Source organism: Humulus lupulus, chromosome 2 (genome assembly GCF_963169125.1).
Source record: "Humulus lupulus chromosome 2, drHumLupu1.1, whole genome shotgun sequence".
In the NCBI taxonomy this organism is placed as follows: Eukaryota; Viridiplantae; Streptophyta; class Magnoliopsida; order Rosales; family Cannabaceae; genus Humulus; species Humulus lupulus.
Window position 1 is genome coordinate 295,696,099 of NC_084794.1, and position 72,089 is coordinate 295,768,187.

The following is a 72,089-nucleotide window of genomic DNA, read 5'->3' on the forward strand; positions in this document are numbered from 1 at the left end:
TATTCACTAAAAAAGTTACCATATTTAGTGATAAAATTTTACTATCAGAACAAAATTTTTGTAATTAAATATTACTTTTAGTCACAATAAAAATTAATTGTAACTAATGTTAGTGATATAATTTTAGTCACAACTTATTACATGTTGACCCTCGTTTTGGTCAACGACACAGAGTCAAATAAACGACGGGAGATTAGTACGATGCTTGAGAAAACAATCTAATGGAAAGTAAAGAACACAAAGAATTATAGTGGTTCGGCCCCAGTGATTGGTAATAACCTACGTCTACTTGATACTATTACTAATATTAAGCTTCAAATGTGTGATCAAAGAACTAGGGTTCCTGAGTTTCACAAACCTTAGAAGGAGAAAACAATACAAACGATGGATAATAGTAATACAATTCGGAAAAAGATCAAAAAATCGAAAAAAGATCCCCCGTTGAGCTATTTCCCGTATATTTATAGGCTCAAGGAGGGTTACATGAGTCAATTAATCATATATTTCCTTAATAAACGAATATTCAGGTTATAATGAAGAGATATTATCGGATATCATTACAATTGTACAGATTTACACATAAATAAACGGAGTATACGACCAGGCTGGTCGTATATAAAACTTGAATTTCGCCTACGGAAATATGTCTGGTCGATATGCGAGCAGCATCTCCGCCAAGTGCCGACCACGTGTTGAAAATTCTTGCCATGTCATTAACAGCTGTTTTTTGGATAAACAACCATCCTTAAAAATAATTGCAAGTAAATACCAGCAAGACTAAAATAATTGCACAAATACTAAAATTTTAAAAAATAATTACAAAAATATCAAGGTTACTTTCATAACTATATTTAAGATTCCTTATTGATTAACTTGTAAAAACTGACGTCAGGTAGCAAAATAATCTCAAGAAAGTTGGGTATTCTTTTAGTTACTATAAAAAATATTTAAGATATTTTTTTATTAACATTTAAAACATGACTTAATTTTTAAGTTATAACACAATTTTAAAGCAACCATCTTAATGAATTACAATAAATCGCCTTATTTTTTTGTAATTTATTTAAAAGTGACCAAATAGTATCATATACAAGCTTCTTTTAAAATTTACTTTCATAGGTTTCTAAAATAGCTTTTTAAGGTTATTTAAAGATATTATATTGTAACTTTTTAATGTAAAATAAAAAGAACTTGCCCGCCTTCCAAACGAGAAAAAAAAAACTTCACAAATATTTTCTAAAATTTCATATATATAAATAAAAACTTTACAGAAAGAAAAAAAAAAGTTTTTATCCAAATAAATAGTTGCATCTGATCGAGCAGAATCGATCCAAACACATTATATATAGCTTTGGCTCATTCATAATAATGAGTTAAAAAAAAATTAAAACTGATGTAACAAAAATAGTTTTCTACAATAATAGCCATAATAAATAAATACTCTAAAAAATTATATCCATATTAATGACATGATATAATAAATACATCAGTCGATGGAATTTTGGATATGTGGAGGGCATATACCTTAATCAGTACATAATGAAATATATTTTTGGTATAATATTCTAATTCTAAGGATGAACTGGAAATTAAGAAATATTTGTAATATTTGCATTTAAATTCTTGATAAACTTGAAATTTTAATTCAAATATAAGAAAAAAAACGCAAACGGCATTGCAACAGATTCTTTTCAACAAAAAAACCGAATAAAAAGTTTCGAAAGATCATATGTTATATTTAACTTATTTGGATTTAAAAAAAGAAATCTTTCGAAAAATATCTTGCTTAGATATTAATTTGTGAAATAAAACAAAAATATCAGAAAGTATACTAATTACGAGGTTGGTCATATGAAATTATATACGAAAATAATATATAGTCTTTCTTTTATTCTTTTATCTTAGTACAACACATCGAAATCTAATTACATACAAATTAATACTATATTTATTTCATTATAATGGATAAAACACAATCATTATCATTTCAAATATAACAAATATACATATATATATATATATCATTCTTTACGATTAATTTTGATGCCAGTAGCACATTAGTACTATGTAACACATTATTCTCTTTGACACATTATTCTCTTTGACATATATATATAGAACACGTGTTTTTTTATATATAAATGATAACATTTTTAATTATATATTTTTTATAATAAATGATAGAAATTAAAATGGTTTATACATTTTTGAACCCTGTATTTTTTTCGATTACCTGTTTGGACTCCGTATTTTAAAAAATTCATTTTTGGACCCTATATTTTTTTAAATGGTTCAAATAGATCCCTAAACTCAATTTTGATGAAGACAAAAAATTGAATATAACAACACAGTTTTTAAGCATAATTATTTTATTTTTGTTCTGAATTGTTAGATTAGTGAATTATTTGCGATTTCAGTTAAGAAAACTTTGACAAAAATTGGGTTTATGGTTCTATTTGAACCATTTTACAAAACATAGGGTCCAAAAATTAATTTATCAAAACACAGGATCCAAACAAGTAATGAGACAAAACACAGGGTCCAAAAATGTATAAACCCAAATTAAAATTAAGATTTCTTATTGTGCTAACAACAATCTCTTATTTTAATTTCTTAGTCAACCCCGCCTCCGAAAACACGTGTTGGGGTATTTTTTTTCTAATATATTTTGCGATGGTGTTCGTTGTACAATATATATCCTGCACATTTTGGAAAAAATTCGAATAAGTTACAACATCGAAAACAAGTTTGTATTTTTTTGAATACAAGTAATAACCGGAATATCAAAAAATATCAGAAATTTTATTTCCAGCACGATAAACTATTCATAATTTTTTAAAAATTTACAGAAATGATGTTGTAACTACAACAAACAACGTCTACATGTGTTTTTTTTTAGATAAATATTGACCAAGAGAATAAAAAATACTCCAGCATGTTTTAAACAATATATTCTGATTTTTTTTTAAATGATAAAAAAAGCTATTATCATTCATCACTTTTGACAATTAGATAAAAGAATACGCAAGCGCAACTCCTATATATAGTTGGGACACCTATAATAAATCAAAATTAAATTGTACAACTATTGCTTTCTATATATAAAATATATATAATTACATTATATTTATTATTTGGAATGATAGTGACATACTAGCTAGCTATGCTATAAACAAAACAAACTTTGAATTTTGAAACCAGAGTTTGTTTTTTTCTTTCCAAATATATTTATTTATTGAAAAAATATGAAAAAGGAAAATTGACTAACTACGATTGAAGAATAAGATTGGAAACAAAAAAAAACTGAAAAAGAGAAAGAAAAAAAAGAATATGCTTTTGATAAGAAGATTCTCTACACATACTGAGAGATCTAGAGAGAGAGAGAGAGAGAGAGTCTTATGCAGTTAAATACGGACCCAAACCCTTCTCCATCTTCCACATCACATAATTATTCTTCTTTCTTCTTCTTCCTCATTCTCTCTCTCTCTCTCTCTCTCTCTCAAAGAAAAATCTCAGGCTGAGAAAGTTGCCATTTAAATAAGGTAAGTAGTACTACGTAGGTATCTTCTTCTCCAATGTTTCTGCATTATATATTATTATTATTATAATTATTATTGTTATTGTTACTTGTTTATGATATTATTTGAATATTTTTTGATGATCTTCTGCTTCATGTTGTAACAAAAAATTTGAGTTTTTCATTTGTAAGCTATATATATATATATATGTATATATATATATAGATGGTGTACTTAGTGATCAAGGGACATTAGAAACAAAATATCAAAACTTGGGTTATCTTTTTTTTTTTTTTTGCACTCATTCTAATGATATAATAATTAGGAGAACCAGAAAATAGATAATAAAGATTTGAATTTTATTTTATTTTTGTATGTAATGCATGAATATGAATATATATATAAAGATGTGACATTTTCTTGTTTTAGCCCTAGTTCCGTGAAAATCCGTGATTTCTCTTTTATACGCTACTAAAAATCTTACTTTTAGTCCCAATAAATTTTGTGACTAAAAATAAAAACTGTCACTAAAAAAAATCATCTTTCTTATGTTATGTCACAAAAGTTATAATTTGTTGTCACTAAATGTATTTTTAGTCACAACAAATTTTATTCCTAAAAATAATAGGTTGTGACTAAAACTACAGACAACTTGTGATTAAGTATGATTTTTTAGTCACAAGTTATTTTTTGTTCTTACTAAAAGTGATATTTAATCACACAAAATATATGTTGTGAGTAAAACGTTGTCACTAAATGTTACATTTTTTTTTGTAGTGATATATGTGAATGGTGGTTAGAAACACACTAAGCTAGCTATAATAGTAAATACACGGCCTCTTCAAGAATATTCCTCATAATTTTCATTTTTTCTAACAATTTTATTTTATTCTCCTATTATTATTCTCACAGTTCCAAGGGTTATTAACTTATTTTGTTTATTTATTTACGAAGTTATTTCCTATGTTTATTTCCATAATTATATTCGAGTTTTAAAAGCTATTTTTGGGAACGAAGTAGGTGTTGTTGCAGTCTAACAAGTAAGAATAATTATTTGTCCTTTGACTATTTTACTCTTATAAAACAATATCTTTTGTCGTTTTCATTCAAGGCCTCCCATAACTTTTCAACCACAAAAATATTGACCTATGTACAATCATAAATTATATAAGTTAGAAATAGAATCTAACGAATAATAAATATATATATATAGATAAAAAAAAAATGGTGTCAGTTTCGCTTTATTGACTCAGAAACTTCAAATGGGGCTTATATAGATTAAATTGTCGTTTTCTTAGAGGAACACTAAATATGTCTCTGTACAAAACTCTTAGTTTGGTTGAGCGTTGAAATTTTTGGCAAACTCTTGTTTTATATTATTGGTGCCCAACTCACAAGTAAGTAATATCTTCTTTAATAATTATTATAAAATATGGTTAACTAATCATTTAATGTAACTCCATGTAAATGTTGAAACTTATGGTGTCAAATAGCAATATTCATTTTAAAATTAGCTAAATTTCCAATTCTTCCGTACTTACAAGTTTAAACTCTTCAAACTCGGCCTAGCTAGTCAATTGATACACTTCTTATAACACATAATTCTACTTTATATGTTATAATAAAACGCTATCATAAGATCAGACCACATATTCATTTTATTTTCTTTCTTATTTTTTCAGTACAGAGAGAGCCATGGCGGGGGAGCCATTGCAGGTGCTTACAGCGCTCGACGTAGCCAAAACGCAATGGTACCATTTCACGGCCATACTCATCGCCGGAATGGGATTCTTCACCGACGCGTACGACCTCTTCTGCATCTCACTCGTCACCAAGCTCCTCGGACGTTTATACTACCACGAAGAGGGCTCAGCAGACCCCGGAAAGCTTCCTGCAAACGTCTCCGCCGCCGTCAACGGCGTCGCCTTTGTCGGAACTCTCACCGGCCAACTCTTCTTCGGCTGGCTTGGAGACAAACTTGGACGAAAGAAAGTCTACGGCATGACGCTCATGATCATGGTTCTCTGCTCTATCGCCTCAGGCTTATCCTTCGGCGATAGTCCGACCTCAGTCATGGCCACTCTTTGCTTCTTCAGATTCTGGCTAGGGTTCGGCATTGGTGGCGACTACCCTCTCTCCGCCACCATCATGTCCGAGTACGCCAACAAGAAGACTCGCGGTGCTTTCATTGCTGCGGTATTCGCCATGCAAGGGTTCGGGATTTTGGCTGGTGGGATGGTGGCCATTGTTGTTTCTTCGATCTTTAAAGCTCAGTTCCCAGCTCCGGCTTACGAGATTGACGCGGTTGCTTCGACTGTGCCGGAGGCAGACTATGCATGGCGTGTGATTGTCATGTTCGGTGCTCTCCCGGCTTTGCTCACTTACTACTGGCGAATGAAAATGCCCGAGACCGCTCGGTACACAGCTCTAGTAGCCAAGAATGCGAAACAAGCAGCCTCGGACATGTCGAAAGTTCTACAGGTTGATGTAGAAGCTGAGCAAGAGAAAGTGGAGGAGTTAGCACAGAAAGAGGAGAGCAAATTCGGATTGTTTTCGAAAGCTTTTCTCAGTCGCCATGGATTGCATTTGCTTGGTACAACAAGTACTTGGTTCTTATTAGACATAGCTTTCTACAGCCAAAATCTATTCCAAAAAGACATCTTTAGCGCCATTGGTTGGATCCCTAAAGCCAAAACCATGAGTGCACTTGAAGAAGTGTTCAAAATCGCCAGAGCTCAAACCCTCATAGCCCTTTGTTCAACAGTTCCTGGTTATTGGTTCACAGTGGCTTTCATCGACAGAATCGGTAGATTTTCAATCCAACTGATGGGATTTTTCTTCATGACAGTTTTCATGTTTGCCCTAGCCATTCCTTACCACCATTGGACATTGAAAGACAACAGAATTGGCTTCGTTGTCATGTATTCCCTCACTTTCTTCTTCGCCAACTTTGGCCCCAACTCGACCACCTTTGTTGTCCCGGCCGAGATTTTCCCGGCGCGGCTGAGGTCCACGTGTCATGGCATATCTGCCGCGGCTGGGAAGGCCGGAGCTATAATTGGAGCTTTTGGGTTTCAGTATGCGGAACAAGCGATTGGAGTGAGGAGCACACTGATAATTCTTGGTGTGGTTAACTTTCTAGGAATAGTTTTCACATTCTTGGTGCCTGAGTCTAATGGAAGGTCTTTGGAAGACATGTCAGGAGAAACTGAGGTTGAAAATGGTGAAGTTGAAAATGGAGAAGTTAGAGAGGCAAGACAGTAGTAGTAGTAATGAAAGCTTTTGAATATTGTGTTGTGTATTATGAAAAAGCTCTCTTCTTTAGTATTATTGTTACTTTTTAAAAAAAAAAAAAAAATTTATTCTTTTTGCTTAGATATATTTAGTACAAGAAATGATGAGGAGATTTTCATGATCATGTCTTCTACTCTTTCCTAGTATCAAATATTAGAAAAGTTAATGTATTAATGCTGATTTCTTGGAGAATTAGGAGCCTTGTTTATATTAGGTGTCTTTTTCACTATAAAGAAACTCTTGAACCTTATGACAATTGGGGTTCACTTTACCTTTTTTTTTTTTTTTTTGTATCCAATTTCTTTTGGGAGCCTTATGTAAGTTTTCTACAACTTTTTTTTTTTTTGGGTATAAAAGTTTTCCACAACTCTAAATGCAATGTTGTATATGGTTATGCCTATGGGTTTTTTTAAAAAAAAATTCAATGATGTTCTGTCTATAAAATGAGTTATTTTGCCCTCTTATAAAAGCAATATCAAACCAAAAAAAAAAAAAAACAGAATAGGCCCACAAAAAAGCCCACATACTAGCCCACAAATCAATGGTTTTTTAAGTGGAAATTACAGTTTTTATGGTATTTTATAAAACCTGTGTAAAAATATGACTTTGTTAACAAAAATGTTATTTTATGACTTTTTTTATTAAAATTCTTAAGTTATGGGTTTTCTTTTTCTTTTTTGAAATTAAGTTATGGGTTATTATCCTATCTTTTTGTACAAATTGGTGATAAAGCCATAGTTTTGCTATTAATTTAATTTTTTAAATTAGGAGGTTAATTTTGTCATTTTAATTTTAATTATTTTTTTAATTTTTTATATTTATTTATTATTTCAATATTTTTAATTGTTATTTTTATAAAACTTAATTGTTTTTATTAATATTATATTATATAACTATTTTTGTATTAAATTTTACTGTGATTGTTTTACAAATATATTTTTTTGGTAAAATAAATTGTTTTTATTAGTTTTTTTAATTTATTGTATGTTGTTATACCCAGATTTCGAGCTATGTTAATTATGATCTCGAAAGACGGATTCGCAAATCAGTGCTCATAAGGTTGGAAACATGCTCCAGGAATGTGTACCGAGCTTGCAGGATATAGACGACCTCGGGTATGTTGACCTCGAAGTATTCATGATCTCAAAAGATAGCTCCAGGAACATACTCATCTTCAGGGACGACTTCGGATCTGGGGTCCCGAGCTTGACGATACGTACGATCTCGAAAGCCGTGTGGCCTCGGGAGATATTCCTAGCTCGATAGATGACGAGAGACCTGAGAGGCTAAAAACCTTAGAGATACGTGATAACCACCTTGAATATCTGCAAGGGTTATAGATATGAGATGTAATTCTCATTTATTATTGTAAATCCCCTAGAATCGTGAGATATTATTTGGTATCATACGTCTCCTAGTCTTCAGGGGACGTTTCCTTGTATATCTGATTATAGGCATTTAAAGCCATTAATTTTATTTATACAAAAAGAGTAACTACCCAAAATATTTGGGATAATATTCTTTAGCCTTCTCTATAAATAGAGAAGCCATGCACCATTGTAGAGGACCGAAATTCTAATCCTTGAGAGAAAACTCTAGAGAATTCATTCTTGAAGAATTCCTGGAGATAATCTTGAGTTTAATAACAAAGACTCGGGGACTAGGCAGATTTAACTGCTGAACCACGTAAAAATCGTGTGTTTATATTGTTTTATTCTAATCGGCCATTTTCAGTTATTGTTTTACGTGCTCTTCTTTCACTGTTGACGAAAAACGGCGTCAACAGTTTGGTGCTTTCATTGAGAGCCTTAAAGCATTCATCCCTGAAAAAATCATGGCCGCAAACAATCAGAACACCCCTGATGAAAACTACCCAAGGCGTCCTGGAAAACAACCAATGGAGAACCCGGATGCTGAGGAGAGGAGTGGGTCCTCTGATTCCCGGGGACCACCGCCTCCACCAAGGGATGAGGATATGTACTACAATCCCGAACATTACGTTCCTATAGTAGAACTGGAAAACCGGCAGTTGAAACAGCTATTGGCAGAGGCCAACAAACGGAATGAGGAGTTGACTAGGATAGCCGCAGAGGCGCAGGTGGCTCAGCCCCCGCCTCCGCGCGAAAACCAAGTCCCTCCTCCAAGGGACGTGCATGTTCTTCCCCGAAGGCCCCGTGGACGTCCACGAAAGGATGCTGCCACAAGGAGGCCAACTCAACCTCCGGTGCCAGTTGAACCATCTGCTCCTACTAGGCCTCAAAGGAGTACCCGAGCTCGGGTCCCGCCTAACCCGCCTGTGGAAGTGCCTGCAGGAACTGAGAATAACCGAACCCCTGCAGAGGCTTGGACTCAGGTACCTGGTAGCGCACCGAATGCGGCTGATCCGTCTCGGGAAAATTCAGGACCCTCAGTCTGAGAAAAGTCAGACATCTCGGTCTCGAATCGCGGAGACGAGGCAACGTGGAAAGAATCCATCTCGAAATAACCGCGCAATGAGTTTTACCAGTGAAGATTCCGGAGATACCGGGTCGGTCAGTAAGCATAACCGAGATCGTAAGAATGCTGGAAGTCGCAAGAATCGTTCCGACCTGCGCAATCATCTGAATCAGAATCGGGGGAATGAAGATCAAACGAATCTGGACCTGAGGGATCGCTTGAATAGGCGTAGAGATCCCTCGCGGAGACGCGAGCCTGAAATTACGATCAATGACACTCAATTCCAGACGGCACCTCCTACTGATCCAGTCCAAGAAAGAATCGACCAACTCGAAAGAGCCTTTAGGCTTTTGAAGAATGAACGGGGAAATGGTCGATACGAGGACTCTGATGAGGAGCTCGAGCCGTTTGCTCCTCATATTTCTGACACTCAATTTCCTCAAGGGTTTCGGATTCCTCACGTCCCTACGTTTGAGGGAAAGACCGACCCATGTAGTCACCTGAGCACGTTCAACACTATCATGAGAGCCAGTAACGTAGGTTACGAGCTCAGGTGCATGTTGTTTCCAACATCATTGGCAGGTCCTGCCAAAAGTTGGTTCGAAAAGTACAAGAGACACTCGATAACCTCGTGGGAGCAGTTGTCCAAAGACTTTAAGAAGCAGTTCAGAGTAATGGTAGGGGTCAGACCAGAAGCATCCACCTTAACTAACGTCCGGAAGCAACCGGGTGAAACATTGAAGAGTTACTTGACAAGATTTAATCTGGAAGTAGCCCGAGCTCGGGATGTGGATGACAGCGGACACCTCATGGCTATCCGAGCTGGCGTATTACTGGGAAGTGCCCTTTGGGAAGATATGCAAGGGAAACCGGTAAGGTCGATAACCGAGTTTAACAGACGAGCGCAGAGGTTTGTCAATGTAGAGGAAGCGAGGTCGACGCTCAAAGCGACCTCCCAGTCCGAAACTACAACGATAAACATCAACTCTACCTCAACATCAACGGACCCAGCGGCATCAAAGCCTGCCTCGGAGAACTCATCCAAGAGGAAAAAGAACGAAGGAAGTAATCCCGAAGCTGAGGGAGGAAAGAAAAAGAAAGGAGAGAGGTATTTCTCCGTGTATAAAATGCACACCGAGCTCAACGAGTCTCGGGAAAACATATACCTGGCTAATGAAAACCAGGTCCCCTTTAGGCGTCCTGACCCAATGAGAAATCAAAAGTCCAAGAGGGACTCCAGTAAGTATTGCTGGTTCCACAGAGACACCAGACACACAACTGATGAATGTCAACAACTGAAGGACGAGATCGAAGGGTTGATCTCGAGAGGTTATTTCCGGCAGTATGTCAAAAACCAGAATTCTGGTCAGACGGCCGCAAGCCAGAAAGTAGCTGCGCCTCCGACGACGCAAAATAATAACTCTCGATCTCGGGAAGAGGACAGCCCCCCCCCCCCCCCGATAGATTGAGAGGACGTAATAACCATCTCGGGAGGACCTCATCTCGCAAGAGGAGGAAGGAATGCCCAAAAGAGATACGTTAACGAGCTTAAGACAGGGGACGGGTCTCCTTATGAACCCGAACCTAGGGCACCTAAAAGCCAGAGGGTTGAATCACAACCCATAACCTTCACTGAGGAGGACGCCTCCCATGTTCAGTTCCCACATCATGACCCGCTGGTTATTACTCTTCAGCTCGCCAACAAAAGAGTCCGCCGAGTTCTCATAGATAATGGGAGCTCAGTCAACATTCTTTACAAAGCAACCCTTGAGAAAATGGGACTCTTCAGCTCGCCAACAAAAGAGTCCGCCTGATGTCGTTCATGGATGCCTATTCTGGATATAACCAGATTCCCATGCACGCCCCAGACCAAGAACATACAAGCTTCATCACGGATAAAGGGCTATATTGTTATAATGTCATGCCATTCGGGCTCAAGAATGCTGGAGCCACATACCAGCGGCTCGTAAACATGATGTTTTCGGAACAAATTGGGAATAACATGGAGGTTTACATTGATGACATGCTTGTCAAGTCTCAACTTAACAAGAATCATGTTGATGATCTCGAAGAGTGCTTCGGAGTGCTCAAGAAGTATAACATGAAGCTAAATCCTCAGAAGTGCACTTTTGAGGTATCTTCGGGAAAGTTTTTGGGCTTTATTGTAAACTCTCGTGGAATTGAAGCTAACCCCGACAAGATCAAGGCCCGAATTGATATGCCATCACCTCGAAGGCATAAGGATGTCCAAAGTCTGACTGGCAGGATGGCGGCCCTAAGCAGATTCATCTCGAAATCTACAAATCGTGGTCTTCCATTTTTCAACTTGTTGAGAGGAGGTAAGAAGTTTGAATGGACGGAGGAATGCGAGCTGGCCTTTCAGGATCTCAAAAGGCACCTTGCGGAACCACCCATCCTGTCAAAACCTGAAACGGGAGAAACGCTGTACCTATACCTTTCAACTACCGAACACGCGATCAGCGCAGTGCTCGTCCGAAAAGAAGAGAGGGTGCAGAGACCCGTTTACTACATGAGTAAAAGATTACTGGGGGCAGAGACAAGATATCCATTGATGGAAAAACTCGCGCTCAGTTTAATTCATTCATCTCGGAAGCTTCGCCCCTACTTTCAGGCACATCCCATCCATGTGCTGACTGATCAACCACTTAGACAAGTCCTATCTAAACCAGAAGCTTCAGGTCGACTTCTTAAATGGGTTGTTGAGCTCGGATAGTTCGAGATCACCTACCATCCGAGAACGACCATTAAAGCACAGGCATTGGCGGACTTTATAGTGGAATGCACGGGTACAGCCGACGACAAGGTAATAACCACGGCCCACGAGCTGTGGAAACTTTACGTCGACGGTTCGTCAAATGAAAATGGAGCAGGGGCAGGGGTCATTTTGGTTACCCCCGCAGGAAGCAGATTTCATTCTGCCCTAAGATTTGATTTTAAAGCATCGAATAACGAGGCCGAATACGAGGCTTTACTCGCGGGACTTCGTATAGTTAACGAACTCAAAGCTAAAGCTATACATTGCTACAGTGACTCCCAGCTCATGGTTAATCAAATCTTGGGAGAATATTAGGCTCGCGGCACGAGAATGGCAGCTTACTTGGAAAAGGAAAAATCCGCGTTAGAGTGTTTCAAATTCTATACAATCGAACAAGTTCCTCGCGAGCAGAACTCGAATGCAGATGCCTTAGCTCGACTCGCGACGTCCCTCGAAAACGAAGAACTGAATGTTGTGCCCGTAGAACATTTATCAGCACCTAGCATCAACGAGCCAGAAGAGAAAGATGTGTGTATGATTGAAACAGAGCCGACCTGGATGACCCCCATAGTTGATTATCTCGAAAACGGGGTTCCTCCAAAAGATCGGAGCCGAGCTCGAAAGTTGATGTATCAACTTCCCCGTTACACAATTATGGATGGAAGGCTATACCGAAGAGGATATTCCATGCCGTTACTCAGGTGCGTAACCCCTCCCGAAGCTAAGAAAATCATTAAAGAGATCCATGAAGGATTCTGCGGAGATCACACCGGGGGGCATAGCCTATCCAAGAAGATAATACGCCAGGGATATTTCTGGCCAACCATTAAAACGGATTCTTTCGATTATGTGAAGAAATGCGACAAATGCCAGAGATTCCCCACGATACCTCGAGCCCCACCATCCGAGCTGACCATGTTGACATCCCCATGGCCTTTCGCGGTATGGGGAATCGACCTCATAGGCTCACTCCCAACTGGCAAAGGAGGAGTAAAATATGATGTAGTCGCCGTAGATTACTTCACAAAATGGACGGAGGCTGAACCATTGGCGAACATAACTTCGAAAAAGATCCTTGATTTCGTGGTAAAAAACAGCGTATGCCGATACGGAGTACCGAGGAAGATCGTATCCGACAACGGGACCCAGTTCGATTGCGATTTATTCACTAACTTTTGTGAAAAGAACGGCATAATAAAAAGTTTTTCTTCAGTGGCTCACCCTCAAGAGAATGGTCAGGTCGAAGCCGTTAACAAAACTCTCAAAAGTTCACTAAAGAAAAAGTTGGAGGAAGCAAAGGGACGATGGCCCGAGGAATTGCCTCAAGTCCTTTGGGGGTATAGGACCACAGCTCGGACATCAACAGGACATACCCCGTTCTCTCTAGCATACGGCTGCGAGGCAATGTTGCCTATCGAGGTCGAAACCCCAACGATCCGAACTCAAGTTTACGATCAGAATTCAAATCACACTCAACTCGAAGAAACCCTAGACTTGATCGAAGAAAAAAGAGAAGAGGCTCAGCTGAGAAATGCCGATTACCAGCAACACACTATCAGATATTTCAACAAGAGGGTTCGAGATCGAAAATTCGGAATGGGAGATCTGGTGCTGAGGCGCGTATTCTTAGCAACCCGAGACCCCGCGGCTGGAGTGCTCGGGCCGAACTGGGAAGGACCATACCAGATAGAGTCAGTAATCCGACCTGGCGTATACAAACTTGCGAGATTGGACGGCAGCCTAGTACCGCGAGCATGGAGTGGCGAACACCTTAGACCTTACTATCAGTAGTATAGGAAGTGTGCTACCTGTAACCATGATTTTCTATATGTATTAGCTTGGCTGTTTTTGAATTCCATCAAATAAAAGATCTATTTTGTTCAACATGTAATCTCTTTTTATTTTATTTATTTATTTTTGCAATCTCTCTTAATTTAATAACCTATGGTCACACTCATAGGATATTAAGGGGGCATCATTGGTATACATACCATTAGCTTAAAAAATAAAAAATATATACAAAAGTATTTGGATATAACCAAGTACGCGAGCTTAGATAGTTCGGACATTACCGGATTATAAAAAAGTATTTGGATATAACCAAGTACGCGAGCTTAGATAGTTCGGACAACCGAATTATAAAAAATTATTTGGATATAACCAAGTACGCGAGCTTAGATAGTTCGGACAACCGAATTATAAAAAAGTATTTGGATATAACCAAATACGTGAGCTTAGATAGTTTGGACATAACCGAACCATCAAAAACCTAAAGCATTTGGAGTTAACCAGATGTGCAAACTTAACAGGTTTGGAACAAACCGTCCAAAAAAATTATCGATAATAAGTAGGAACCTAAACCTACTTCGAGATAAGTCGAGATCGGGGCTGGAATATCTTAAAGAGAAATAGTTTCGAACTCAACCTCGGAGTAAAAACTGAGGGTGAGGAAAAGTGACTAAACAAAAAAGATATAACCAAATCATATACGTTACACACCATATAAGTACTTCCGGGTTCATGGTTAAAGTAATATCCGACCTGATAAATAACGAGGTCGGAAGCGGACTATGCATGAATGCATCGAGTTTCGAGCCTAAAATCCAAACTATGTATGAATAGATAAACATAACTAATTCATCCATAAAAAAAATATGCAAAATATTTCGAACCAAGGAATGTAAAGCACATGTAAATAATATTTAAAGAAATTGTATCAGCCCCGTGGGCATGAATTAAGATAGTTACAAAAATAGGGGGACGCAGCCCCAATAAATGATTTCCCCGAGATCAGATTTAAGGAAGAGGAGTATCCTTGGCCTTCTCAGCATCAGTAGCACTGGACCCCTCAGGACGAATTGCATGACTATCCTTCTGAGCCGCCTCTCGAGCAGCCTCACTGGCCTCAAGACGGGCATTCCACCGCTCAACATATGTGGCCTCGAGAGGGCCCAGGAAGCTGGTATCGAGGTCGGCATTATCAGCCCAAAGCTTGTACATGGCCTGGTCGATCGCTTTCTCCTTCTGCTCCTTATACTCGTCCAGGAGGCGGGCCTTCTTGCTCTCCATGAAGTCGAAGGTGACAGATTTCTCCTCTTCGAGCTTGGCATTGGCCTTCTCGAGCTCGGCATTCGACTTTTCCAGCTCCTCGAGATGGGTCTTCATTTTTTCAAGTTCAGACTTCGAGTCTTTGAGCTCGTCAGCCATCTTAAGCTCGAGATCCTTCGATTTCTGGGCCAGATACATGCTCGTCTGGACCTCGTTGGTCAGCTTATAGTTGAGCTGTGCCGAAACGACAAGGTCCTGAAACGCAAAAAATGAATTAGATCGCGGGCTGAGGTACAAACATTTAAAGGAGAGTTACGAAGGTTACCGCGGTAGTAAGCTCGATACTCTTGTCGTAAAGAGTATTGCAATCCGAGGCCTTGCGCACAAGGTCCCAGTGGTCGGCGCCGAAGCCAGAAAAGCTTTGGCCCACTCGAGAAAGGACATCCGAGCTGAGCATAGCTCCTTCTGTCCCAGCGGCGCCATCGAGCACGAACTCTTCAATATGAGTTCGAGCCATCAGCAGCTAAACCTTGGAGGTAGAAGGTTTTTTTGGGGGCCGAACAACTACTATTTGAGTTTCGGTTGGAGGAAGCGAGATGGGCCCGGTCGAGCCAGACGCGTCGACCTGGACAGTCGGTTCCGTGGCTGTGCTCACAGTAGTCTGGGCCGTGGGGGTCGTCTCGCGGCATCTGGGTACCATGGACGGTCGGTCTGACCTCTCTGGTATCCTCGGACATTTGCTCATCTGGGCGTAAGCTCCCTCATCGCTAAAGAGCACAACGTCCAGGTCGGGATTCATGGCACCTGCACAGTTACAATGAGTTAGACAATAATAATAAGTTTGAGAAGAGAGGGAAGCCAGGTAAAGAAAAAACCTAACTGGAACTCTCCCCTGAGCTCGAACTTGGGGACCATGAAATTCCCCCGTCTTCAGAGGAGGCGGGGGGAGTGCCTTCCCTATATGTGGGTGATAACCTCGAGAGGTCCCTATAATCGTTGGTCCCATACTGAACGGTTATCCCGTTCCACATCTCGTCCGTGGTGTACATGGTGTCGTATTTCCCGAGCCCACTATCAAACCTATGGACGCAGTCATCTACCCAACTCCATATGTAGAAGTGGTATCTATCCTATGGGCACGAGACTAACCTATTGGGCCTGTGTTTCAGTAAGGTCGGGGACCACATTCTCGAGGTAGGAAGGACTTTACCTTCATCCGAATCTGAGCTTGAGGCTTCATCATTAGCCTCATTCCCAGACAGCGGGCTCCTTGGGCGAACTGGAGGTGGCGGCCTCGTTTCTCTCCTCGAGGGAAGGGCGCCTGTGGGCAGTGGCACCTCCTCCCAGTGTTCGTATTTCTTATTGGACCAGTCATGGGTTGACTGGCCCTCTCCCAACAGCCCACAAGCTCGGAGCTTGCCCTCATGTAATAGGTACGAGAGAGACCTCCTGCCATAAGGGAGTTGGAGCAAGGCCTCTCTGTGCCCCTTCATTGCTTCATCAGGGGTAGGACGCTGGAAATTAGCTGAAAGGCGAAACACATTTCAACTGAATATGGATTTAAGAACTAAAGTCTCGAGCACAGAAATAAAGGTAACGAGAATACTTACGAATCCGCCTGAACGAATAATGTCGAGACGGGGAGAGACCATCTGTCCAGAAGAAGGCTCTTTTAAAATTAGGCGGGTGGTTGGGAAGATCCCCAAAAACCTTCGTCTCCTTGGGGTAGCTCGAGAGGTAGTAAAATCCATCCCCTCCCCGAGCTCGGGAGGGGTTACTTTTTAAACAAAAGAGATATAAAATCTCTTGAGGTGAAGGTCCTTCCCACCCCAGCTCGTGGTACAAGGACCTCAGGGTAGACAGCACCCTGTATGAATTGGTGTTGAGTTTGAACGGAGCCAACCCGACGAAATCAGAAAAGTCTTTGAAAAAAGACTTCAAAGGCAGCAGTGCGCCTGCCCTCATATGTTCTTGGCTCCATGCCGCATATTTTACTGTGGCGTCACGGCCGCCAGGGGCGAAGCAGCACCGTTCTTGACCAGTCGGAGCTCGACACTTCAAGGTGCCTGACAAACCAAGGCCATGGAAAGCCAGGATTTCAGATATTTGACTGGTTGTGGTAACCGTGCTCCAGTAGAGCTCGGCCTCGAACATCTCTCTCCTCGGCTGTGAGGAGGAAGGTTCCCCCATTAATGAAAATTTGAGCTCTCTGGGGGGGTATGCGATAGTAACCTTTAAAGCAGGATCGAGAGGAATCGGCCTAGGGCCTGAATTAGATTCCGGATAGATGGCCTCCCGAAGAACTCTCCTCTTCCCCTCGATGACTTCATCTATCTGACGGCGGTAATGAGCTCGAATGTCTTCTTGCTCGCACGCAAGCTCGTATTCTCTTATCCGACGTTGATTCCGGGCGAACGACGATTCTGGGCTCGGAGATTTTGGCTCGTAAGGGACTGCCTGCGATGACCCCCACCGTCTTTCCAGATTCTGTGACATCTAACGAGAAAGAAAAAATGGTGAGAGCCATGCATACAAGAATCACGAGCTCGATGGAATGAGCTCGGAGGTTTAGGAACGAGACAAACTAAGTATTAAGACCCTTATTGAGGAGTCAGGACGCGTGTTCCACAAAAAAGAAAAGGAGCGTGGATAATTTTTTGGAAATCCCGAAATTCAAGGGAAAGAAGAGTGGCGGTTAACTAGAAAAGGTGTCTTTGGGTTTCGTGCATTTATCAAGGCCCATGTTTTTATCCGAAAACTTAGTGTACAAGAAACATTCCCTAAAAATTTTAAAACCCAGAAAAATTGGAACCTCATTCAAACATCAAAACTGGGTATGAACCAGAGATGTAAATCCAGGATGGAAGTCTAAAAAGCATCTGAGCCTGACGGATCAAAACCTCCTATCTCATTATGCTAAGGACGTAAACTAGTATATACACATACACAGCAAGAATAGTTTAAAAAAAAAACTGACAAAATGGGAAACAGAGATTGCTTACTTACACAATAATGGCGACTGCAGAGAGATTGTTGATTGGAGAAGAGGTTGCAAATAGGAACTCACTGACTCGAACAGACCAGAATTTCTTTGTTTCTTTGGCCGAGAAAACATGCGCAAGACAGAAGCTTTTTAGGAAGGTCTCTGGTTTTCTTTGTTCTTCCTTTTCTTGCTTATGGTGAACGAAGGTAAAAGTGAAGGTGAAGAGGGAAGTCTTGTATATATAGGCGGGAATAAGGAGTTAATCTGGAACGTTGAACAAAATCCTTGCAAAATCCAATGGTCAGGGATCAATGACAAGATAGCACCGAAAAGGTGTTAGACGGACGATCATGGGCGTGTTTCCAAGGTACTCAAGCATCAACAATGAGCAATGCCAGATTGACGCGTGTCCATTTTCAAGAGTGTATGACGGTACAGTTCTCAAAGAAAGTAGTTCAAAAGTTTCCTTCTCTTAGGATCCGAACAACTACTTTTGAGGGGGCAAGATGTTATACCCAGATTTTGAGCTATGTTAATTATGATCTCGAAAGACGGATTCGCAAATCAGTACTCATAAGGTTGGAAACATGCTCCACGAATGTGTACCGAGCTTGCAGGATATAGACGACCTTGGGTATGTTGACCTCGAAGTATTCATGATCTCGAAAGATAGCTCCGGGAACATACTCATCTTCAGGGACGACTTCGGATCTGGGGTCCCGAGCTCGACGATACGTACGATCTCGAAAGCCGTGTGGCCTCGGGAGATATTCCTAGCTCGATAGATGACGGGAGACCTGAGAGGCTAAAATCCTTAGAGATACGCGATAACCACCTTGAATATCTGCAATGGTTATAGATATGAGATGTAATCCTCATTTATTATTGTAAATCCCCTAGAATCGTGGGATATTATTTGGTATCATACGTCTCCTGGTCTTCAGGGGACGTTTCCTTGTATATCTAATTATAGGCATTTAAAGCTATTAATTTTATTTATACAAAAAGAGTAACTACCCAAAATATGTGGGATAGTATTCTTTAGCCTTCTCTATAAATAGAGAAGCCATGCACCATTGTAGAGGACCGAAATTCTAATCCTTGAGAGAAAACTCTGAAGAATTCATTCTTGAAGAATTCCTGGAGATAATCTTGAGTTTAATAACAAAGACTCGTGGACTAGGCAGATTTAACTACTGAACCACGTAAAAATCGTGTGTTTATATTGTTTTATTCTAATCGGCCATTTTCAGTTATCGTTTTACGTGCTCTTCTTTCACTATTGACGAAAAACGGCGTCAACATATGTATTTTTTTCTTTTCTTTTTTTAACTTTTATTGTATGTTTTTTTTTTCAGGTATAAGTAAGGTAATTAGTTATTTGATTGATTCTTTTTACGTTTTTAAATCTATTTTTTTTTCTAGAACTAGGTTAAATAACAAGCTAGCATGAGAGATAACCAGTTACCCTAAGAAGGGTAACTTATTGCTATAAGATGAGTAACCATTAGTTCCCTATATTTACAGTAATATAGGTAATCAGTTACCCATAAAATCTAAGATTATACATATAACATGGTAACTGGTTACTTATCTAAAATTTAAAAAGAAACGTCAAATTTGAAGGGAAAAAAACATGATATGATCTTACAAGAAATCATAAAATCTAAGAAAAAAACAAACTATTGAAGAAAAAGAAGAAGAGAACTTCATCAAAAAAGGAAGAATAAGATGAAAAAGAAGTTATAGTTTCAGTAACATAAGTAACTGGTTACATCAAAAAACTAATAAATACACAAATATATCAAAACTTGAAGGTAACAAACAGTTACTTATCATAGAAAAGAAGAAAAAAACTCCAGAAACCATATCACAGTTACCTAAAAAACTTAAAAATTTAGACATGTTAGTGATCACTTTCGTGATGTTGTCCAAATCTACATCACGAAAGATATCTTCACCCACACTAGGAACCCTGATCTCTCTTCCTCTCTTTCTTTCTCTGAATTTTTCTTTCTCGACCTTCAACAATGATGAAATCGTTGTTGAGCAACCTCTCGCAAAAACAAAAATAAAGATGCGTTTCTAATGTTGAGGAGATGTTAAAGCTTAATAGTCACTGATCGAGTTCAAGCTAGCGTTAATGATATATATATTTATTGTGACCATTAGCCTTCAAGGTCAACCATTTTTGTAGATTTAGCCAATTTTGTAATTATTAGTTGAAAAACCATTTAACTAAATTTATAGTATAAAATAGGGTATGAGTTTGTTATAAAAAAAAATTATATGTATTTTTCAATCTAGTTTAGCCTGAAAAACTAATTAAAAAAGATTAATTTTGTACTAATGCCACGAGAAAAAATTATCAAAAAAAGTTTAATGCTTTCCCTCAGAATTTATTATTCTAAAAAAGTTTAATTATGAGGGACAGACCTTCTTGTTGCCTTAGTCTAATGGAAGGTCTTTGGAAGACATGTGAGGAGAAACTGAGTTTGAAAACGATGAAGTTGAAAATGGAGAAGTTAGAGAGGCAAGACAGTAGTAGTAATGAAAGCTTTGGAATGTTGTGTTGTGTATTATGAAAAAACTCTCTTCTTTAGTATTATTGTTACTTTAGAATTAAAAATATATATATATATATATATTCTTCTTGTGTAATTCTGCTTAGATATATTTAGTATCTGAAATGATGAGGAGATCTTCATGATCATGTCTTCTATTATCTCCTAGTATCAAATATTAGCAAAGTTAATGTATTAATTCTGATTTCTTAGAGAATTAGGAGTCTTGTTAATATTATATGTGTCTTTTTCACTATAAAGAAATTCTTGAACCTTATGACAATTGGGGTTCACTTTACAATTTTTATTTTTTTTTGTCAAAATCGTACGCCGGCCGGGAAATGAGCTTTTAAGATCGAAGAAACTACAATGGACACCATCCCACTAGTCAAAATTCCAAACCATTGCATGGCAAAGACCGCACTGATGAAAGCATCATAAGTCTTCTTATTGGCGTCCTATGACATGATGTGGCAAACAGAGGGCAGGCCTGGCCCTGAGCCAAATATGGCCCTGAGCCAGATTTGTCCATAGCCAGATTCGACCCTGAGCCAACTTAGGCCCTAGTAAAGATCTAATGTGAGACCCTAGGCATAAACCTAGCTTGCCTTAGACCAGGGTCGACCATAACAAAGGGTAGTCGCCATGAATCTTGGAACAAGTTGCAGATATACTCACCAAATCACTCAGCATATCACAATACAGCTCATCACTCACCATATCACCAAGTTTTTGCGGTATTCGCCATGCAAGGGTTTGAGATTTTGGCTGGTGGGATGGTGGCCATTGTTGTGTCTTCAATCTTTAAAGCTCAATTCCCAGCTTTGGCTTACGAGATTGATGCGGTTGCTTCGACTGTGTCGGAGGCAGAATATGCATGGCGTGTAATTGTCAAGTTCTGTGCTCTCCCGACTTTGCTCACTTACTATTGGCGAATGAAAATGCTCGAGATCGCTCGGTACACAGCTCTTGTGGCCAAGAATGCTAAACAAGCAACCTCGGACATGTCGAAAGTTCTACAAGTTGATGTAGAAGCTGAGCAAGAGAAAGTGGAGGAGTTAGGACAGAAAGAGGAGAGAAAATTCTAGTTGTTTTCGAAAGCTTTTCTCAGTCGCTATGGATTGCATTTGATTGGTACAACAAGTACTTGGTTCTTATTAGACATAGCTTTCTACAACCAAAATATATTTCAGAAAGACATCTTTAGCGCCATTGGTTGGATCCATAAAGCCAAAACCATGAGTGCACTTGAAGATGTGCTCAAAATCGCCAGAGCTCAAACCCTCATAGCCCTTTAATCAACAGTTCCTAGTTATTGGTTCACAATGGCTTTCATCGACAGAATCAGTAGATTTTCAATCCAACTGATGGAATGTTTCTTCATGACAGTTTTCAATTTGCCCTAGCCATTCCTTACCACCATTGGACATTGACAGAAAATAGAATTGGCTTTGTTGTAATATATTCCCTCACTTTCTTCTTCGCCAACTTCAGCCCCAAATCGACCACCTTTGTCGTCCCGGCCGAGATTTTCTCTGCGTAGCTGAGGTCCACATGTCATGGCATATCTGCTGCGGCGGGGAAGGCCAGAGCTATAATTGGAGCTTTTGGGTTTCAATATACGGAACAAGCAATTGGAGTGAGGAGCACGCTGATAATTCTTGGTGTGGTTAACTTTTTGGGAATAGTTTACACCTTCTTGGTGCCTGAGTCTAATGGAAGGTCTTTGGAAGACATGTCAGGAGAAACTAAGGTTGAAAATGGAGAATTTAGAGAGGCAAGATAGTAGTAGTGAAAGCTTTTGAATATTGTGTTGTGTATTATGAAAAAGCTCTCTTCTTTAGTATTATTGTTACTTTTTTTTTAAAAAAATTATTCTTCTAGTGTGATTTTGCATAGATATATTTAGTATAAGAAATGATGAGGAGATTTTCATGATCATGTCTTCTTCTATCTCCTAGTATCAAATATTAGAAAATTTAATGCATTAATGTTGATTTCCTTGTTTATATTATATGTGTTTTTTTCACTATAAAGAAACTCTTGAACCTTATGACAATTGGGGTTCAATTTACAATTTTTATTTTTTTTTGTCAAAATCGTACGTCGGTCGAGAAATGAGCTTTGAAGATCGAAGAAAATACAATGGACACCATCCCACTATTCAAAATTCCAAACCCTTGCTTGGCAAAAATCGCACTGATATAAATAACGTTCCACGTGTCATGGCATATCTGTCGCGGCGGGGAAGGCCGGAGCTATAATTGGAGCTTTTAGGTTTCAGTATGCAGAACAACCGATTGGAAAGAGGAGCACACTGATATTTCTTGGTGTGGTTAACTTTTTGGAAATAGTTTTCACCTTCTTGGTGCCTGAGTCTAACATAAGGCCTTTGGAAGACATGTCAGGAGAATTGAGGTTGAAAATGGAGAAGTTAGAGAGGCAAGCTTTTGAATATTGTGTTGGGTATTATGAAAAAGCTCTCTTCTTTAGTATTATTGCTACTTTTTTTTTTAAAATTATTCTTCTTGTGTGATTTTGCTTAGATGCATTTAGTATAAGAAATGATGATGAGATTTTCATGATCAAGTCTTCTACTATCTCCTAGTATCAAATATTAGAAAAAGTTAATGTATTAATCATGATTTCTTAGAGAATTAGGAGCCTTGTTTATATTATATGTGTCTTTTTCACCATAAAGAAACTCTTGAACCTTATGACAATTGGGATTCAATTTACAATTTTTTTTTTGTCAAAATCGTACGCCGACCGAGAAATGAGCTTTAAAGATCGAAGAAACTACAATGGACACCATCCCACTAGTCAAAATTTCAAATCCTTGCATTGCAAAAACCGCACTAATGAAAGCATCATAAGTCATTTTGTTGGCGTACTCTGACATGATGTGGAAAATAAAGGGCAGGCCTAGCCCTGAGCCCGATTTGGCCATAGCCAGATTCGACCCTGAGCCAAATTAGGCTCTAGTAAAGATCTAATGTGAGACCCTAGGCGTTGGCCTAGCTCGCCTTAGCCCAGGGTCAACCATAACAAAGGGTAGTCACCACTCTTACCCAACAGTTATCAAGCATTATTGTGTGTATATTTTAGATATTGCGGTGGTGTAATCTCACACTTACCCAATAGTTGACACTTAAATGAATTGAAGATAACATATATGGTTGAGATTAGGCTTAATCAACCTTGGTTTTGTATTACAACTCAAAGCATAAACAACAAGTAATCTAACTCTATAGGTAGATAATCACAAATTACACAAACACAAAGGAAACAAAGTGTAGAATGGACATTTCTTGAAGAACAACCTTCAAACACAAAATCACAAAGCTATGATTTTATGTGAAATACTAAAATGACAAGGCTTGACAAAAATGTAGATATGTTGTCCAAAAATCTCTATTCCTAGCCTTCTTCTTGGAATTGCTTGAAGCTACTACAATGGAATGAGATTGGGATTCACAAGCCTTGATTCTTTATACAAGTCAAGATTTCTTGATGAAGATCTTGGAGAAAACTAATAATCTTAAAAGCTAGAGAAAGAGGGAGAGATGAGAGTGACTATAATGACCCAAAATCACTAATAAGGCTAAAGGGCATTGATTAGTGTGTCGGGAGGGCACGATTGGTTTATGTCTGAATTAAATAGTTTAATGCATGATTCTGTGATAATCATGCCTACATGAATATATGAAATGCATGTCTATGAGTATTAGTACGCATGTAGGCCCCGTTTAGCTTAAAGGGGTATATTTGTAATTTTAGCCCGTTGAGGGCGTAAATGTGATTATATTTCATAATTGTGATGACCACATTATTATGTGGGTAAATCTACAGCATACGACTTGAGGCGATCCTAGGGAGCTGGTTAGCGGGAGAGTCACAACAGGACCTAATACTTGACTTGGGGCAAGTCAATGGATATTTCGGGTATTAGATGGTTATTTGGGTTATCAGGTTATGAAAATAAATAATTTGAGATATATTTGACGTTAGGAAGCTTAGGAAGGAATACTGGGGAATTTTACCGTTTTTTCCTCGGGGACATTTTTGGTACCCCGAGCCTCGGGATTGATTTAATCAATTAAGGATAGACTAAGTAAAACTCAGAAAGTGGTAGAACAAGGCCAAACCGACCCTTCTCTCTCTTTTCTCTCTCTCTCTCTCTCTCTCAAGGGAAACCATAGAAAAACTAAGGAAACTTGGCTGGAACTCAGTGAATTGAGTAGAGGTTTTGGAAGATTAGCTCAGGGTTAGCATCAAGAGTTAAGGTAAGTTCTGAGCTTTATCTTTGGTGGTTATATTTTGTGAATATGGCTGAGTTCTAAAGTGTTTATGGGTTTTTGGCATGAAATGTTGAATTAAGGGAGAAGGCTTGGGAGTTAGCTCAGTAATTGTTTGGAGGATTGAGTCTTCAGTGAAGGTAAGCTTCAATTTATGATGTAGTGTTTGAATTCTGGGTTTTTCTGACTGGTTTTGGTGTTCTTGAACTTGTGGGTTTCAAAGATTGAAATGTTGTTTTGATGAGTTTCTAGACTAGGTTTCTGCTGGGTTATGTTGCTGAAATCATGTTAGAATGTTTGTGATAATTGGGGTATATCATTAGGATGATTATGGGTGGTTTTGAGTGAGGTTTGAGTGTTAAAAATGGTGGTTTTTTTTTGTTCGAAGGGGTCGGGCCGCGGCTCAGTTCTTGGTGTGTCGCGGCCCTCTGAAGCTGATAGGTACTGGAGAAGAAGGGCGGGCCACGGCATTGGGAAGGCTGAGCCGCGGCCCGTGTCTATTTTTGGGCGATGCTGGGCCTCTCGTTGGGGGCATGTCGCGGCATAGGAAGCTTGGGCCACGGCCCTTAAGGGAATTTTTGGCCTTTTGGAGTTTTTAAGCACAGAAACCTAACCTAGGGTTCTCGGGATCGATCCTACTACCGTGTTTGGTGGAATTCGATGTCCCGGAGGCTAGAACTTAATTTGGAAACATTTTTACAAATATTAATGGTATCCCTTATCTTGGTTGTGACTAGTTATAAGCTAGGGCTCGGGAAACGGATCGTGCTCAAGAGACATCTCTCGTAATCAGGACACTTGGAAATTAAAGGTAAGAAAACTGCACCCGGTTGTGAATTTATAATGGGACTAAGGGTTCCCTATTTTGTATGCCTTATGAAGGATGGTATTATGCCATGTGAATAATAAACAAACAGCCTAAGAGTGCCGGAGTTTACATTGGCGCACAGGGCGCGGCTCAGCCACTGGTAGCTAAGGACAGCTTAATATTCACTGAGCTCGGTTTAAGCAGACCGAAGTCAGTGGGGTAAACAAAGGGTGCGACCTAAAGGCGTCGACCCTGATTATCAAGTGATTTGGTTATCATTATTGATTGATGAACTTGCCATGCTGAATAGCTGGGTATCGGCTTGTAGATTCACTGGTTATGTCTATGGACTATGTGATTAATGTGGATTGTTAAGTGTATGAACATGCTTAAAGAGTTATTTAATTGTTATCATTGTTTGTGTGATGATATCATGTTTTCTTGCTGGGCATTGGCTCACGGGTGCTACGTGGTGCAGGAAAAGGCAAGGGTAAGCTTGATCAACCCTGATTTGAAGAGCTCTGAAGGCAGAACGTACATGACCAGCTGCTCGGCCACCACGGTTGAGGAAGAGACAGGAACAGGAGGACCATAATTGTCTATTTTTCCCTTAGAGGGGCTAGCAGTTGTTTACACTTTGAAATTTTGTAAACTGACTTTCAAACACTGTTTCTTTTGGGATCCCTTGTACAAAACGTTTAATTATATGAAATGTATCTTTTATGACCAAAACCTTTTAACCCTAGTTCATTAATGGTTTTAGTGACACATTTTAAACTAAATGACTTGATTAGCAAGTCCTACACCTTTATAAATACACAGTGTAATGGTCCTGGCTACCCAGGGCGTTACAGTGACCAAGTCACCAATGAACTCATATGAACCCTTTAAATAGTAAATGAACCACATTAGACTCAACCAATGAGATTAGAGCATTTCAATTTTAATTTTGGAGCCAAAAACACGTCATTGTATGGCCTCGTACTGACGACCCAGGAGATCCGTCACCGTTACCTAGTCTACCATTTCTTGGTCGAGCGACACGTCGCCTCCCAGAGGCAACGCTACGCCGATGCCTCTGTTTTGACGCTAAAAAAATTATCTCAAAACATCCCTAAAATGCTCCCAAACTTTTTGGGTGCACTCATATAAGAAACAATTTGGACCCAAAAAGATTATTTATAAATGCCTATACGTAAAGTCAACTCTCACGTGTTGACTTTTGTGAAATCGTTATGGTTTTGCACCTCTTTGTGCCTAACCAATTTCACCATGTGTTTAACCAATCACAAAATTATACACTCAATCTCCTTTGTCGATTCTCAAAAATCTAGATTGGAAGAAAAAAGTCAAATACCCAAACGAGTAAAACTAAAATTATTGAAAAAAAAATAGAATACATCCATGTGATGAACTCAATCACCCAATGGAAAAAAAAAATTCCAAATTTTCATTTCAACTTAAAAGAAAGTGTTGTTGTTTGGTGGTATGTGATTAAATAAAGACTTTTTTTTTCTAGTTAATGATATTAAACCCATAACACATAAGAGTATCTCCAATGAGTGACAAAAAGGGGTTGCATTGTTATATTTATCACATTTTAACAAAAGTATCATTCCAATTTTGTTCTAAAAATTGTGCCAAATTTGGCACATGCTAAAAGTTGTGCCAAATTTGGTAGAAGATATAGCATGGGTCAAATTTGGCCCAACAATAAATGTCATTTTTTATTTACTATATTGCCACTAATTTATTAGTGAACAATTAATGACTAATTATATTACTTTTTTTATTCATTTTTTTTACAATAAAAAATGAAGAAAAAAATTTGTATTTTATCAATAAATATTAAATGAATTGTTGATTTTTTTTTGTTAATTTGCATCTTGTGCATTGGAGCGAAATTGCAAATATTGAGCCAAATATAACATTGATTCATTTTATGTGCCAAATTTGACACAAAATTTACATCTTGTGTTTACCCAAAAATGGTCATTGATCACGTGGCAAGGATTACTTACACATAGATTGACACGTGGAAGAATAAAAAGGCAGAGGCGTTGTTCGGCTATCGACCAGAGGCGCGCCTCCTTGTCGATGTTAATGTTTGTCACGACCAGGCTGGTCGTGAAGCCCGATTTATTTCCTTCTTAGGTTGTAATCTAATATTAACTGCATTTTAATATCTCTTCATAATTATTCTTGATACGCGGTTATTAAGGATAAGATATGACACGTTATCATATGTAACCCTCCTTGAGCCTATAAATACACATGAAATAGCTCAAGGAAGGGACTTTGGGATTCATTTTAGCTTTTTTGCTTAAGATTGAGAGAAAACGAGCTAAGGTGAGTTGTTACCATCTGATTGTATTACGCCTAAGGTTTATGAAACTCAAGAATCCTAGTTCTTTGATCACAACCTTAGGATTCTATAATAAAAATATCACAAAGTGGACGTAGGTCATTACCAATCACTGGGGCCGAACCACTATAATTCTTGGTGTTTTTTCCTTTCCATTAGATTATCTTTTCAAGCGTCGTGTTATTTCCTGTCGTATATTTGACTCCGTGTCGTTGGCTAATTCGAGGGTCAACATCTTGAATTGGAGATGGTCTAAGAAAAACTAATGTATATTGGGAGCAAAAATGAAAAGAAAAAAAAAGTGAAGGATGCCAAGAAAAAAAGACGACACTACTACAAAAAAAAGGCTTTTTAGGGCTCACATTTTTAGGACTCGCGGGGCGCGAGTCCTCTTTTTGAGAGCCTTAAAAACTGAGGATTTTTAGGACTCGTCACGAGTCCTAAAAGAATGTTTTTAGGGCTCGCAATGCGAGTCCTAAAAAGTTTTATTTTTAATTTTTAAAAAATTAAAGGGTAGCCAAAGCTCCTGCCAGAGCTCCGATGATGACGGCGGCGCCAGCACCCCATGTTGGTGGTTCAGTCCGATTTTTTAGTGGGTTTTGAAGCCCAAAGCACAAGGAATGCAGTGGTGGTGGTCATTTGGCTTGGGTGGCTCAAAGTGGTAAAAAAATGCCTAAAACATTTTGGAAACCCACATGGTCACCGAACTTTGGTGGCTTCGTCAACTAGGCTAGGTGGCACGTGAGGCTAGTGGCTAGTGGGGCTAGGGGTTTCGGGGGCTGGGGAACACCGTGGGCTGGCGTGTGTAGGCGAAGGGTGGCCGGAGAGGCACCATTCGTGGCTGGGTAGTGGGCTTGTGTGAGAGAGAGAAAAAGAGAAATGCGGGAAGAGAGATGGAATCCAGGGAGAGAGAGAGAGAGAATGGGTTTTTTAGTTAAAAAAAGTTATTCAAACTTTTAGGATATACATAAGTTTTTAGGGCTCGCTTTGCATGTCCTAAAATAAATTCTTTAAAGACTCTCAATGAGTGTCCTAAAAAGTCTAGGAAATTTTGTTAAAATAAAATTATTCAAACTTTTAGGACACACATAAGTTTTTAGGGCTCGCATTGCGTGTCCTAAAAGAAATTCTTTAAGGACTCTCAATGAGTGTCCTAAAATGTCCAGGAACTTTTGGTAAAAAAAATAATTCAAACTTTTAGGACACACATCAGTTTTTAGGGCTCGCACTACGTGTCCTAAAAGAAATTCTTTAAGGACTCTCAATGAGTGTCCTAAAAATTCTAGGAGCTGTTTTTAGGACTCGTATTTAGGTGAGTGCACTAAAAAAGTATCCTAAAAGCCTAAGTTTTGTAGTAGTGTGAGGACTACAATTATTGTTGTAAAAACACGGTAGGCAAAGGAATTGAATAGGCCTCAAATCTCATTGTCTCAGTACTCATATATACTCAAAGCTTAAAAATACATGTTTTGGTGAGTCATTCAATTTACGTTTTGAATTATGTTTTCTTAACCCAATAAAAAAGTAACTAAAAATTTACCTTTAAATCATAGTACAAAATTGACCCTATCAAATTATCTTTTTCTATGACAACCCTATGTCCTCGAGTCACTTCTCGCTCGGCCCCATGTCCAGGTCGGGTTCGACGGTTCCCATCATGGCTTCCACTGCGAGATGGCCTTTGTGGTGCAGGCTCCTCTGCCTAGTTACTATGAGGAGTTGGCTGGGGTGCCTCTTGGAGTGGTGAGGGGTGTCTTATAGGAGATGGAAGATGCCTTATAGGTGATGGTGGTGGCCTCCCATTGTTGGGCCTGGAAGACCCAGAATAGGCCCAGACTGGTTCCAGGTTATTCCTGACAAATTCAGGGTTAGAGCTCCGAGCACTCCCCTCGTCAGGGTCGTGGTCTATCATTAGATGTTTCCCAGGTCTTCGTGGGTAATCTTCAGTATGAGGAGTTTGCTCCTCAGGTATTTGGGGCAATGGTTGCCCACCAACACCTGGGTTGTTCGCGGTGGCCATTGTTAATGCAAGAGGTTTATGACTAAACAATCCAAAGATTTTCTTAATGCTCTCAATGAAAGCATCAAACTGTTGACGCCGTTTTTCGTCAACTTAAATCTGAAAAGCACTAAACAAAGATTTAAGAAATAAGAAAAGAACATAAGGATTTTTACGTGGTTCAGAAGTTAAAATCTGACTAGTCCAAGAGTCAATATTATTGATTATTGATACCCTCTCAAAGTTTTCTCAAAGCAATTCCATAGAGTATTCTTAGTACAATCTTGTGTCCATCCACAAATGAAATTCCCCAGGCTATTTATAGACCTGGTTGACAGAATCTATTCCATTTATTTGAGGAAGTTACAATCAATCTTTCAAATTTGAAATAAATACAAATAAATACACTGATTACATATTATCCCATGATAATTGGGATTTAACATCAAATAACAACGAATCCCTAAGGAATAGGGATCTCTTAACAGTTGTCGTGTGCAAAACGCGTTGCTGACCTCGAACGCAAGGTTTACGTGCTTTCGAGATCGACCAACACTTTGAGCTCGTTATTCTAGCCAACCTCCTCCTTAGCCAGTGATTCCATCAAGCTCAACCTCTGGAGACCAACATCTTCGAGCTTGCAACTAAGGCTCGAATAACACCCATATGCATCAAAGAAGATTCGTTCTTTCGAGCTTGATACTTAAGCTCGAGCCTTCTGTACTTGTGCTCGATCGCCAACAAGATCAAGTCAAGAATCATGCAAATATATACAAGTATCCAGCCACTGCTTGTCATTTTCGATCTTATGCTTTACGAGCCTACATTTCGAGGCTCATTTATGACTATGTCGAAATTTGGGTGTAATAGTGATCATTTTGATATGTGAGAAGCATATGTTTTTTTTTGCTGTCCCCGGAGAAAATAACCAAAATAAAAAGCAACATTTTAGTTTCTTTTTCATAATTTGTTAACGAAAAAGTAACTAAACTTTAAACTTAAACAAAATTTAATATACCAAAATTTGTATTCTTATTTTACATTTAAAAGATACCATATGGTATTCTAAACAACTTTAAAGCTATTTTAGAAACATTTCAAGTAACTTTTTTAAAATAGCTTCTTTAGGATATTGTTTGGTAACTTTTAAATAGAACATAAAAAAACTCTTTTTGGTAACTCACTAAGGTAACCAATTAGTATCTTAAATAATTAAAAGCAATGAAAATGTAATTTTTAAAAGTAACTATGCAGTATACTATATAATATTATTTTCTAATAACATATTTATGGTAATTTGGAATTATAGGAGTAACTTTGTATACTATATGATAACTAATTAGTTTCTAAAATAGAGTTGAAGGTAACGCAAATGTATCTTAAATAATAAAACATGTAAATTACATGAATGACTAAAAAAGTCTAATAAAAGTTTTCATTTAAAAGTTACCATATAGTATACTAAATTAATTTTTATTAATAAACTATATGGTAACTTATTATACTATATGGCAACTCATTAGTTTCTGAAATAAACTTGAAAGTTACCAAAATATATCTTAAATAATAAGATATCATAATATAACATAAAAATAATTAATTCGTATATTAAGATTTCTACAAATGAGTCTTGGAAGTAACAAAAGGTACTCAAATATTATGATCTAAATATAAAGTTTTTAATAAAAAAATGACCAATTGGTATTTTATAGATATCGTAAGTAACCAAAATATAACTTTTTACAACTTACAAAAAACAAAAAAAAAATTCAAGAAGTGGGATTTCCCAATTTTTTTAAAAATTCGGTATGATATGCTGACGTGTAACTGATATTTGTGTGAAAAATTGGTTGAATGTATTTTTACAAACACTTTAAATTCTAGGTATATAATCGCAAATTTCTCAAACAAAAAAAATTTGGACAACCTTTTGAACCCTTTATAGAAGCCATTAATTTAAATATTAAGATTAATCTCGTATATAGTGCGAAAATCAAAACCAAAAAACACCACATTTTAAGTCCCTATTTATTACAAAATTAAAGAAGAAACTTAAAAGTAATCTTACCATTAAAATTTGTGAAAATATTACTTCTTTAGAAATTAAATGATTAAAAATAATAACAAAATAGGAAGATTTCTTTGATTTATTTAAAAACACATTACACTACTATTAATCACCACTTTTTTTGTTTTTTTTGTATAAAGACAAACTTAAATCCTAAACATGCCACCTCACCATAACAAGTGTTGACTTCCATTAGGTATCATAATTAACAACGAATTAGTGGCTCTTTGCATGAAATCCACAAAATACAAAAGAAAAGATAAGAAATAGTATTAAACCATTAATTAAGGCATAATATCTGTTTAATCTAATCCACTATCGTCAACTCAAATGGCTTCCACATACCCAACAACTATCAACTACCATAAGCTTTATTTTAACTCTGTCTTTTAAGGATGTCCATTAGCCAACAAATAAGATAAAAAAAAAATCCAAAATAATACAATGAAGATTTTTATCACATAAATTTTTGTTTTATTTGTAGAATTGAGATTTCATATCTTCTATATTACAAATAAATGAGCTTAAAGTGTTAAGAAAAGTTGATTCTGATTGTTTAATTAATTAATCATTTAAACAATTTTATGTACAACAAACGAGATAGGCAAAAATCTCTTAGATCATCTCTAATGCAATATATAAATTTTGTGCCAAATTTAGTAAAAAAAAATAAGTCAAGCTCAATATTTATAATTAATTATGCTCTAATACACAATATGCAAATTAACCAAAAAATGCAACAATTAATTTAATATTTATTGATAATATATAAAATGTAACCTTTTTTCATTTTTTATTGTAAAAAAAAAGTCATTAATTGTTAATTAATTAATTAGTAAATGACTAATGAAAAAGTGCATGTATTATTGTGCTAAATTTGGCTCATACTAGTCCAACCTTTAGCATTTAACAAATTTGCATTGTTAAGTAAATAAAATTAAAAAATATATATATAATTGTATTTATTTGTTTCTTAACCATAATTCATAACACTTATTAAATTCAAATATATAAAATATTTATTAATAATGATATGTTACATTCTTATAAATTAACTATAAAAGTAAAATTAGGGACATATGTTGTGAAAATGGTATTATCATGACATGTTGTGAAGTTCATAATAGAATTATGATCGAATTGCTGTAAATCAATATATATTCTTGAATAATAAATTAGGATTAAAAATTAAAAACATGGAAAATAATTAGAAAATCCGTGTTACTATTTATTTATTTACTCATAAACGAGTTCAAAATCTCAACAAAACAACCTCTATACGCAAAACAACACCAAAATCCTTTTAACTCTCTAATACCATTAACTACTAACCACTAACTAGAAACTAACTAACTCATGAAAATCGCAATTAACAAAAACACGAACACTCTTCGCTTCGCTTCCCAAAAAAAAAACGAGAAGAAAAAGAAAGCTTTCGATTCTGATTATATCCATATGTACTGAAACGGCGCCGCTTTGAACTTTGCATCATTCGCTCAGATCTAATCTTTCTCCGCCATTTGCCATCCATGGGTGTCCTGTAGATATTTAAACATAATTAATTAATTAATTAATGATTTAAATTAATAAATAAGATTTAAAATTGAAAATTCTGTTTGGCTTGAAAAAAAGTAATTAGAAATTCACTCACTCAGAACTTGCTCTGCCGAGAATCTTCTAGAAACATCCTTACACAGCATCCGCCTAAGTAGATCCTTCGCCGCCGGAGATACTGACCGGAAAACTCTCGTCGGGAACCTCAAATTGGCTCTAAGCACCGCATCAAAAGTCTCCACCACAGATTCTCCATAAAACGGCGGAAAACCAGCCAGCAATATGTACAAAACGACGCCGGCGCTCCACACATCAACTTTCTCATTGTAATCCCTCCCGGCTAACACCTCCGGAGCCACGTAGTAAGGCGTTCCGACGATCCCACTCATCGGCTCCCCGTCAAGAAACATCTCGGCCGATCCGAAATCGGCGAGTTTCAACCGATTCCTCTCGTCGAAGAGTATGTTCTCCGGCTTGATGTCGCGGTGAGCGACGCCGTGGCGATGGCAGTGCGCCACGGCTTGCATGAGCTGAGTCATCACGGAAGCTGCCTCCGTCTCGGTAAAGACTCGGCGACTGACACGGCTGTGGAGATCGGCCGAATCGCAGAGATCTAACACCATATCGAGGTACGAATCATCCTCGTAGAGATTATGGAGCTTGACAATGTTCGGATGATCAGAGACATGATGAAGAATTTTTGGTTCAGTCAGTAAACATTGCGATTCAAGAGAATCACCGGAAACCAAACGTTTCTCAATTGATTTCACAGCAAAAAAACCACCGTTCTGGTTCGCCGATGAGCATCTGTAGACAGTACCGAATCTTCCTTGACCGATCTCCTCCAAAATCTGGTAGTCTCTCTTGAGTCCGTCGGTCATTATTATACTCTGATAGACGATGAAATTTTCTTTCACTTTCTTTCGAATTTTCTCTCACTTTCTCTCTGGTTCTTCTAATTAAGTTTTTTTTTCTCTCTCGTCTTTCTACAAAATTGAGTGATAATAATCTGCTTTTATATCGAAAGAGCCGACTCTCCTATTATTCGGTTGTGTGATAAGCGGAGTTTGCGGAGTCCGTAGCTTTTTAATTTTCGAATTTTTTTAGAGGAATATTCGGCTCGCTATCGTCACCCAATGAAAAATAACCACGTGTCGAATCTAACAACTAAAAAATACTACCGTCCAATCAGAAAACGGGATTGAGATTAAGTGAAATTACTGAAATATCCCTGGGAATACGATTTGAAAACTTGGCTTCCGTACCAAGGACTCTGTCCTTTGATTAGTAGTGAGTGTACACAATTTCGTACACAATTTTTTTTTCTTTTTCTTATTTTAAATTTTTAAAAGGTCAACTCACAATTAAATTAAATTCAAATCAATTTTAAGATTCTATGAATATTCTAATTAATTTAAATTTGAAAAAACTTAATTTATTTAAAATATTTGACTAGTTTTACTCGAATTAGCAATTTGGTGATTACACAACTTGACCCTAATTTTGTAAGTTTGACTCGAAAATAATACAATTATAATTGGATAGTGTCCTCATTATTTATTCAATTTCTAAGAAAAGAAAAAAAATTATACTAAACCTTCTTGAAAGTAAGATTAAAACACAAATGATAGTGAAAAAGAATATGGATATGGATATATAAATAAAGTGGCATCCATTCTAACCATTTTTTGAGCTCAATTTAATTAAGAATTTCCTCTTTTATTAATTAGTAATTCTATCCATATTATATAAATATATATATAATTTGTGTTAGCCCATTGTTATTATGGAAAACAATGAGCTAAATGACATAATATTTTTAAGAGTTATAAAATAGACAATTTGATAAGTAAAAGAATGAACAAAATATTAAGATAATTCGATAGTTTGTCACATAAAATTAAATGTAGAAAATAATACATGTCAATTAATGTACAATAACCCCACAATCATACACATAGTACACTACCAATAAATTAGTCATAGATTGATAAAGAAAAATAAATAAATATCTAATTTTTTATTTAAGGCAAGGTTTTCTACCAAACCACCGACATATATGTAAGATCAACTAAAAATACTTATTTTTAATCACTTTACCATTTTATTAAGGGTTTATACTTTTTTGGACCCTGTGTTTTTTTCCATTACCTGTTTGGACTCTGTGTTTTGACAAATTACTTTTTGGACCCTATGTTTTATAAAATTATTAAAATAGAACCCTAAACTCAATTTTGATGAAGAAAAAAATTAAATATAACAACACAGTTTTTAAGCATAATGATTTTATTTTTGTTCTGAGTTATTAGTTTGGTAAATTATTTGTGATTTTAGTTGAAAAAGCATTGACTAAAATCGGGTTTAGGGTTCTATTTTAACCATTTTACAAAACACAGGGTCCAAAAAGTAATTTGTCAAAATACAGGGTCCAAACAGGTAATAAGAAAAAATATAAGGTCCAAAAAGGTATAAACTCTTTTATTAATTAGTAATTCTATGTGGGGAAAGTAATTAATTATTGTATTTGTAGTACTTAAGTAGCTAAGTAATTTTTTTTAACGGTGAAAATGCCTTATGTCCATATTTTGGTAGAGTTTAATACAATTGTCTGTTTCGTCTTTAAGTCCATCTACATAGTGTGAAATTTGTTTATAACTTAGGTACTTTCACCGCAAATATCTCTTACATTGAGTACCTTCGCCGCAAGCATATTTTAAATTGAGTACTTTCACCGCAAATATCCATTTAATTTGATATTTTTGTCACAAAAGAACTTAACAGTGAGAATTGACGGTTGTAGCAAATTGCACAAAAACATAGGCGGAAGATATTTTCACCGCCAATAAAATAATTTGGGTACTTAAGTGTTACAAACGTAATAACTTGCATACTTCCAACGCAAATAACCCTATATAAAATGATAAATCAATTTAACAAATTTTTTTTTGGAAAAAGAAGATTCTTTTTTTCTAAATAATTGAAAAGGGCAAGTGATGATAAGTGATGAATAATCCATCTATATTAATATAGAGTCGTATCCTATAGCTATGCCATATATATATATATATGTGTGTTGACAAATAATATGAATATTGCTTCCACATGGTGGATTTCATTAACATTTTGTTTTATATATACTCTATATATGACATTTTTATGCATGTTGCAAAACGAGCCATACTTGAGCCAAATTAGAGACAATAACAAGTGAATTGTGAGTAGTAGTGGGGACCTCCAAAAAAGATATGCAATTCCACGAAATTTCCACCAATTTATAGTACTTGGTGACTTTTGGAGGAATCAAAAGGGTACGTACGATTCAACATTTTAAATAATTAATTAGGTCAATATATACAATGAGAAATATCAGAAGAAAAGTAAATGTTATACATGTGTATATATATATATATATGACACTTGTTAAAGAGGTATCGGTAGATGTAGTGATCTAAACCTAATTGAGGTTGAGAGTAGCTCTCTCGTTCAAACTTTTTGACAAATTATTTCACGAAGGGAAAATTTTGTCTATATATATATTTTTCATTCTATGCTATCATTTGTGTGCCTCTCCGTGTGTGTATATTTATATATATATATATGAGTAATGATATGTGTACTAAAATTAAGCACCAAAATATTACAATAATTGACGTAGCGAACAGACTTAACTTTTGTTACAGGCGAGTCAAGTCTGTGCCCAGTGGCCCCACATAATGAGGCCCAATTTTTTGAAAAATACTATTTTTTTACATGTACAAAAGCCCCCAAAATTTGGAAAATACCTTTTTTTTTATAATTCTTTTAAAAATAACAAATTTTGTATAAGGCCCCCTACTACTCAGGTCACGCTCTGGTGACGGTTTCATTTAATCAATCAAATTTATTTCAGGCGAGACCAACTCTTTTAAAAAATAATGTCACATCAGTTGGAGTAATGTTTTAGTACATGCAGATATCATTATTCTATATATTTATATATTCCTATTAATATAGTTATATAAGTAAATGAAAATAAAAAAAAAATTACTTGTAGTGTGGTAGTACATAGTTTGTGATATTTTGTATTGTGGTATTAATGAGTGGAGATCATGTACTCATAATTTCATATGGAGAGAAAACAAACCACCATAGGACTTAGGAGCATATTATATATGCTAACTGAATCTTTTTATTCAGATATTATTATTATTATTATACTTTAATTAAAAATAATTTAAAATAATGTATGATATCTTTATTAGAAAGCAAACAAAGTTTTAATTAGAAGCTAATTAAGCATATCATTAATTAGTAGACATTTGGGTGATAAAATATTAATTCATTATTGAATCCCAAATCTAGCAAATTAATTAGTGGCTAATTAATAATTTATTTTTCCTTTATTATATACCTAATACATGCTTTGAGATACTCATATAGAATATCCCTAGAATATGTATATTATTATATATATATAAATAAATATCTATTGGCACAAAATTAGATAATATATATATGAGAATAATCTAATTATAATTGATAATAGCTAGCCTTGGACCAATCAATATCCTTTGTTTATTCATCAACTTGGCTCACAAAAGGCTACAAAAAGTTGGAAAGGGAAAAGGACCAAATATCTTTCATAAAGTAACAATATATTATTCTTTTAATTAATTAATAATACAATTAATTATTCAAGACACTGATTTCTCAAATATAAAAACCAACTGCTAATTAAACTAAACCTTTCTGCAGCACATCCTTCAACATGTTTTTGAAAATTCAAGTTATTTAACTATATATATTCTTTTTAAATATAGAAAAGTATTCTAGAAGTACATTAATACATCTTATTTATTTATTAATTAAGTAATTAATAGAGAAAGGAAGTATATATAATATATAGATGTTTATTTTTATCTTTACATATTATTCGATTATTCAAGAAATGTCTTGATCTTAGGTCAAAAATATCTTGACCAAAACAATGATCAGGATAAGATATATTTATTATATATTTGCTTAATTTTATTTATAGAATTTATTAATTATTTTTATTAAATTTATATTAATGTTATATAAATTTTAAATAAATATTTTATTTTTATTAAAATAAATTTTTTTTTTGTTTAAGTTTATGTTTGTTCTAGTTTTTGAATTTGGGAGTAACAACAAGAAATTATATATTATATATGTTTAATGTAATATTAAATATTATACGTGGATTTTAAATTTAAGTTTCTTGCTAGTTTTTTTTTAAATAATTTGTTGCTAATTGATAGTATATTATATTATATGTTTAATATGATATTATTCTAATACATGAGTTCAAGTTTAATTAATGTTTATTGAAGTTTAAAATGTATGATTTTATTATTTTTAAATAATTATCATTGTAAAATATCTCGAAAATATCATATTTTAATTAATTTATTTATTTAATTTATTATTTTTAAATAATTATAAGTGTAAAATATCACAAATTTTTTTTTTTTTTTAAGTTTAAGTAATGTTTACAATATGCCGTTAAATATAAGAATATTTTGTTAAATATAAGAATATTCCGTTAAAGTTAACATTAAAATAATAAAAAACTGTTAAAACTAAAAAAAATTATTTATGTACACACTTTTTATATAGAAGATATATAATTACTATAATTAAATTTATTAATTTTCTTCGATGATAATATAATCCATATGTTTGCCACCTAATAATCATACCCTATTATAATAATAATGAGTAAGTATTATATATATATATGTATATTCTCTTTAGTCCAAATTAATTAGTCAATAGAAGATATGTATGAGTCCTCGCGAATATGAAAATGACTCAAAGTACATTTAGATGTAATTATAATTAATCTTAATTTAGAGAGGGATAATTATAGTTTAATTATATATGAGCTTGAGGTCTTGTTTTTGTCACCCAATAATAATCTCCAAAAAGATATATGTACTAAAATAATAAGTTGAATCCTATTTCTTAAAAATAATAATAATTTGAATCCTAATAAGAAAAATAGTCCAAGGGATGACTATATATGTCATGATTCATAGAAAATTAAATTTGCATTAATTAATCTTCAAAATTAACAAGAAGATCAGTTACTTACAATGATGACTTATATCATGACAAGACAACTATATATTATTCCAATAATCACCAGCTAATTAGGTGATACCATCATGGCAATTTAATTGTTCAAGAGTACACGAGTCTTTGTTATTTAATTATTTATTTATTAAATTAATTAAGCTATTCTATGAGCAATCATAATATATATATATATAATATAAGATAATTTCACTTTGACCTTGTTGGTGGGCTCTCAGTGTTTCTTGACCTGTGAACAGATTTCGGCGCGATCTTTTTTTAACCGTGTATATTGTAGCTATTTAGAGTATCCTGCAAATTTTCAGAAAATTCTGAATAATTTACAGTACCGAAAATTAAGTTCAAACATGTTGCTTTCCACGCTCATAAAAAAAATTAGTCACGCGTGCAACAACATGTTTGAACTTAGTTTTCGATACTGTAAACTATTCGGAATTTTCTAAAAATTTGCAGGATGCTCTAAATAGCTACAATATATACGGTCATAAAAAAATATCGCGTTGAAAATTATTCACGGGTCGAGAACACTGAAAGCCCCACCAATAGGACTTAAAGTGAATCCCTATAAAATAATTATCATGTATATATATAATATGCCAACATATATTCCTATGCGTGATCATATGCAGATTCATGCATGAGGTAATAAATTTAATTCCATGAATTTTTTAGTATAATACTAAAAAATATTATATACATGTTTTTATATTATTGTATGCAACTTGTATAATATTGTTATAAAGTGGGATTTTCAGGGGGTATATATGCATGGTATCTATCCATTAAAAAAAAGTATAGAGAAATTTGATTGATTGTTGAATAAGTTTTTTATTCGAAACACTATTATATATTTATAATATGATTCTCATATAATTTGATGTTTGAATATACATCATAACCATAGAAACTTGAGAGTTGTGACACCTTGTATATGTAAACCAAGCAATATAATAATAATTACAAAAAGAAAATATAATCACATTTTGTGAATTAATAAACAAAAAAAGCATTTGAGAAGTCTATATTTATTATTATTATTATTAGCTATTTGATTTTAACTATACATATTGGATCATTGGCTGTAAAGTAGTAAACTACTTGAAAATATTGTCATAGTGTCTTTTGTCTATTGTCCACCACTTCTTCTAGAGAAAGTTTAGGCTTTGAACAAACAATAATAAAATTATTTTATTAATTTGCCTAATTAAATTTTTATTAACTATATTAACTAAATCAATTCTCCACAAAAAGTTAAGTAACATTTATATTAGAGCATCTACGCTCCAGATGCCATGGGAGTTCCCCGTTACCATTAGTGGGGTCCCCAAATCAGAATGTTGTCAAATAAGATTGTCGAAAATTGGCAACGTTACCATTTTTTCTTATAAAAACATTTTGGGTTACAGTAGATGAAAGAAAAAATAAAAATATTAATATTAATATTTTAAAAATTTTGGCAACCTTACAGGGTGCATGCAACCAAGTTAAAATGTTCTTAAATAAGATTGTCGAAAATTGACAACGATGCCATCTTTTTTTTTAAAAAAAAATTATAAAAATATTTCTGGTTACATAAATGAAAGAAAAAATAAAAATTAATATTTTAAAAATTTTGGTAACCTTATAGTTGCATGCACTGGAAATGTGCATGATGAATATATAGTAATCAAATAATTTTAAAAATAACTACAAATTATACATTAACCACATATATTAATAATATATATTTATAGGACAAGGATTTGTAACAATATTATTAATTAATTGCTTATAAAATTAGTGTGCATGGTCAATAAATTGGAAGTGATTAAGGAGACATAAAAAATGTCCCTTCAAATATATGATAAGGACATATATATATAAATATATGTATAGTGATTGAGACTTTAATTTACTGGAGTGTCTTTTGAAGCAAGTATAGGGTCGAATCTACAATTATTTCTTTTTCTTTCCGTACTCATAAATAAAACAATTTTTTTTTTGTTTTTATATTTATTCAAACATTATTTTAATTAAATTTTCTGTCTTATTTGCTTCCATTATTCTATATTTCTTTTTCTCCACCATTTTATCAATATATAGATATGTTATTATTACACCTGAAAACTTTATTTTCTTGTATTATTTGCTATATATTTAGATTTGTTTCAATTTTGTTACATTATACTCTTCTTGATTATGCTCTTTTTTTTCTTATCTAATTAAGGTGTATAATATAGTTTTTTCAGTGATTTTTAAAAAAATTATATAACAATAATATTTCAATTATTTATATATGTAAATTATATCCACCACACAGAGCAGTATACATTCTGAACCTGGCAATTTTGTGTTTGATACAATTTCCACCACTTATAAGTTTTTTTTATTTATTTTTTTATTTTAGCAGAAAACAATTCTTAAAATATTGAAAAATAAATAAATTGTACGCGGCGACTAGATAGATATCTGATTATTTATACCGTATATATATAAATATAAATATATGCATTTATTATTGATTTATATATGTTGGGATATTATCTAATAACTTGACAAAATAACAATAAATAATAAATGTATGAATTTTATATGTTTGGGTGTGATGTGATATCGTCTACTAATCAGATGAGACAAAAAACAAAAGCAAAAAAAACATCTAATTAGATAAGTAAAAGAAAGCTAAATTTTTTCGTCTACTTGAATTTTTTTTTTTTTTTTATCAAAATTGGGTATTAAGTAATTTTTTTTATTAATTTTGTAAAACATATAATCCGAATTATTATTTAACAAAATACAAAAATCAATCGCATATTTAAAAAATATACATGAGCTAAACTGAGATTTTCTCTCTAAATAATGGCAATTAATTATTGAGATTTTCTTTAAGTACATTTTCTTTTTTACTTTTTTTATGATTTCTAATTTTTTCTAAGAATATGTAATCAAAATTTCAAAAATATAATTTTCAAAATTTTATAACTATGAAAAATATGATTTTAAGAATAACAACTTGAAAACAACTCAATGCATCAACCTAAAATAAACTAAAAAATAATATATATATATATATATATAATTTTCAAAATTTTATAACTATGAAAAATATGATTTTAGGAATAACAACTTGAAAACAACTCAATGCATTAACTTAAAATAAACTAAAAAATAATATATATATATATATCAAAACAACTAAACATCAATAAATAAATAAAACTAAAAACAATGTAAAAATAGCTTGAAAACAACACAAAAAATAAAATAAAAGACAAAACCGTAGAAGTATAAAATATACCTTAAAATGGTAAAATTGAAAGAAAATAATATTTGACTATAAAAATGTAAATTCTTTAGCAAAATTAAGTATTTTATGTAAAAATCTCTTAATTATTTTATTAAATTTATAAATCCCTATTTCATTAGTATATTGACAATACTTTAATGTTAATTTTTTACTAACTGAAATCAATTTTAATTTAGTTGCCTATTATTCTACTTTTATGACATTACTATAAGCAATCTCATAATTACAATTTTAATAAATAAATAATTTAGTGTCTTTTACTTGAAGATAGAATCTTAATTCCAAAAATAAAATATATATAAAGAGGTCACCAAAAATGTAACAAGTCTTTAACCGATAAAAATTTCACCATGAAACTACGAATGACTAAAAGAATTACATATAATTGTGCCTAAATATTGTGCATAATCATTGTGTGTAGCATTACTCATATCTAATTTTTTTAATATATTAAAAAAAAAAAGCATATCCAACTTATAAAATATATCAATATATAAAACTGACGAAGCATCTAAATTCAATAAGATCCTAATTAATCCAATTCTCCAGTACAAGCCACAGATATATATAATATTACATATGCATATGTACATATATTATGTGTCACAATTCATATTATATAAATAGATTTATGTCAAAGTCAAAGATTGAGAGCCAAAACCCAACATTTGAAAATAACAACACATAACTCAAGGTTGTAGCTTCTCACACCCTGTGCTCCTCTCCCTTGTCACTCTCTCCTTTTTGCAAAGAAGGACATTATTACTTTGTATTTTCAACATCCACCCCTCTCAGAGAATATATGTTGCGTCTGCACCCTTGCATCAGCTGTAGTATGATGCATAAGAAAATCTGTATTTCCAAAGCCTGTAAGTGCAACAAAAAGTATACATATATGTATGGCTTATGATATAGAATCCAGTGGTCACTATGCTTGTTTCATGTACAATTACAGAATAATATGTTGGTCTTTTAGCCATGGAAGAATGGTTAAGATCGGTTTGCGAAAGGCGTGACCAGAGTGAACTTAAACATGTCTCTTTTTTTTCTCAAGAACAACACAGTTCCAGCATTATACTCATAGAGAAACTGATCTGGTGTGTAGTGAAAGTGCATTAAAAGAAAATACGTCAAATCAAATGCAAGAAAAGATGCATTGGTATTCACATGCTGTTTTATCTTCTCAACTCAAGAGTGTGTTTTGGATCCAATGGCATTCTTGACACAAACACTGTATTTTAACCTTCTTGTAATGAGAAATAATCTAAAACGTGTTCAATTTAACAGCTTTGCTGGCCCATTAGAAGAAACAACAAAAATAATGTTGAGAAAATAGACTTTTTTTTAGGTCCCTCTGCAAAATAGTATTTTATTTGATAATTATTTGCAAAATGGCATTCCAAACAGTGACGAGTATGTTAGACAAGTTGGACAAGGTGCCGTGTTTGTTTGGAAGACCATTTTGCAAAAAAAAATATAAAAAAGATGTTATTTTGCTAAGTGATCATAATAAAAAGCCTAATTTGCCAAGAACCCCATCAATGACCTCCATCCACTGAGAAAAAAGTTAGTAGCTTGTCAACCAAAGTTGCAGCTACTATGAGCTACATGCTACATTTGCAGCCACCAGTGACAATAAATTATAGTAACTAAGAAAACGAAACAGTTATTTGATGTGTTCATAGTGGAACCAGAACAGGACTTGTTTGTTTCAAGCAATGTCTATGAGAAATAAACCTAGACTCATTCTATATCTATTTTGATTTTATTAAGTTATATTAATTAAAGTTGCTTACCATCTTTGCTTGAGTTGGGTTGTTCCATGTCCTCCTGTTCTAATTCTTGTCCGGGCCGCTTCAGGTCAGATGTTTCACATTGAGAAGTGTTTCCTGTTGACATGGAAAATGAATCCGGAACATAAAATGAATTTCTACTGATGGTGGTCTGCTTCTTTGCAGCCGAAGATTCGGCTGTGGAGCACAAGTCTTCATCAGCTCTCAAGATCCCGGCCTTCAGGAGATTCTGCGAATTAGCTGCTGATGGCATTTCCTCTTGTATACTTTTGGATCTCTTCCTATTAGCCATATTATTCTTTACAATATGAAAAGATGGAACCCTTTGATCATTAGATGAATTAGTGTAACATGAAGGTGGAGGTCTTCCCTTTAAGACCACCTTCGGAATGGCCATGCTTTCAACACGATCAGAGTTGTCAACGACTTCTTCATTTGCTGCGCCATTTGATCCTGCAGCCCTTGAAGCTGCTTCCAGTTCCCACATCTTCATTATAGCCTTAGTCAAATGTTCTCTAGCCACGTCAATATCAATGATCGGTTTTGGATAGTTCAACCCCAACTCTACTCCTGAAGCTTTAAGCACAGACTCAGGTGCATCCCATGGATGATGAATCCATTCGGTGGACAATCGTGCCAACTCCGGTAGCCAATGCCTCACATATTCCCCTTCAGGGTCAAATTTTGAGCCTTGAACCTGGCATTAATGCTCACATTTTTTAGATTGAATAAATGCTGTTCATTATCAGATTGCAAATAATGACACTATACCAAACTTTCTTTCATCCAAATTTTGATTCCTTAAAGCATACCGAAAAGACCTATAGATATCTATTAAATCTTCTATAGTAATTGGTAAAAATTGACTTTTTCTTTAATGTCACTTTGCAAAAAGTCTTCTTTCGATAATTTTTTGTAAAATGACCTTCCGACAATGCTGAAATTTTTTCAAGATGATGTTGAAAATGTTAACATGTTGTCAAGTTTGGAAGGTCATTTTGCAAAAAATTATCAAAACAAGGTTATTGTGCAAAGTAACTGAAAAAAAAATTATTTTACCTAGCACTCCAATCTTCTATCAAGATTCATACTCTATATTTCACACAAGTGTTCAAACTCACAGAGTTGAAAACAAAATAATATTATGTCATATGTTATACTTTTTTCTTCATTTTCGAAAGAAAAAAAAGTACAACGGATGGCATAATCTGAAGCACAATGAACTGATTCAACTCTGCAGAAATCCCCATATTGAAATGAGTTCCTTTGTACATAGTAGGAAAAATTGACCCTCCAAACCATTATGAATGTAGACACAGCTATGCAAAAGTTGAGTCTCAAGAAGAGCAAAGGAAAGAGAAGAAAAAACACAACAATAAGAAAAGAAACTATAAATCAACAGAAGCCAAATATTTCAACCATATATGTGTAAAAAATCTGATGTTTATGTAGTGGCACTATAGTGATATATAAGCAAAATAAAAAAAGCAAACCTCTGGACAATCCAAACGCTCAAGTTCATGGCCATCTGGTACACTCCCTGATATATACTGCCAACCAAGGATATCACATTCCAAGTCTGCATCCAAAAGTGTGTCCCAGAAGTACTTCATCCCCCATCTCCAAGGAATGAGCAAAACTTTCACTGCAAAACACGACACGATCACTCTAATCCTGTTGTGTACCCACCCAGTTGCCCACAGCTCTCTCATTCCGGCGTCAACCAAAGGGTAGCCAGTTCGGCCTTGTCTCCACGCCTTAAAATGAGCAGGGTTAGGTTGCCAGGGGAAATATTTCAAGTTATTCAGAAGGGGTCTCTCATGTGTAAAAGGGAAATTGAAGCAAAGATAGCGTGAGTATTCTCTCAAACCAATAGCCCTGATAAATGAAGTTACACTCTGTTCACCACCTGAGTTCCCTTCATTAGTCCACAGTATCTGCTTCATTCTTGCATATTGGAAAACCTTTCTCACACTTAATTCCCCAAAATGAAGATATGGAGACAAAAGTGATGTATTGTTTCCTCCAACACTTAACCTATTGTTTGAATAGTCAAGAAGATGCTCCTCAATAAACTCGGTTAGTGCCTTGTCAGCATTGCTCCAGCCCGGTGACCAAGCTCTTCCTAGAAGGGCATTGCTAGGTTTTTCTGACTCATCTTCTAGACCCAATTCGTTGATCGAACACTTTGCCATTGCTCCTGCCAATGATACCACAAACTCTTACTTCACATCTATTTATTTCTTGGTAAAGATTCTAGCAGTTTGGAAATTATGCATACATAACTATGGTGTAGAAAAAGCAAACTGATAAGAAAGATGCTAAGAAATGTACCTGTAGCTGCTGGTAACAATTTCCATGGGGGAAGAATTGAAACAGGTTCCAGTGGCATTTGCAAGCACTTTTCCCAATATGCCTCAAAAGTAGTAAATGCATTTCCACTTTCATCATATACTTCCCATGGTTCAAACAACAAATCTCCATTGTAGCTTTGCACAGAAATGCCTAGCTCCACCAGTTTTTCTTTGATGTTGTGATCACGAACAAGCGAAACTGGATCTGAGCAGACAAAAGCAATAAGATAATAGAGTCAGCTAGAGTGATAATCCCATCTAAGAGTTCTGAAATATCTCAATTGATGAAATAAACAACCAAAAGCTTGATCAGATTGACATTAAACACATGTAACAAGATCTTACTTACTCCCATTAGATTGTCTTACACATACAAAGAAAAATTGAAATGAAACAAGGAACAAGAACGTACCATAGAGGTGGTTAAACACCACTTTGGTAGCTTGAGTGGCATTGATGCAATCTAAGAGAGCATCCAAAGTACTCTGGGATTTAATAAACGCAAGCTCAGCCCCAAGAGATTTCAGAGACTGGTTCAAATGGGCAAGAGATTGCTTCAGCCACCACCTCGAAACTCGACCTGGGTAGAACTGTCCTTCCTCTTTAGGACACCATATAAACACAGGAAAAACACTACCTTCCCTAGCAGCAGCAGCCAAAGCAGGATTATCCTCAATCCTGAGGTCCCTTCTGAACCAAACTATGGTCTTGGTCTTGTTACTACTACTACCCATATTGCATAATTCAGATACTTCAAAAGGTTAAAATTAACAGTATCCCAATTCCTGTAACACCTGGGAGTTTTCTCTAAATCATTCTTTCAACCACTAGAAACACATGATAAAGTTTCTCATTAAGCTAAATCTAAAAAAACCCCAATGAAAAAGCAAATCGAAATCTAAACACTTTTTTCTACTTTTCACAAGATCTAAACCTTCCAATTTAAAGCTTTACCAACTTAATGCCCTCCGATGATCCACCGAAGGAAGAAAGCTCCTCCACAACTGCAGCCAAATAAGAAAGATTTATTCTTGTTGCAGCTCCTATTTATAAGGAGAGAGTTGTTATTCACAGAAGAATCACAACACATATAGATCAGACACTCAAGTGACTATGTGCCATGGATCTGAGACAAACCCAGAACAATATAGTCATTAAAGAACATTATCCTCAAAGACCCAGAATTAGATTATAAAGATAATACCAAAAGAAGAGAATACAGTCAGACAAATCAGGCTGGTTAAAAGACCCAATTGAAGATGAAAACTGATGATTCAAGAAGATAACAAAACACCCATTTATGTCTAGCTCCCAATCAAAGTAAGACCCATGTAATAGAATATCTTTCCGTGAGCCTATAAGATCATTTTTCCCCCAAAGAAATAAAAACCAAAAGCTCAGTTAATCAAAGTAATGACTTTTTCCATTGAAGTGTTTCCATTTCTCAATTTTTATGTCAGATCACGTGGACTAGTGAAAGCGACTTTGGTGGGGAAACATTTCTGGTACCTTCGGTTAATTAATTAATAAAAAATAATAATAAATAAAATAAAAATCCTAACTTTGAAGAAGATAAGACCATAAAAAACAACTGACAATGGAAAATAGTAATAAAAAAATAAACTTTGAATGGATATTATATGCTTTGGTAACTGTAAACTGTATTTTATGTCAAAACAAACTGTATTTTATGTCACACCTTCATCGAATCGTACAATTATATTAAAAATAAATAAACTTCAATAATTGAGCTACAACTTTCAATAATAATAATGTGAAACGACTGCGTTTTGTTTGTTTTTCTTTTTACATTGTTGTGGATTCTGTTTCTAAATATGGAAAAAGCTTCACTTTACGAGACACCAACATGTGAATTTTCTTTGTTTTTTGTACCAACCTTCATTATTTTTGTTGCTCTTACTCTTTTTTTATTTTTTCATGCAAGTACTGATGAGACCAGGGGTTTCATTTCCATGTCCACCTCAGTTTTGGTTGAAGAAGAAGAATGGTTTATGTGTGTTTTACACAAGTTGTATATATATATATATATAAATATATATTTGTGGAATGTTTTGTAATCAATATCTTTGATAATAATTACACGTATTTTTAGTATTTTCATCTTGTGTATGATAATAAGATTGTACTTTTTAACTAGTTTTGATAAATATATTTTGGATAAAAAATTAAAAAATGTGTTGAGACAATAAGCTAGTGAAAATGTTTTCCAAAATGTACAATTTTGAACTTTACAATGGACTAAAATAGTCTTAGTAGTTAAATAATAAGCCTATAAAAGAAATAATGAAGCATTAAAATAGTGTATTCCTTTATATATATATTAATATTTTTAAATATCTATTTATTAATTTAGATATTTTGTACAAATACATTGAATATTGGATATATGTAGCAACTGCTCACTTGTGAAGGGAAAAAACGAATTAATTGATCGTTGGCTGTCACTTATTGTCCACTTGTGGTGTACCTTTCTGAGGTCTTTTCTTTATTCTAGTTCACTATTTTATATAAATATATATATAATAAAATGAAATATATTTTTATAATATATATAAATATTTATATATATATCAATAATTTTAATATATAAATACAACATTGACATAAATATATATTAAAATATAATAATATTTAAAAATAAAATAAAATAAAAATTAAAAAAATCATAATATAGACAGTAATATACATGCATCAACTATTTTTAGTTTCTAATATTATATGTTTAATATAACATTAAGTTTAAGTTTAATTAAATTTTGTTTAAGTTATTAAATATATGGTTTTATTATTTTTAAATAATTATTATTGTAAAATATCTTATTTTAATTTATTTAAGTTTAAGTCATGTTTACAATCTATTATTAAAAAATAATAAAAATATATATTAATAAAAATAATAAAATAAAATAAGTGGGTATATATTTATCTAATTTTTAGGTTGTGTTAAGAGCCCACTTTCCCATTCAATGTCATTTTTTGAGATATCCGATGGAGAAGTCTACTGAAAATTTGTATTTTTCATTTTAAATTTAGAAAAAAATTAATATAATAATATCAATAACCAGTGACTAAATAAAATAAAATAAAAAATCAGATTTGAAAACTAGATTCAAGGATATTAATAAGGAATAAGCTGTTTAAGTATGATTAAAATATAAAAATCAATAATATTAACTAAAGTGAATGTAGATCTCATTAATGACCGAACCAATATTTGTCCCTTTTATTTATTGTTAGCATTTACATCTCTCATTTATACCAATATTTTCTTAGATATTTATGCACAAAAGACTTCTCATCATTATTATTCAGTCAACACTACATTAGAAAAATAACATATCTTAAAAATCTGATATTAATTAAAAAAAAAACTCAATAAAGAACCATATACTATATGAAATTTACTAACTTCAATATATTTGTACATAACTTGGGCCTGCCTCTTTCTTTCTTATAGTTAGAATGGAGATGGGCTTTTGCTTCTTTCTTTCCTATAGTTGGAATCAAGATGGGCTTTTGAAATAGTTTGAAAGTCCAATCAAGTTTTAATTCTTTGTTTTCTGGGGTGATTTGTGAAAATGATTTATTTTTTGAAGTTATTTTGTACTCAGACCTAATTTTGATAACTTTTTGCAAAATAATATTCGACACTCTAGATAGCTTGTCGAAAATTTTAGAGCTTGCATGGAGGAGAGCTGGGTTCAGTATGTCGGACTCACTACTAAGGCTCCCTAACTTCCACACAAAGTCCAAAAAGACAGGAATTTGAACATTTGTTTTATTAATTGTTATTCAATTAATTAGGCACAGTCTAGTAATGCAAAACAAATGGGCTTTCACAAGTGGAACCACCCACAAAAGAGGAATTTAAACTTTACATGTTCAATTAGGCTCAAATAAGGGATATTTACACAATTCCTTACAATATCTTTTTTATTTACTATATTAATACCTTCCAACATATTTTCATATTTATATACATATCCTAACCGATTTTTTATTTTAATTACTATGATTGTATATATTTTTTTCTTTTAATGATTTTGTATTAGTTATTACTTTCCATGATTTAAGTCTATATATTTATTATTTTCCTTTTAAAACTTGATTGTCTTTTTGTTTTTATTCAATAAAAATTCTGAACAACTTTTAAAAAGCATCTGTCATTTTGTTTCCCCAATAAAGCCTTTTTCCCATTTCAAAATAAAAAACCCCAAAATTCCTTATCTTTATCTTCCTTACCGTGATCATTTACCCCCAAACTCGGTTTTCACCTTCTGCCATTTCCTATACCCAGAAAATACTTATTTTCCCATTTCAAAAATAAAATCTCTTATTTCCTTCTATTTCCTTTCCTTATCGTGCACCTGTTAGGAAGATGAAAAATAGATTTCCTCCCTCTGTTAAACCTAGAACTAACAAGAAGTTTAAAATTGTTGATGAGACGGAGCTTGTTCAAGATTCGGTTTCAAATTTCAACCCAATTCCCAAATCTCCATTGATAAAGGTTTTTTTTTTTTTTAATAGCTTTTTTTTTTTTTCTAAAGTAAACATCATAATCTTTTCTTCAGATTTTTCATTATGTATAATTTTTTTAGTTCTTCAACTAGCAATTATTGTTTTTCTTTGTTTAAGAATTTGTTTATAATTGAAAGTGACAGTGTTTAAAAAGAAAAATGCTTTGATGATATTGATACATCTTTTTGTCATAATCTATGTTTTATTTTTGTGTAGTCATAACAGACGGTTTTTATTTATTATTTTTTTGCAATTGTCTATTATTTCATTTGCTTTCCGAAATTTTATAATTTTGTTTATTATTTTATTTTCTTGCATTTGTTTATTATTTTCATTTTTTTTTCAATTGTTTATTGTTTCACATGTTAAAAATTTTTGTCTATTTTTTGATTTATTTTTATGGTTTTAAATTGTTGTTCATAGCAACCTGTTTTATTTAATAATATATTTATTTTTATTTCTTTCGTTCCTGTAATGTTTTTTTTTTCTTATATGTTCATTTGTATATTTTTTTTACAGGATGGTGAACTTTTTTCAGACTCGAGAATAGACTGGGTGGGAGGTTAGTCTACACGTCTCATTATGATGTAATAAAGCTTATTAACGAGACCTTGACTTTACTGTGTCATCATCATCTATTACCATCGGTGGTAATGATGGATTTGGTTGGAACTTAATTTCTACAGCTATGTTTTTACTTTGTACCTTCATTTTTTTAGTGATCATTGTACTCAATTGAAGAAAAGTACAGTCACTAGGAAGTATGAGGCCAGTTACCTCAAAATCTTTATAAGTAAATCGATTGTAGTAAATACCATTGTAGTAAATGTACACAGTTGTCATATTTGTGTATCCTGATTTCATATAATAAACAGTAAGACATATGTTAGATAATAAACCTTGTATTACTTTACTCATTTCATTTTTTTCACACGATATCGAAAATTAAACAAATGTATTTAACTTTCACAGATGTGTTATAATTTTACATATTTATTTTTATACAAAAATTGCTAAATAAATATATAAAATGTAATACATAACAATAGCAATTTATAGATGTATATTTTTAAAAAAAAAATTTGTTCAAAGTTTCCTTTTATATAAAAAAATTTTGTTTAAAGATTTACAAAAGTACTGTATATTTTTTTTATAAGATTTATATAAACTGTTGTCATGTTTATGTATAATTTTTTCAAAAAAAAAAAACAGTTACCTATATGTTATTTAATAACCATTGAATTACTGACCAATTTTATTTTTTTCCTCATGACATTGAAAATAAACAAAATGTTTTAATTTAAACAAATATGTTTTAATTTCACATATTCTGTTTTTTTTTAAAAAAAACATATCTAAATAAATAATTAAAAAAAACATTACACTATTAGGTTATAGTTTTTTAAAAGTAAATGTTTGTGTTAATTATTTGTTCAAAGAGTCATTTTATGTTTTACAAATTTATGTTTAGATTTACAATAACATTGTTTATTTCCTTCTACATCACAGTTTGTTTTCTTTTTTGTTTTGTTTATTTCGTTATTTAAGTTCATCTAATTATTCCTAACAATGCAACATAACATAATTAGTTGTTCAATTGAACACCTTACAAAATAAACATATCATTTTATTTTTTTGAACTAATGAAATTGATAATTATATCTAAATGTGTTGATTGTACCCATTATTATTCAAGTTTTTCATTTTTAAACTTAGTCGATTATAATATAAAACTACTTAAACATATGTTTTGCACATCACAATGTTAAATCAAACATATATAAATATATACTTTAAAACAAAATTGAGATATAATTCATTCGAAAAGCTTACTTTGCCGGAAACAATGATGTCTCAAAATGGCAACTTCAAAATTGGATATTGCATCACTTTTCTAAGTAGTTTGCTTTAGATCATTACCCCTAATTCCTATATCAAAATATAAACATTTTTATATTTCTTTCAACCAACATTTTTTCTTAATGTTGCTCATCAAATTGTGAATAAATGTAGATTTGTTGAAGATATATATTGAATTTTTTTTAAAATGGCGCCTACTAATATTTTATGATTATGTATCTTCTGTTTTATTTGTGTAAATCAGATTTTAAATGTTTGATATTATTTGTGTATATTTATTCCCCTATCATTATCATTATCATTATCATTCATATTATATATTAATTGATAGATATCCTTATTTATATCAATTGTTACGGTTTTTGTATGTATTTTATTTATGGGAAGTTACAACTTTTGAAACTAAAACATATATGGAAAGTGACTGAAATTAAGGGATTGCATTTTCATAATTTTATATATTAAAATGGTATAGATTGTATATATTTTTGTAATTAGTTTATTTGGTATTATTACAGTAATATTTTTACATTTGTTGTATATAAGTGAAAATTGCCCCTCAAATAAAACCTAACATTTTATAAAAGTTTTATTTGAGTTTTCCCACATTTTTTAAATGCAAAAATTGGTTCATCATTATACTTATATTTAAAGCCCAAATGTAAAAAATAACTTAATAATGATGTTTGATATGTTAATAATTGGATGGGCCTAACATGTTACTCTATAAGCATGTATTATTAAATTATCTAAATATACCACAATAATATACTATTTTGCAAAATATCATAATTAATTAACATGGAATTCATCGGACAAAATTCAATATAATTAATTAAACAAGTTACAAAATCTTAAATTAATTAAAATAGAATTTATCAAACAAAATTCAATTTCAAATAATTAATTTAACCAAGGTTGTTAAGTTGTTAGGAATGACAAGATATTTTATTTTTAAATATTTTTAAAAAAATTTAAATATCAAAATATCTTTTAACCAAATTTAAAATATCTAGTATTATCTGATAACTAATTATAAATATTTTAAACAATAAATATATCTTGAATAATCAGATAACTAATTTTAATATTTTATTTATAACAAAATAAAAAATATCTTAAAATGTTCTGATTATCAGATAACAAATTCAAAATATTTTAAAAAGAAAAAATATCTATAAAATTATCAGATAATCAATTTTAAATATTTTAAACCTAACTGCACAAAATATCATTTTTTTTTTGCGAAAAAATGTCGCGCGCGGGTTCCGGCACCGACGCCGTACGGACATCCGTACGGCGTCCATACGCCCCAGGTCCCGGCAGCGACTCCATGTGTGCCCGGCACACACACTGCAAAAAACAGTCCAAATTTTTTTTTTTTTAAATCTGTGCAGTTTTTAAATCCAAAACAAGCAAAAAACAACCAAATTATTGCTAAATTTACATAAGAAAACATAACACATGTACCAATAACATGTACCATCCAATTAATACCTAACATATCGATCAATTTCATACATGTTCATTCATAAAAATAAACTAGCATCCTATGGCTCTGAGGCCAATTGTAGGAAAAACTCATTGCAAGATCTTTATATATTTTCATGCAATTTACAAATTATCAAACAAACATGCAAATTCCTAGAACATGCTCCTATGAAATTAATACAAATACAGAGTAAAGTAAAAACTTACATTACGCAGCGGAACTGGAACAACTCCATCATTCAATCTCTCTAACTATTGATTCCTTTCTGTAGCAGAGTATTATCAAGAGATTGAACAAGATCAGCAACACAGTCTTCCTCACCAAGACTTTGATCAACCTAGAACTAATGTGGGCTGGTTCTCAACACATGAGATAGAGATCTTGAAGAGAAGAAGAAGAGAGAGTGGCCAAGAAAGGTTAGATTGTCTAGGTTTTCACTTACCAATCAACCGAAACTCACTTGCTTCTGAAAATCCTAGATATCATATTCCTTATATAGACAACTTAATGAGATTTATTTAAATTTAAATTAATTAAAAATAATAAACAAAAATAAAAGCATTGGGCTGCCATAAATGGACTTGGGCCCAATCTCTTTGTTTTGAATTTAAATCCCAACTGGGCCTAAATTCAAAACTTTTTATTTATTTGTTTTTTAATTAATTAATTAAATCCTTATTCAAATTAACTAATTATAATTTGAAACTTGATTTAATATTATTTATTTATATTGATACCAATTTATCAATATTAATAAATTTACCCAAAGATTCTCTTTTATTTTCTAAATCTTATATCTCTGTAAATTTTCTAAAATTGACTTAGTCAACTTTAAAAATCCTAATTGATAATTAAATCAATTAACTGAGACATTCTAGATGATTTACTAAAAGGTGATGCGGGGACCATGGATCCATGAAATCAAGCTCCAACAAGTTACCGTGAATTTATTTACGAATAATTTCACTACCTTATTAATTCCCCGTGACTCCACTATAGACTCGAAATTGATCTCTTGAATTCATAGAACGTATTTTCAAAACCATAAATACGTTATCCATTGTTATAACCATTACAATCAGTCAATCATCTATCGATGACTTACTAACGAGCTGAGTGTAAATTACCGTTTTACCCCTCATCAGTATTTTATCCTTAACTCCCACTAAGTTCCTTAAAAATGATATTTTCGTGAACTTAATCACAGAAATGAGATCTCAATCATTTAACATTTTGAACAAAGCAATTAAGGAAATCATATTTTCACTTCTCACACAGAAGTTATAGATTTCGTATCTATGAATAATACTCTCACTCAATTACACTAATAAATCTCCAAGATGTAAGTATGGGCTAGACTGTAGGGTAAGCTGGTAATGAACAAGTAAAAAAATTTAAATAATATAATTAGCAGAATATTATCACTCATAATTAAAATCGACTTAACATATGGTCAACGTTGTGACATTGATTAGATTTGATAACAACGATACTTATTTATCAATCAATAATCAATATCGGTCCTAGTCCGATGTAACTAAATACATCTGATCTTATCTACTTGGTCGATGCTTTGGACAAGACATCACACCCTGAATGTGTAAGTAGATCATATCGTAGATTGCCTAATCAGTGAAAATCCAATCCACTGATCTAATCTTAGGACTCGTTCTTTTGAACATATAATTACAAGTATAATCCACTGTGATCTAGTCACTATAATTGTAACTATCCATATGTTCAGGATTTTATAAATGTTTGTATTATTTCAATAATCATGTAATAAAATAAGCAAGCAACACGGTTGTCAAACTAAATGATTTCTACTACTTTTATTGATAATATGAAATCGTGCTACATGTCCAACATGGTTTTATAAAGGCAAAAACCCAACAGAATATAGGTTCATTTAAATTTTGGGAAATATGATAGAAATAGGGGAAATGTTGCCCAATTTTTTTTAGATTTAGTAATATGAGAATTATGCATGTGTTGATTGATTTGTTGAATACTTTTATGTATATCATGTGTTGTATACATGCACGTTTTAAATTTGGGACAAGTTATAGAAATAGGGGAAATGCTGCCCAATTTTTTTTGGACATATTGTTTCATTTATTTACTTGTCATTAGGTAATCCATGAACCTAATTGTTAATGTTTGTTGCTTTGTTTTTTTTTTTTTTTTGTGAACTTTGACAATAGATAGAGATCGGATGTCAGCGGATAGGTTATCCGTGAAATATAGGAATGAAGTTGAGTTTTTCTTGCAATTTTGTGCAAAAAATACTCAATCTCCTAATAGTATTCCTTGTCCTTGTGTTAAGTGCGGTAACGTTGTCAATATGACAATTTTTAAAATAAAAGATCACTTATTTGGGAATGGAATAAACAAAAGTTATAAAGTGTGGTTTTTGCATGGAGAAAGAATGAATGTCACTGATGACGGACCATCTAAGAATAATAAGTATTTTGATGTGTATTATGAAGTTGATGATATTGCAGAAATGATTGATGATGCACAATATGAATCACATGTAGATCAAATTAAATTTCAGTTAATCTTAGAAGATGCTGAGAAAACAATTTCCCTAATTTTACAAGGTTCACTAAATTATCAGCACTGTTTAAGTTGTATAACTTAAAAGCCAAACATGGGTGGAGTGATAAGGGAATGACAAAGTTGTTAACATTTTTAAGGAGAACTATTACCATAAGGTAATGAAATGTCGTTTTCATTTTATGAAGCAAAGAAGACATTGTGTTCGATAGGCATTCAATATGAAAAAACACATGTTTGTCCTAACGATTGCATCTTATATCGAAAGTGATTTGTTGATGCAATTGCATGTTCGACATGTGGCGAGTCTAGATGGCAAAAGAAAAAAATTCAGATGCAGTTAGAAAATGAGTCCCTGCAAAGGTTTTATGGTATCTACCACCAATACCTGGTTTGGTTTGGTTCGGTTGTACCGAAATGATGATCATACTAAAAATTTAATTTTGCATGTCGGAATTAATCCACACACTTCCCTTAGTAGTAAATATAGTTGTTGGCCTATAATGCTAGTAATATATAATCTACCGCCATGATTGTGTATGAAGAGGAAGTTTACCATGTTGATATATGGTCCTAAACAACCTAGAAATGATATTGATGTATACCTAGCTCCTTTAATTGATGATTTGAGCACATTGTGGTATGAGGGGGTTAATGCTTACGATGTTTATAGAAAGAAAATTTTAATCTTAAAGCAGTGTTGTTGTGGACCACTAATGATTTTCCAGCCTTAGGTAATCTTTTTGGATTTAGTGTGAATGATACAAGGCATGTCCCATTTGTGAAGAAGGGACTCATTCTGAATATTTACAACATTCTAGAAAGATTTGTTATATAGGACACCGAAAGTTCTTATCCGAAGAACATAAATTAGTTTACGTATACGACACCATATTCGGCTCACAAAATCAACGAGATATGGGATGAGTGGACTGAATCAATTATGGCATATCTCAATTAGCAAATTAGCAAGTTGGTGAGGAAATTTTAGTTTAAGTAGGTCTAATACTTAGAAATTTAGAACACAAGAGTACCTATATACATAGATTAATTTTGAAATCTGAATTACTTTTGTAGATTTGATCACAAATGTTAACTTTAGATAAATGTTTAAAAAATGATAACTCTACAAAATAGAGTTATTTTACCACTTCGTATGTGTTAATTGTTGCTTAATTCTTAAGTTTTTAATTGATTTATTAAGTTTTTAAGTAATTTTGAATTTAGTAGTCTTATCATGGTTTTATATACTTTTGTGTGTTTTTATAAGTATTTTGTTGTAGTTAATTATTTGAATTATTATTGTTAAGTTAGTGGTAAAAAAATGTTGTATTATTGAACTTCATGTAAAATATAAATTAAGTTATAGTTAATATTTTCAAATAATTAAATTGATTTATTTTAGAGTTGAAAATATTGTATTATGATTTATTTTGTATTTATTTTGTAGGGAATGTATGCTTTTAAAAAGAAAGAAAAATGAAGGACAATATGACATTTCTAAGAAAGCAAGACAAAGAGTTGGCATTTATAAAAAAAAGCCTCATTTGGGCCCAAGCCCAACAGCTCCTCCAACAGTCCCATGCAGCTCCTCCACCTGTCTCCCACGTTGCCTCAGCATCAGCACTCCACCAAGCCACCTTCAGACCAGCAAGCCCAATCCACGCCAGCTGTCCCAAGTTCTTTTTAGCAATGCACTTCATTCCTTCAGCAAAGAAAGCCAGCTGCCTCAAGCTATCTCCAACTGTGACCATAACCACCTCACCAGGCCCAATCCGGCTCTTTCACAGCCACTTCCACCCAACACTCCTTCGGCCCAGCACATTCCACCAGCCGTGGCCCAATTCGCCAACACAGGCCCACTACTTTCAGTACCTTGCCCAATCTACCTGGCCCAATTTGCACCCCATGCCAACACAGCCACCAAAAGGCCAAAAACCACATTTTTCTTCCCAATGTTTTTTTTCTTTTCACTAAAATATCAATTCACTCTTCCCTATTCTTCTTACCTAAATAAACATTCCTAATTCATTTTTTTACCCTAGCTTTTCACTAATCTTTTACCCAACCAAACATTTCATCTTTCCAATACTCTTACACTTACTCTATTTATCCTACCACTTCTCAACACAATTAAATTAATCAATTTATTTATTTTAATTTGATTAATTTAATCTCCATATTTTGCCTATAAATAGAGTCTTGTAAGACCATTTGGGGAGCTCTTCTTCATCTTTTCAACATCTTCCACACTTCATATTTTTCTCTCTTTTTTTCACTATTTTCTCTCTACCATTTTCATCTTTTGAAGAGCATGTCAAGTATATTATTTTGTAATTTTTATTTCAATCTAGTTATGAGCTTCTAATCTTTTCTCAATATTATTAAGATGATGATGAAGCAAAATGTAACTAGATAGTATTTTTATTGTATGTTGATTTCCCATTTGTGCAACATTGTTTTATGGATTTTTCTATCAAAGATATGTATTTTTCATCTATTATTGATTGTAAAAACATATTTCACTTAGCTCTTCATTATGCAAAAATATGATATTCTTTGATTAAATGTTTTTCATTAAATTGTTCACATCTAATTCTTAGAGCATAAATATCATATTTTGCCTAAACATAATAATCTCTTTGATTTTTTGTAGTTTCATTAGGTTGTAACACAACTAATGCTTAGAAATTATATCTTATATAAGTGAAGAAAAGTCCTACATTTTTTAAAGTAACTTGTGCTTGAATAGAAAATGTATTTTGAAAACAAAATATAGTGTGATTTATTTCAACTATATATAAACTTGGGAATCAATATACTTATAAATACTATTGAACTTGCATTTTGTGGATTCTAATATCTTAATAATCTTATTTTACATATCTCATTTGAAAACCATTTTTCTATTTAATCTTAAATCTTTTTATTACTTGTCTTTTATTTTTCTAAAACAAAATCTCATCAAATATTTGGAACTAGGTTAGAATATTCTTGCTTTGTTTGAAATAGTTTCTTTTGATGTTAGTCAACTCCCATGGGTTCGACCTCGTACTTACATGAACATTATATTTCGAAACGATTCATGCACCTGCGAGTTTAAATATTAAAACACCCTCTTTTGGGACCAACAAAAAATTTATACTGTTGTTTTTCTGTTTCGGCTGCTGTTTTTTTTTTATTAAAATAGGTCAGAGAAATTGGCATAAACATTTGCAATTTCCCTGATTAATTCTTTATGTGACAGTTAACAACTGATGCAAAAAAAACTCGTTTTTAACATTTGTGGCAGTTCCCCACTGACGCAAATGCCAGCCTGGTTTGCGCCATGAGATTCCGCATCACATATAAAACTGATGCAAAAACTCAATTGTGACAGTTAGAAACTGACACAAATGACATTTTTTGTTGTAGTGTATAAATTACACAAAAAGAGCATGACTCATTTTATATAGATTTAATAAATATATACGAATAAAATAGAGAAAATAATAAATATATTATATATATTATTTTTATTAATTTGATAATACATAGTTATTTAGCAAATATAAATAGAGATAATAAGTTGAAAAGAAAGATATAAAAAAAAAACACTCAAATATGCATATGGGATAATTATATAAAATATCAACACCACATAAGGCTAGTAGGCTATTGAAATTGACCAAGTCAACTAAAAGTAAATTGGCACCAAAATACAAAACCAGCTACACCGAATTAAGAAGTGACAAGTGTGAAGAATGGATACTGGTCTTTCTTCATTATTAAAATTCAACCCTATCTATTCCAATTTATATAACTCAAAATGAATTAGTATTATTATTGTCTCAAAAGAAAGGTTTAGAAACATGTTGTTTCGGAGTAGTCATAGATTATTGGTTGTGTTGTTCACTGAAGGAGTAGTTACTCTCTCCCAACTTTATTAGAGGTCAGCATAGGTGGGCAAAGTATCTGTCTAGGGCCCACAGAATAAGCCCCAATATTTTGAAAATTATACAAAAGACCCTATTATTATTATTATTATTATAATATATAATATATAGTTCTAATTTTTATAAATTTTGGTTAAATAATATTTAGTAATTATATCAATATAAATTTAAATATTATAAAATATAATTAGTTTTTAGTTTATTTTTTGAATATGTTTAGTTGTAGTTAAAGGTATATTTTGAGTTTTAATCTTTGCGTGTTTAGTATGCAGTTGATGTTTAATTACGTTTTGGATACCGTATTTTTTAAAGAAAAAAATTAGAGACATAAAATAGTAAAAAAAATGTTTAATTATGAAAATTATTCACTTTTTTCAAAATTTTAATTATAATCCATTGAATATTCTTAGTAGGAGTTGATTTTTCTCATGAAGATGACAAGTATGGTAAGAGCATCTCCATTGTAGGCTACCCGCTAATTTTGGGAGAAATGTTAAATATAATATTTTATTTAATTAATACAACATTAACTAAAAATAAGAAAGAAAAAACAAAACAATGTTGCGAACAGAGGCCAATGTTGCCAAAAAAATAGAGTTGAATATATGTTATTTTGTTGACTTTGCCCACATGAATATAAGCAATGTTGGTGAACGTTGCCAAAAAAAAATAGAGTTAAATATATGTTATTTTATTGACTTTGAGACTCACATGAATATAAGCAAACGATGTTGGCACCAACGTTGCTGATGTTCTAACGACTAAGGAGGACAAGACTTTTCAACCTCTCTTGAGTATTCTTTTTCCTCTAACATTGAATTGAGACATTTAATTAACATAAGGGTTAAGGAGGCTAGTACTAGTAGGTTATTTAAATTGACCAAGTCAACTAATGAAGTAGTATAAATATATATATATATACTACACCAAAATTCAAAACCAACCACATCGAAAAAATGAAGAAGTATAAACTGAATATGTGATTGGTATTAAATTTAAAAATATGACAGAAACTGAATATGTGAGATTTTAGAAATAATTTCACAAAACTGAGAAAACGAGCTTTTTCTCGTTTTCAATTTTCCTTAACAAATTTTGGATACATATTTAAATTTGATTTTAAAAACAAACTACCAATCACTAATTATAATTGGTCCCACTAATTTTAAGTATTTAAAAATATAGAATTGGATCCCAATAATATACTAATCAGACCCTTAATTACTATCCATTGAATATTCTTACCAGGAGTAGATTTTTTTTCTCATGAAGATGACAAGTATGGTAACGACTAAGGATGACGAGACTTTTCAGCCTCTCTCGTTTATGTTTTTTCCTCTAACAATTAATTAAGACATTTAATTAACATAAGGATTAAGGAAGCTAGTACTAGTAGGTTATTGAAATTGACCAAGTCAACTAATGAAGTAGTATAAACTATATATATGACTACACCAAAATACAAAACCAACCACATCGAATTAAGAAGTGACAAGTGTCAAGAGTGGATTGGTCTTTCTCCATTATAAAATCCAAACCCTAGCTAGCTAGCTCAGTAAGTAACTCAAAACTAATTATTATTATTATTATCGAAAGGTGTAGAGTAGAGTTAGAGAGATGATGATGTGTTGGAGGAGTGGTAGTAGTAGTGTTAGATACTTGGTTGTGTTGTTGATCGTAGGAGTGATTATTGCTCTGTCCAGTACACTCTCCCTTGCTCAATCTCCTCCCTACGGCGACATACCCAGTTACCCATCAGGGCCGTACCAACCCGGTTACCCACCAGGGCCAACTTTGGCGAAGGGGCTGAACCCTAAGACTACTCATGAAGCGGCCACCACCACCAAGACCAGCCCTGCTTACAAGTCTCCACGCCCAAAGTAAACACCACTACTATATATATATATATATATATATGGAATTTTATTAGATTGGGCATCACTTTTACCTTTACTCTACAGGATAAGTATTTTTTTCTGCATTTGGAGAAATTATATTTTTTTTTTTGTATTTTTACGTACATTATAGATATAATAAATATCTTACCAATTTTCGAGAAATTCTGAATAATTTACTGTGTCAAAATCAGAGTTTAAAGAGTTAGTTGCACGCGTGTACGTATAGAAAACAGACTATTTAAACTCTGATTTTGGCAAAATAAATTATTCAAAATTTCTCGAAAATTAGCAGGATGTCTACTATAACTATCAAGTACTATACAGTCATAAAAAAAATTTGGTTATAATTTCTCTAAGTACGAAAAATAGATCAACGTCCCTATGATAGAGGCAAAAATAACGCTCATACTATAAGAAACTCCCTATATATATATTTCATCTCTCAATGTTTTCTTGTTCTTATAAATGTTCGGTTCCTAGATATAAATAAGGGTTACATCTTTAAATATTTGTATGTGATCGTGGTTAAATAAATGAAATTCCAAGATGTTGGTATCTTTGTTAGCTAGCTAGCTACTTTGTACGTGGTATTTGTTTACCTTAATAACAAAGAAGTGCATTTGATATTCATATAATTATACATTGGGTTTTTTCGTAATTATACTTTTTTTTTTTTAAATTTTACGGTTCCTAATTTTTGTTTTAAAAAATACACCCTTAGGTTTGTAAAAATATGATTTTCAAAATTTTTTATTTAAAAAATATGATGTTAAAATAACAACTAAAAAACAATAAATGGACAATGATTAGACATCAACCTACTCTATACTAACACGTTAAAAAATAATTAAAAAAATGACGATTGGAAAGCAATTACAAGTCAACCAACTGCATAGTAACACGTTTTTTAAAAATAAATTTGAAACACATTTGAAAACAATTAAATACCAATTAGACATCAACATAACAATATGACAACTATACATAAACATAAACAACTAAGGAAATAATACGAAAATAAATATACATAAATACAAAACACAACACAAAAATTACTAAAAAACAATACAAAAGACAAAAAACATGTAAAACTGTAAAAATATAAAATTTCTTGAAAATCTTAAAATTGAAAAGTAAAAAAAAAATTGCTAGTCAATAAAAATATAATTTCAAATTTTTCAATATATATTTACGATCATCACTGAGTTACACATCTGTATGTGGTAAGCTTACCAAAATAATTTTTCAACCTTATTAATATTTTTATTTAAATGTTTTAAATAACACGAATTTACAAACTCAAAAAGAAAAGTAAAAAAAGAACAACAAGAAGAAGAACTATTGTCATAAAAAAAATTGCGCTGAAAACTGTTCAAAGATCGAGAACACTGAGAGTCCTACCGGTAGGGCTTAAATTGTTCTATGCGCGTGGAAAGCAACATGTTTGAATCTAGTTTTCAGTACTGTAAACTATTCATAATTTTCTGAAAATTTGCAGGATGCTCTAAACAACTACAATATACACGGTCATAAAAAAAAAATTGCGCCAAAAACTGTTCATGAGTCAAAAAACAATAAGAGCCCTATCAATAGGACTTAAAGTGAAATACTTATCCAAGAATTGTCATTTATATATATATAGATATATATTATTCAATAGTTCAAATACAGTTCTCGCCTTTAAAGACATGTATTAATTCAAACAAATTCTAGCATAATTAGTAGAATAATGCTATGAATAGTGTATCCAACAACAATACTTAATTTGTTTGCATAATATAAATGGTTGATTTAAAATCGAATCTTGTATATATATTATAATTTAAAATAATTAAATTTAACCACTCTACGTACCACCTCAAGTGGCATTATAGATTATGACCACACATATTTATTATATCATGTCAAGTATATTAGTAATATGTTTAGTTTCTTTTCTTCCATTAATACATTATTGTTACCTCTTGCGAAAGGCATTGAGTAGAATTATTGATATTTGTCAAGTGATGAGACCAGGACTGATCCTGAGATGGCTGAGACACAATCAAAATATAGTATTTTTCTAATATAATTATTAAAATTTGAAACCTTTTGTATTGTAAAAAAATGGTATTTTTCAAAATTTTGAGGCATTTAATTTAGGCCCAAGGTCTATTCTTGAGGCCAATCCAAAGGCAGGGTGTGTATTAAGCTTTAAAAGTTCTCTTTTGAGAGCTTTAATATATAAATTATTTATAGAGAAGCTATAAAAGTTGACTTTTTGTAAGTCAAAGTTAAAAGTACAAATTTTGCCAAACAAGTCCGAAGTAAGTTCAAGGGATCAAAATGTAAAATAAATAATGAAAAGTTAAGGGGTAATACATAATTTTATAAGATAATCAAGAAAAATGATAAAAATACTATAATTTGGAGAAAGATTGAGCAAGGCCACGTTTCTACATTACTTTGGATTGACCTCAAGGATAGATGGGTATGACACTATCATCATTGGTGGTAGACACTCTTTAGAAATTCTGTTACATGTACGAGGTAATTGACCAGGTCAACCGAAAGTAAACTAGTGGCACCAAATTAAATACAAAACCAACCACACCAAATTTAAGAAGTGCCAACTTATAAATTTAAAACAATATTATGAGCATTATCAATAAATTAGATTCAAAATAACATTACATGCTCATACAACAATTCATGAACACATTTTATTTAGAGCATTGAATTGAATATATATAGATAAAACATACCTGACATTGAGTCTCTAATGTTCATCTTTGAATCTCTCACGATCTATATAAACAATATTAGAAAAACAATGCAAGAGAGAACTTATGGAGAGCAGCCTTTACATATCACATCTGTCTATTTCTTCCCAATAACATATATGTTCAATATATATGTCTCATATGCCTTCTTACCCTAAGGAGTATATTGGGCCTATTGGGCTTATATTATCAGATATGGTGCACTATGGTTTAATGGGCCAACCTATAGTCTTTATGGTGTTACCATGTGCCTCAAATGCAATTAGATTAATACTAACCATCTCATTATGGTCTTTTAACTATTCGTAGGCACTCTAGAAAATGATTGTGATAATTGAATTATGTTTGTAATTATATTAGTCCATATAAAATTCTAACATTCTCCCACTTGGACAATATAATCAAACCATCATAATATTGTCCATCACTAAAAGACAGTCTAATAAATCATATATAATATCATATCGATAGGATACATATATTATTTATGATTCGGTCTTGAAGACATTCAAATACAATAACAATCATTAAACCAAACATGCATGTGGTACATTAATTTGAGACTATGCGCATTCATCTCCTTTTGTACCTGTCACTTCGATGAATAATAGTATATACATATATATACATATATAAACATATATACGTAACAGCAACAATAAGAAGTGACTTCAATTATTATTATGCATGTTCAGAACAAAACACAAGCTATAAACAATCCATACAAAATATAGCATGTTCAATACATAAATAACAAAACTCCCACTAAGCTCAACAAGCTAGGCTCTTGACAATCCCATTCGGGCAACGTGCTCTAAAAACACACATACAGGTAGGGGTGGCAATTCGTGTTATCGTGTCATAATCGTGTCGACACGAAACGATTAGAGTAAACCCGTACACGACACGATTAGAGTAAACCCGTACACGACACGATTATTATTCGTGTCAGAAATCCAAACCCGTACACGACACGATTATCTTAGCGGGTCACACGTGTCGACATGATAACACGTTTAATAAATTTGTCATTTGACACAAATCTAAAACTGACACGATTAATACACAATTAAACGTATAATGACACGACACGAAATTGACACGATTAACATAATATAAATAAATTAAAATGTTTATATAATCTTAAACGTGTCTTAAGCGTGCCATTTTCGGGTTAAGCGGGTTGACCCGAAAATGACACGTTTAATAAACGTGTTAAACGTGTCGACACGATTATGACACGAAAATTAAATGTGTCACCCAAACCCATTTATTTCGTGTCGTTTTCGAGTCGTGTCATCGTGTCGTATCGAAAATTGCCAGCCCTACATACAGGTAAGCCTTTCGTTAGTGGGTCTGCTAACATGCTAGTGGTAGGCGTGTACTCAATAGAAATGAGGGACTTAGCGACTTTCTCTTTAACAAAATAGTATTTTATATCAATATGCTTTGAGCGAGAAGTACTCCTAGTGTTCTTAGAGAAAGCTACTGCTGCGGAGTTGTCACAATACAATTTCAGCGGCCTCGAAATAGAGTCTACAACATTCAATGCTGAAATGAAATTCCGCAGCCATATTGCTTGACAAGTAGCCTCATAACACGCCATATATTCTGCCTCCATCGTAGAAGAAGCTGTGAGTGTCTGCTTGACACTTTTCCATGAAACAGCTCCTCCAGCCATCATATAAATGTAGCTTGAAGTGGACTTTTTATCATCCACGCATCCTGCATAATCGGCGTCACTGAACCCAACTATATCAAGAGTGTCAGCTCGCCGATAAGTCAACATATGACCTTTCGTACCCTGAAGATACCTCATGACTTTCTTAGCCGCTTTCCAATGGCTAAGACCAGGATCACTCAAGTATCTACCCAACACGCCGACAACAAAAGCAATATCAGGGCGTGTGCATACTTGAGCATACATCAAGCTACCAACCAATGACGCATAAGGAACGACTTTCATTTCATCTCTTTCTTTATCATTTTGTGGACATTGAGCCTTTGAGAACTTGTCACCCTTCACTATTGGTGCCTTCCCAGGAGAACATGCATGCATATTGAATCTTTTCAAGATCCGATCAATGTAAGTCTTTTGAGACAAACGAAGAATACCATTAGCCCTATCCCGAAGAATCTGAATCCCAAGCACATAGGAAGCCTCACCAAGATCCTTCATATCAAAATGGCTAAACAAAAGTTGTTTTGTCTCAGACAACAGATCAGAATTATTAGATGCAAGCAGGATGTCGTCAACATACAATACTAGAAAAATGAAACTGCTCCCACTGACCTTCATGTATATACATTGATCTACAACATTCTCCTTGAAGCCATTTGCAATGACAATCATATCGAACTTGAGATACCACTGCCTTGATGCTTGTTTAAGCCCATAGATAGACTTTTTGAGCTTGCAAACCATGTGTTCTTTGCCAGACTTCTCAAAACCAATAGGTTGAGTCATGAAAACATCTTCAAATAAATCTCCATTCAAGAAGGCAGTCCTCACATCCATTTGATTGAGTTCTAGATCAAAATGAGCAACTATAGCCATAATGATTCGCAACGAATCTTTGGTGGAAACAGGTGAAAATGTTTCTTTAAAATCAATACCTTCTCTCTGGCTATAGCCTTTAGCCACAAGCCTAGCCTTATACCTTTCCACTTGCCCATTCGAGTCACGTTTGATCTTATACACCCATTTGCATCCAATGGGTCTGCAACCTTTGGGTAATTCAACCAACTCCCAAACTTCATTTTGTGACATAGAATTCAACTCATCTTTCATTGCATCCATCCACAACACAGATTGAGGACTATTCATAGCATCTTGATAGGTAACTGGCTCAAAAGTGTCTCCTACATCAAACTCATGTTCCTGTAAATAGACAAGATAGTCATTAGGAATAGCAGACTTGCGGGTTCTCTGTGATCTTCTCACCATAGCTTCATCATCCCCAATATCAAGATTTTCACCTTGTTCTTGATTCATCATGAGTTTCTGCTGGAATCTGTTCAATCACAGGGTCATCAATATGAGCGGAAGCGACAGGTACAGGGACAAAAATACGTTCTTCCCTGAAAACAATTTCTCTTGACCCTTGACTTGAACCAAATTCATCCTCAAAATAGACAGCCCTATCTGATTCTATAACCCTGGTGGTGTGAGATGGGCAATAAAATCTGGAACCCCTTGATCCAATGTTGTAGCCCACAAAATAGCCACTAATGGTCTTCAGATCAAGTTTCTTAGACTGTGGTTTATAGGGCCTCACTTCTGCTTGCAACCCCAAACATGAAAATGACGCAAGCTTGGTTTCTTACTTGACCATAGCTCATAAGGCGTCTTTGGGACGGACTTGCTGGGCACTTGATTCAAGATATAAGCTGCAGTCTTTAATGCCTCACCCCATAAAAACTCTGGCAAACTAGAATGAATCAACATACATCGCACCATGTCAAGAAGAGTGCGACTTCTCCTTTCAGCAATTCCATTCTGTTGGGGTGTTCCTGACATTGTATATCTTGCATCAATGCCACATTCCTGTAAGTACCTAGCGAAAGGCCCGGGGTTCCTTCCACTTTCATCATAACGTCCATAATACTCTCCACCTCTATTAGAATTAACTGCCTTGATCTTCTTCCCCTTTTGAAGCTCAACTTTCGTCTTAAAAATCTTAAACGCATCTAAAGATTCAGATTTTTCACGAATGAACTCAACATGGCCATACCGGGAAAAGTCATTAATGAAGGTGATAAAGTATTTATAACCACCCATAGCAGGCAGAACAAAAGGCCCACAAATATCAGTATGAATAAGCTCCAATACATCTGTGCACCTATCTGACTTGCTCTTTCTAACCTTGGCCGTTAACTTTCCTTTAATACAATCAACACAGGCAGTAAAATCTGAAAAATCTAGTTCTTGAAGAATCCCATCTTTCACCAACTTTTGCATTCTATCTTTAGAGATATGGCCTAAACGTTTGTGCCACAACATAGAAGATTTCAAATCTAATCTTGCACGTTTAGAGCCTACAACAGCATTAAGACAAGAAGTAGAAGAAACAGAAGCAACATCATGCAAATCAAGTTTATATAAATTTCCACATAAAGTTCCATTTCCAACCAAAAGAGAGTCACGATACAAAGTGAGTTTTCCAGTTCCAAAAAGAAAACTATATCCAAGCCTATCCAAAATAGATACAGAAATCAAATTCCTCCTAAAAGAGGGTATGTAAGCAACATCCTGTAATTCCAAAAAATGTCCTGTATTCAACTGCAATCTAAGTGTCCCCAAAAGTTCGATTTGGACTTTTGTATCGTCTCCCATGTACACATTCTGCTCCAGACTACTCGGTCTTCTTCGACTTGTCACTGCCTGCAAGGAATTCGTAACATGAATTGTGGCTCCAGTATCTAACCACCAATAATTTGAGGGCACATCAATAATATTGGATTCTAAACAAACCATCACAAGACAATTACCTTTCTTCTCTAGGTGAGCTTTGAGCTTTCTACAATCAGCTTTCTTGTGCCCAAAATTCTAGCAAAAGTTGCACTTCCCTTTGAAAAACTCATTCTTATGACCATTAGAGGATGAGCTGGACTGTCCATTCCCTTTAGGACTAAGTGCCTTTTTCTTGGGAGGTCTTTGGTTACCAAAGTTATTGGAAGTGAACTTTCTCTTGTGAGGATTTTTTGGGTTCGTCACCATGGAGATACTTCTTGCCCTACATTTTCTCATGCCCTCCTCTTCCTTGGCAAGAATAGCAGACATCTCCCCAACAGTCCATTGCTCCTTCTGAGCATTGTAGCTTGATCTGATTGAATCAAACTGAGATGGAATGTTCTCCATCACCAACCACACCATGTAATCCTCACCAAGGTCCATATCCATGGCCTTAAGTTTATGATAGTGGCCCATGAGCTTGTCAATGTGAGCCCTAATGTCACCTGAACCATCGTAAACAGTGTGATGCAGCATGTTCAAGTGTTCATTCTTCTCATTCTTTGAGAATTTCTTATACTTTTCCTTAATGGCAGCAAGAAAATCCTTTGCATTTTCAGACTTGAGAATACTATCACGAATGGATTCGTCCATGTGATATCTCATAAGCATCAAGCAACAACGATTAGAGTTCCCAGTCCTCGTAAGATTTCTTATCCTTCTCAGTAGCATCATGAGCAGGCTTAGATGGTGCATCAATTCTCAAGGCCAAGTCCATTTTCATGAAGGTCAAGTTCATCGTGATATTTTCAATCCACTACTTGTGGTTGGTTGCATTCAGCGTCAAGACGGCAGGAGATCTAGGAATGCTTACAGATGAATGAGAAACAAGAGCAATAACTATTAAATACATGTTATGATAAACCATGTCATTTGTGCTCTTTTCTCATCAATATATGATCGCAAAATAACAAATGATCATTATGTATGCTAGAGTTCTTAGACAAACACACAAAATAGAACTCATACACAGGTAAGAACAATCTATTAAACATTATAATCAAATACATTAATTTACTATCGAAAGGATAGATAAATTGTGATTCATAATGTTTAATTAATTTTCTTCACCATATTAAGCATCCTTACCAAGCAATTATTATTGATGGGATAATTAATTACTTATATAGATCTTAATGTAATTTTGGAGGAAAAACACAAAATTTAAATAAATAACTATTTAAATGTTCCTCTTTACTAAACAATTCATATGCTTATTCTTACGACAGGTAAGAAAATAAACAATAATTGTTGACAATATATAATAAGATTCATGCCACAAAAGATT

General features: G+C 33.5%; 3 protein-coding genes and 1 pseudogene across 4 annotated transcripts; 2 read left to right on the forward strand and 2 right to left on the reverse strand.

The window, feature by feature from the left end:
- Positions 1 to 3,432: 3,432 nt before the first annotated feature.
- Positions 3,433 to 7,088, forward strand: LOC133819952 (low affinity inorganic phosphate transporter 1-like). Its single transcript, XM_062253338.1, has 2 exons — positions 3,433 to 3,542; positions 5,201 to 7,088. The coding sequence occupies exon 2, from the start codon at positions 5,214 to 5,216 to the stop codon at positions 6,780 to 6,782; it is 1,569 nt and encodes a 522-aa protein (XP_062109322.1). The 5' UTR covers positions 3,433 to 3,542; positions 5,201 to 5,213; the 3' UTR covers positions 6,783 to 7,088.
- A 13,390-nt stretch (positions 7,089 to 20,478) lies between these two features.
- On the forward strand, positions 20,479 to 22,405 carry LOC133815749 (low affinity inorganic phosphate transporter 1-like; annotated as a pseudogene).
- A 10,956-nt stretch (positions 22,406 to 33,361) lies between these two features.
- Positions 33,362 to 34,749, reverse strand: LOC133819953 (phosphoenolpyruvate carboxylase kinase 1-like). The gene is made up of 2 exons (XM_062253340.1): positions 33,809 to 34,749; positions 33,362 to 33,695 (listed from the first exon to the last, which is right to left on the reverse strand). The coding sequence occupies exons 1-2, from the start codon at positions 34,590 to 34,592 to the stop codon at positions 33,646 to 33,648; spliced, it is 834 nt and encodes a 277-aa protein (XP_062109324.1). The 5' UTR covers positions 34,593 to 34,749; the 3' UTR covers positions 33,362 to 33,645.
- An 8,839-nt stretch (positions 34,750 to 43,588) lies between these two features.
- On the reverse strand, positions 43,589 to 48,655 carry LOC133819954 (cryptochrome-1). Of its 2 annotated transcripts, XM_062253341.1 has the most exons (7): positions 48,448 to 48,655; positions 48,198 to 48,247; positions 47,656 to 48,037; positions 47,224 to 47,448; positions 46,383 to 47,089; positions 44,893 to 45,586; positions 43,589 to 43,963 (listed from the first exon to the last, which is right to left on the reverse strand). In XM_062253341.1, the coding sequence occupies exons 3-7, from the start codon at positions 47,975 to 47,977 to the stop codon at positions 43,872 to 43,874; spliced, it is 2,040 nt and encodes a 679-aa protein (XP_062109325.1). In that variant the 5' UTR covers positions 47,978 to 48,037; positions 48,198 to 48,247; positions 48,448 to 48,655; the 3' UTR covers positions 43,589 to 43,871. The 2 variants fall into 2 exon arrangements, with proteins under 2 accessions (XP_062109325.1, XP_062109326.1); XM_062253342.1 differs by having other exon boundaries at positions 43,589 to 43,948; positions 47,656 to 48,655.
- Positions 48,656 to 72,089: the final 23,434 nt, after the last annotated feature.

Bases quoted from the DNA above. Each gene is read 5' to 3' on its own strand.
- LOC133819952 (XM_062253338.1), top strand. From the start codon at position 5,214: ATGGCGGGGGAGCCATTGCAGGTGCTTACAGCGCTCGACGTAGCCAAA.
- LOC133819953 (XM_062253340.1), bottom strand. From the start codon at position 34,592: ATGACCGACGGACTCAAGAGAGACTACCAGATTTTGGAGGAGATCGGT. The intron at 33,696-33,808 runs GTGAGTGAATTT...AAATATCTACAG, and splicing joins CTCGGCAGAGCAAGTTCTGA to GACACCCATGGATGGCAAAT.
- LOC133819954 (XM_062253341.1), bottom strand. From the start codon at position 47,977: ATGGGTAGTAGTAGTAACAAGACCAAGACCATAGTTTGGTTCAGAAGG. The intron at 45,587-46,382 runs GTTTGCTTTTTT...CATTAATGCCAG, and splicing joins AGCGTTTGGATTGTCCAGAG to GTTCAAGGCTCAAAATTTGA. The intron at 43,964-44,892 runs GTAAGCAACTTT...TTGCACTTACAG, and splicing joins ACCCAACTCAAGCAAAGATG to GCTTTGGAAATACAGATTTT.